Raw genomic sequence first — 72,089 nt, 5'->3', positions numbered from 1 at the left:
GAAGACAATGCTGTCAAATGGGGGTAGAGGCATCAAATAAGGCCTTGTTAAAAATAAAATCAATTTTAAAAAATTAGAAAAGAAAAAAAAGCTTTGTGTAGGAGGTTGCATATGAATATATATGTTTGTATGTATGTATGTATATATACATACATACATACACACATACATAGATATTTATGGATAGATAGATAGATAGATAGACTGATAGATGCTAAAGTGGTTTGCCATTTCCTTCTCCAGCTTATTTTACAGATGAGGAGACTGACACAAACAGTATAAAGTGACTTGCCCAAGGTCATATGGCTAGTAAGTATCTGAGGCCAGATTTGAATTCAGGAAAATGAGTCTTCCTGATTCAAAGCCACTCCAGTATCTTTGCCAAGGAAACCCTGTGGACAGAATGCCCCATGAATCTTGCATTTTCTTCACATTCAACATCCCCAGTTTCTTCCACCCATCCTCATGGACATCCTGGTTTCTTTTCCTTTATACCTTACCAATATCCTTCTTCAAAAGAGGTCCTACAGAGCTGAACATAACATTGATGAGGGCACCCTCCTCCTTCACGTACTAATTTCTCTCTGCCTCAGTTTCCTCATCTATAAAATGAGGGGACAGGACTTGATGGCTAGTAATATTCCCTTCAGCTCTCAATTTGTCATCCTATGAATACCATGGCACCATCACCTCTTTATTCCTGGAAATTAGGCTTCTCTTAATGCAGTTTGTGATCCCATTACCTTTTTGGCTGCCATACGTGCTACCGATTCCTAGTGACCTTACTATAACCTCTAAAATCTACAATTTTTTTTTTCAGGTAAGTTTCTGTTCACTGCAATGCTTGGTTTTAGAAATTGCTTTTCTCTCCAACCTCCATAATGCATTTTTCAACAAAACTCAGCTTATGTTTATGAAGAAAAACAAAGCTTGTAAGCCAATATGGAGAAGGACATGAATTCAATTTATTATGATACAAATTGAGTGAAATTAATACAAAAGAGATGGGAAAATTACTAACATTTTAGTCTTCTTGTTTGTTTTTAAACCTGACCCTGGGTAAGTACTGGAGAGAGTCAGTGAGCAGTTGGATTCTAAGCTGAGCCTTAAAGGGAAGGAGATACCTGAACAGACAGAAATGGGGTGTGTGTGTGTGTGTGTGTGTGTGTGTGTGTGATGGAGGGATCTGTTCCAAGAATGGAGGAAATGTCATCAATGTGAGGGACGGGGATGGGCAGAGTACATTGATAGTGACATGACATGAAGATGGCCAGAGACTGGATGGTGTCATGACAGGTCTGGGGAGCTACAGAAAACTCTGATCTGTCAGGAAAACAGAGAAAAAGACCCTGAAGGCAGGGACATCAGTTTTAAGGCCAACAGAATGGTATAGGCAAGAAGATATGTGTACTCAAATCATGATGGTGATGTATAAGTGGCAAAGACAGGACATAAATGAGAGATCCTGCAGGGATAGAAACTAGTAACCAATTTGATGTGTGGAGTGTGGAGTGAAGGAGAGGCAACTTCAAGGTTATACGTCTTCCAGAAATTGAAAACGTAGGGAAAGGTTTTACTGGGGATGGCAAAGAAAGATGACAAGCTGTTTTGGCCAAGATTGGCTGTTATGCAGCACCTCTGATCACAAAAGGATTATGTTCTCTTTCTTGTCAGAATTAGGATACAGGGCATTTTTTTCCTAAAAGGAAGCTCTATGTTTTCCTAAGATTCCTCAATATAAGATTGTAGCAAGGGCCATGGAGGGGTAGGAGGAGTCAGAGTTTTCACAGCTGGCTTTAATTTGGCTCCATACTTCTCTGTCCTTTAGGAGGACATGCATTTGGAGCAGAATTGAAGAAGTAGGAATTCACGCTTGTAATTTATTCATAGCCTCATTAGAATATTTGTGAGGTGGCAAGGTTTTAGTGATTTATTTTAGTCTCTTTCCATCATAACTTTATACTTAGGGAAGAATTTATTACCAACAGCATGAGGAATGAAAGAGGTATGACTTCCAAGACAATGGTTATAGAGAATGTTATCAAGAGTGTGTCAAAGTACCTATATGGAGGGGGTTGGGTAGGGGGTCAGGATGCTTTGTGATCTTAAAGCTATCTCATTGCCAAGTTAACTCAGGCTGGTCCAGTGGTTCAGGTTTAGGATTGGGAATGAAATGACACTCCTGTAGACCATCTAACACAAAGGAGATTTATGTGATAATAACACGGAAAGGATATTCAGTAAGGTTCAAATCAACCCACATCCCCACCACTGTATTTGACCCATTGGTGGCTCTAGTCAGAAGCATGGGGCAAACAGAAAGAGTTCTCAACTCCAGCGGTGGCTGGGCTTTTGTACTTAGCAGGAAGCTACAGTCTCCTAGACCAACTGATTCTCCAGAATGGTTGGTTTATTTGCCTTTTGGGGAAAAATCTAGCCTAGTCTAAATGGCATGAATCTTAGGGGCAACTAGGTGATGCAGTGGATAGAGCACTGGCCCTGAAGTCACAAGGATTTGAGTTCAAATCCAGTCTCACACCAAGCACTTGACACTTACTAGCTGTGTGTCCCTGAGCAAGTCACTTAACCCCAATTGCCCCCCCCAAAAAAGAGTAGTATAAATGGCATGGATTTTGAAGGTGCTGCACTGACCAGATTAAAATTTCAATGTTGTGATGAATGGGAAAAACCTGAGAGACAGAGTTTCTGGGGAAATAATAATTAATTCATTACATAGGCTAGCTAATGATCAATAAATTGATGACCAGTGTTTTTTTTCTCCACAGCCAAAGACCCCCATTGGAGACACTGAATGCCTTAAATACCTTTGTGAAAGGGAATTTCCCTGACAAGTGAAAATCAATCCACTTAATAGGTAGACCTTTGGTGAGGAGGCAGGTTAGAAGTCTTTAGCTCTTCCTGCTGAGAACATGGCTTGACCGTGAGATTCAGCCACCTCAAATAACCCAGACAGGGGAATCCATCTCCATCCAGACCACTCTGGTTGGTTTTCTCCTTAGTGAGCTGGCTTACCCTTACTCTAATGGAAGGGTACAAGGACAAGGACTCATTGCCTTCAGGATAAGAACTGGTCTAGACTGGATGCTGTTTACACTGTAAACAGAAGTAAGGTATTCTAGTTCAGTGGGGTCCAGCCTAAGACCTTGTTCCCTGAGAGTTAGGGCTAATATCAATCAGCCATGGTCTTTTTTTTTTTTGCTTTTTGGTGAGGTGATGGGGGTTAAGTGACTTGTCCAGGTTCACACAGCTAGTAAGTGTCAAGTGTCTGAGGCTGGATTTGAACTCAGGTCCTTCTGACTCCATGGCAGGAGCTATATCTACTGCACCAGTTAGCCATAGTCTTTAGAGGTTGACCTTTCACAGAGTTGGCCATCAATGAAAAAAGAGAGTAGAAAAAACCTGAATCCTAATTTTACAATTGGTTATTAATATAGTAGAAAATAATTTCTTTCCATGTGACCTAAAGAGATTTGTTTCTTAAGGCTTCCCGTAACTACTGTGGTATACCCCAATTCAATAATCAAGTTAGGAAATTTATTTCCATATGTACAAAAGCAACTATAGACTTAAGACACTGAGTAAAAAACATAAATGCATAGGAATACAAAACTTACTCAGAAGGAGAAGGTTTTTAGTATTGAAAGTATACAATAAGGCATCGGTGATTTAATGGATCTGTAGGCACTGCATCTGGAGCCAGGAAGACAATGACTGGCTGTGTGACTTTGGATAGGTCTCTTAACCTTTTTTCGGTCTCAGATTCCTTCTCTGTATGATAGCAGGAACCCACAGGGTGACTGGGAAGATACAATGAGATATTCGTAAAGTGTTTCCCAAACCTCAAAACACTACAAAAATGATAATGCTGATGTGTGACAAAGTGCCTTGCTATTCAGTGTCATTTTGCTACAATATATTTCCCTGAGCACAAAATCCTAGAAGTAGAATGACATTGAAAGGAGTCTGGAGGGCCAGCTTGCTTAAATTTTCCTGCTTCACTCAAAAGTCAACCAATGTATCTTTTACCTAGTGTCTAATGAAGGGGTTAGAGACTGCTGGAAGGGGCATGGGTTGCTATACAAAGAAGTGTCAGTTTTTCAGTAAAACTATCAGAATTTTAGGAAAAACTGTATTTGAATCTTTTCAGTGACGGTAAAACTTTCTGTCTCTGTCTCTGTCTCTGTCTCTCTCTCTTTCCTCTCCTCTTCTTCTCCTTCTCCCTCTCTTTTTTTTCTGAATAGCAGAGTTTTAAATCTATGAGGTAGTGCGGCACAGTGGGCAGAGTACTAGATTTCTAAAGAGGCTTGGACTTTTCCCCTTATTACCTGTGTGACCTTGGCCAAGTCACTTACCCTTTCTATATTTCAAATTCCTTATCTGCAAAAAGACAGGGTCAGATTAGATGACTGTTAAGGTCTCTTCTAGCCCTAAACTTGTGACTCTATGAAAAGTAATTCAGAGGATGCCTTAGCTAGGCTATGCAGCATTCTGCCCCTCAGAAGGACCCCCGGTCACTAGCCCCTTAATTTTGCACTCCTTTTTTTCTTTTCTTTTCTAGAAGTTTCTTGTTGAGTGGGCACATTCCAGCTGCCAGGCCATTTTCTGGTTTGCTTTGTGTGCTGGCCACAGAGCCCAGCCCACACTGGGGAAGAGCAGGCACAGGGCTATAATTCATCTGGGGAAGCATGGCATTTAGCATGGGCATAGTTCCCCAAAAAGGAGAGAGGAGGGGGATGGTTTTCCTCTGTGTAGAAGCCAACCCCATTTGCATGCAGAAAGGATGAATTTTAAAATGTTTCGCTACATAGAGAAGAAATGATGGCAGTGTGTCTCTGAGTCACAGGCAAAGGAAAAGATGGAGCCTTCTTCTGGATTCTCAAAAGCAAGAAGGGAACAGCAGTGGGGCCTCAGAGATCAGCCCGGATTTACAATTTCACTAGGATGACTTTTTTGAGAAGGCAATGAATCGTTTAACCCAGCCAGTAAGTCAGAAATTGGGAGGCAATTTTTAAAAAGGCCCCGTAGCCTGTAAGGTGCTGCAAAAATCAAGTATGAAATGTAGCAGCAAAAATGTGTACTTATAAAACTTAGAACAGATTTAACATGTAAACTGATGCATTCACTGATGCCTTTGTTCCACAGATCAAAAGCCCCGGTATTCACCTCCCTTTAGCATGCTAAAAGGGAAGAAGGTCATTTGAAATGCAGACTCTGGGGTGGTATAATAATAATCTCTCATTTCATATGGTGTTTAAGGATTGCAAAGCACTTTACTGGTGTCCTCTCATCTGCTCCTTGCAACCACCCAGTGAGGCAGGGCTTAGCTCCGGTGCCTTCCCTCTACTCATTCTTGGTCTGTACATCACTTCCTCTTGCATGCTGACTTTCCTATTAGCTTGGGAGCTCCTTGAAGACAGGGCCTGTCTTCCTCCTTTCTTTGTATCCCAAATTCTTAGCTCAATGCCTGGCACGTAGTAAGCACTTAATAAATGTTTATGGACTGAGTGTATTCTCAGCACCTAGCATCAAACCTGGCATATACAATAGGCACTTAATGCTTATGAGGGATTGATTTTCCTGGCCAGGTGAGAGTCCTTGGATGTCTAGCCTTGCACACTGTCATACATGGTCATCGTATTGGTTTATTTTGCTTAATGTTTATTATTATTGTTTTTGTTGTTAGAATAGAAGCCTCAGTGGGCATAGAGTGGGGAGGGGAGGAAGGGTAATCATCTCTGGAAATGACTATGATGTAAAGTGACTACAAGGTATCACAAAAACTTAAGTTTAAATATATGTATACACACGTATATACATTCATGTATATATAGTTATATATAAATACATACCTATGTACATGCATACACATGTACATACATACATACATATACATGTATGGAGAGAGAGCTGATGATAATAGCATAATGAGGACTAAGGACTCATGATGGATGAACCATTGGCATGCATATAGTCAAGACAATGCAAGGGAAAATTCAGTGTATGATTGCATGGAAACTCTTTGATGGTCTTAATGAAAAACATGGATGACAGTTAGTAGGAATAGATGGGCTGTAGTCTGCATTGTTGGAAAGAATTCCAACATTAATGAGATCACAGGTCCACTGGTGCATTAGATTATACCATAAATAGCACAATCTTTCCTCTGCCTATAAGAGAGAGGCAATAGTATCATCTCTGCATTTTAAATTGAGAAGCAAACTCATTCCTAGGCCTATCATGGGGCATCCATTGGAACATTAATAACTCCAGGTCCCAGAAATGCTGAAAATGAAACATTCCATCAATCCTCTGATTTTAGATAATGTCTAAAGTGTAACCCTGTTCATTTTTAGAGTCCTCAAAAATGAGATATGCCATTAGGTCACTTGGCAGATTTATTGTCATTTTATTTTATTTCGAGGATCAGAATCCAAATCTTCCTCACATATTACAGATTGTTATTTATTGCTCGTCCTTCATTCTCAAAGAGGACCAATGACATCATGAGGGCTACGTCTTGACTTGTGCATGAATTGGACTGAAGTGAGGCAGAGCTGTGCAATGCCATCGTCCTCACAAAATATGATTAAATGAAAAAGTTAAGAGAGACAAAAAAATGACTTACCGAGGTCAAACTTGTGGACATTCTTTAAGATATAAAGAAATATCTGTCCCTCACTAAACCCTTTTTGGTGAGGAATAATAAGCTTATAAATTCTTCTTTCTCTTTCCTAGTGTGTATCTCACCTGTCCTTCACTGACTTCCTAACAAGAATACACAAACTATACATTCATTAATCTCTAAGGAAAAATTCTCAAGAGCAAACTTCCTTATCCATGAGTTTCCTCCTTGTATGGAACATACTCAGTCCTATCAGATCTATAAGATCTTAAGAATAAGCACGCAACACCCAAAGAGTGATTTTTTAAGGTAAAATATCCAATAAGGTATTGTTGAAAACCAAACAGATTGGAAGCACACACATGTCTCTTAAATATTAGACAGGAAAACATAGCAATGTTGCCTTGACATCAAATGTTAGAGGTACAAGTAATGTTTTACAATGGGAGTGTCAAACTCAAATAAAAAAAATCTCTGCCACTGCCGATTGACTTAGAAAACTACAAATTAAAGTTATCTATGTTGCATTTTATTTTTATTCATTTTGTTAAACATTTCCTGATTACATTTCAATCTGGTTTGGGCATTAGAATTGGTACATCTTTTGTACAATATACAGTCATACCTTGGAGATATTTGGATTTAGTTCCAGACCAGCAAATGAAGTAAATATTGCAATAAAGTGAGTCACATACGTTGTTGGTTTCCCAGTGCATATAAAAGTCATATTTATACTGTGTGGTAGTCTATTGAGTGTACAATAGTATTATGCCCAAAAAGGTACGTGCCTTAATTTAAAAAAAACTCTATTGCTAAGAAATGCAAACCATCATCTTAGCCTTCAGCGAGGCATAATCTTTGCAGCTTGAGTGTCTTACCTCGATGTTGATAGCTGCGGACTGATCAGGGTGGTGGTTGCTGAAGGCTGGCATGGTTGGTGGAAGTTTGCAGTTTCTTCAAATAAGACAACAATGATATTTGTCTCATTGATTGATTGACTCTTCCTGTCGTGAAAGATTTCTCAGTAGCATATGATTTTTTCGATAGCACAGTAGAACTTGTTTCAAAATTGGAGTCAATGCTTTCAAACTCTATTGCTGCTTTATGAACTAAGTTTATGCAATAGTCTTCAATATTTTTGTATCTAGGGGAATAGGGAGGCCTGAGAAGGAGAGAGAAGGGGGAATGGCCAAGTCAGTGGAGCAGTCAGAACACACACACATGTATCAGTTAAGTTTGCCATCTTATATGGGCATGGTTTATGGTGCCCCCAAACAATTACAATGGTAACACCAAATATCAGTGATCACAGATCACCATAACAGATAGAATAATAAAGAAAAAAATGTGCAATATTGTGAGAATGACCAAAATGTGATATAAAGACACAATGATGCAGGTTTGCTACAAGTCTTCTATTTGTAAAAAAAAATAATAATAATAATAAAAACACCCTTCATATCTACCCCACCATCACCCACCCCACTTTCTTGCAAAGGGCAATAAAAGAGGATGTTCTTGCACACTAATCTAGGACTCAGGATCTCTGGCTTCCATTCCTAGTCCTGGCCCTAATTAGAGGCATGATCTTGGAGAACTCATCTCAACTCTCAGGATCTGCTTCAGAGCAACCCTGTCAGGTCTGTGCTACAGCTATTCTGGCATGTGCACAAATTCAGTTGGAATGGTGGATGAAGGGGCCACAGAACATCCTGGGGCTGATGGTAGGGCACACATTGCTTTTGTCACTTGTGTTTCTGGAAGTCCCACTAGGCATAGCATTATAGCCACTGTGAGAAGGCATGACTGGAAAAACTGATCACCCTGTGCAGTTTGGGGCCAGTGGAGGCCCATGACAACAGAAGTCAGCATTACTATTCCATTTTCCAGCTAAGGAAACTGAGGCTCTTTAAGATTCAGTGATTGTCCAAATTCACATGGCTAGTAATATGAAAGGTTGATTAGACATAGGAGATTCACTGGGTAGTATGCAGGAGTTTGGAGAAAATGTAAATGCTTACAGATCCAGATTCCAAGTTAGCTTTAGGCACAAATTAATTTTCATGTAGAAAAATTTGAAAGAAAACTTTAATTTTCATCTTTAATTTTCCATACTTAGGATTTTTTTTTAGTAGTGTTAACAATAACAATAATAATAGCAAATACTTATATATCTTAAGATTTGTAAACCTGTTTGCTTGTGTTAACTCAACCCTGTCAGGTAGGTGTTAATATCTTCATTTTAGTTTATTTTTGTAGTTTAAAATTTATTTTTAAAAATAAGATTAACATGATTAAATTACTTATCCAGGGTCACACAGCCAGTAAATGTCTGAACCTGAGTTTGAATCCAGGTTTTCCTGTATCCTAAACCCAGAAACCTTGTGATCAGATGACCTGAACAGATCTGTTTCTCCTTTAGATGTTATCTTCAAAACCTCCACCATCATCATTTCTATGTCATTTTGTGAAATTAGCTGGAAAATTATTTCCCCATTTGGCCTGAATGGAGACCAGATTTTCTTCTTAACTTCCAAGTTTGGAATGATATTTATTATAGCTTCTAAAACTAAAAGACAACATTTTAAGGCATGTCCATAGCAGCATGAGTTTTAACACTGTAAGGAATAGTAGCCCAAATCCCTCTTTTAAAAGATTATTAAAGTGAAATGTCTTTTGCTAAATAACAGAGGGAGTAATTAAGCTAGGATTTGAATCTGGGGCCTCTGGCCCTAAATCCAGACTTTTATCACTATACCTTACATAGTAATGCTCTCATTTTTCTGAGCATTAAGAGCTGACAGACATCATTTCAAAAGGAATGTGTTTGTTAGTTTGACTGCCAGTTTAATATATGGCTTGGGAGGAAATAAAAGCCTGCTTCAACTTTCTTCAACAGGAGAACCATACAAACAATTCTGCTAAAGAACTGATTTATTATTAGGGCATAGTTCCCCAGTGTGAAAAATGCCTTTAACCTCAAATTCAGAATTTATGCTTGTGATTTCATTTGCAAACCCAATAGAAAAATAAAAATCTAAGTTCAGGCTTATGAAAAGATATTGTTTGAGGTAACTCATACATTAATATGGCAAAGATGTATGATTTCATATGTGTTGGGTCACCTTCCTCCAGTCTTCAGAAGTAGGAGGAAAGAAGGAAGGAAGGAAGGGAAGGAAGGGAGAGACAGAATGAAGGAAGAATGGAAGGAAAGAGGGAGGAAGGAAAGAAGGAGGGAAGGAAAGAAGGAGGGAGGAGGGAAAGAAGGAAGGAAGGAAGGAGGGAGTGAAGGAGAAAGGAAAGGAATGAAAGAAAAGAGCCCCTGATGACCATGTAAATGAGCTTTTCTGGACTTATTTGGGGTGGTCCTGTGAGGACAGACATACAGTCTATCATTGGGTCCATACCTGAAGCTTTTCCCACGTGGTTGAACTGCCAGAGCTTGAGTTCTGTTGTAATAATCTTGGAAGGAGAAGAAGTGCACTGATTGTTTACAGACTTTAATGAATACTTGTGTTTACTGCATTTTTTTATTGGATGGGAATAAGGTGACCTAATGCCCAATATTTAAACTCAAACAACTAGTGCTTATATGAGAGTTGGGGAACCTTTTTCCATATTTTGGGTACCTAGACACAAGATGTATTTAAGCTATATTCTGGTTTTTCCCAGAGGAAACTAGAGGTGGAGGCCAAATAAGTCAAAGAGAAATGCTTTGGGCGTGGAGGAAGGAAAGCATCTGGCAAGACAGGACACCAATCCTGGTGAAGACACCGGGCCACAATTTTTAAAAGTAAAAAGAAAAAGAACTTAAAAGTATATACCAAAGCTATTTTTTTAAGCTTAGTATCTCAGAATTCAGCAGTTGTAACCTCGATGACAGTATTGGCTTGTTGAGAATGAAATGATGAGGAATGACTGAAAGAGATGCCTTGGATTCCATATCAAAATTTGCAACATTGCAAGTCTTCTGTGGGAGAGTAAATTGAGTGGAAAATTGTATTTCTTTCCTCCAAGCCTTTGTATGTGCCATTTCTCATGCCTAGAATTCACTATTTCTTTATAACTTCTTCTTAGAATTCTTAGTTGCCTTCAAGGCTTAGCCCAGCTGTCTCCCCATACAATAAGCCCTTCTTGATTCTTGCCAGTTTTTAGTACCTCACCCCCTAGAAATCAATGTGTATATACTTCACATTTATCTGGATATATATCATGTCTCCCCATTAGAATACAAGCTCTTTGAGGGCCCAGAGTGATTTGCATTTGTATCATGAATACCTGGCACAGTGTTTTGCACATAGAAGGCACTTAATACTTGTTGGGTGGAATTAGGAATTCAGGATCACTGCCACCATGTCCAGAGGAAACTGTGAAATCTTCCGTTATGTTATTCTATTTAATACTTTTCTAAGGCTGAGGCTGAAACCAACTCACCTCATTTTAGCCTTGATGCCTTAATTAAGTAAGAGCATTGCTCTATCAGTCATTCATGGGTCTTGGAACTGGAATGGCATTGCACAGGTCTGAAGCTGAAGAAATCTGGTCATGGCGCGGTCAGGTAGTCAGCAAACACTTATTAAGTACCAACTATGTGTCAGGTATTGTACCAAGTGCTGCAATTCCTGGATCAGGAAATGGCATCATCTGCATTGAAATCTAAGGGAAGGCTGTGTTTATAGCTCTACAAGGATCCCAACAAAGAAACTATACCATGCCTCAAGGGAGCCTCCTGGGCATTGTGCTAAGAGAAGGGGGAAAACAATCACTTCCAGCAACCAGGAGTTGTGAGTTACTCAGGTCACCACATATGCTCTCTCAAGCTTGAATTCTGGACTCTGTACATACTTGTGGGAGCATGAAACACAGATGTTTGGGGAAGAGTTTGCTTTAGTAAGTATCTCTTTCTAAAGGTTATGTAATTCTGGCTGACTAAATTGATTCTCAGCAGATAAAATTGGGGGAATACATGCTGGTGGGGGCTCAAGGTGATATGAAGTGAAAAACTCTCCTTACCCTGCAAGAATGCCCCTAAAACCCTGCAGGGGAGAGATAGCTATCCCCACTCTGAGTGAGTGAGCCATCTCACTAAACTTCTATAATTGTAAATTGCTAAAGCTGGTAGATATACACATAAATATAGCAAATGACTGACTTAGAAAATGAGTTTATAAATGCATTTATCTTTTCTCCAACCATGGGACCATTGATTTAGAGCAGGAAGGAACGTTAGAGGTTATTGAGTCTAACCTTTTCATTTTTATGAAGGAATGAAGTGAATTAAAGCTCAGAGAGGTTGTGACTTGCCTAGGGTAATGTGACCAGTAATTGTCCAAGGTGATCATCAAAACCAGGTCTTCCTTATTCAAAGTTAAATGTTCTTTCTCTTACTGTTTTGTTCAGTTTTCCTTCCTAGCTAAATCCTATCTATCTTTCAAGACTCTAGGCACAGGAAGAACAAGTCTAATCTCTATTCTCTAGGACAGCCCTTCAAACGCTTTGAAAGCGCCAGGAATATCACCCCTATATCTTCTCTTCTCCAAGGTAGTATTTAGTTCCTCCATTCACTTTCATATTGCATGATCTTCATTTCTCTCACCTTTTTAGAACAGCAATTCTTTAGATATGATCCAGCTCATCTATGTCCTTTCTAAAATGTGAACCCTAGATTCAAAATCTACATGTGGCCTGATAAGGTCAGAGGGTAATGAAATTGTCCTTTGATCTGGACTCAGTTTCTCTTGATGTTTCCTAAGGTTGCACCTGTGCTTTGGCTGCCAATCACACTGCTGGCTCTGACCCTCTTCCCTAGAGTTCAATTCTTCAATTTGCCATATCTATATGCTGGAAGGTTCTTCTTTTTTTTCCTCTAGTTTCCTAATCTAGAATCAGCTTTCTCTTGGTAAATCACCTTCTCTGTAGCATGACAGTGGATAGAGGATTGGACCTGGGTTTGTATTCCACTAACTTTGTAGTCATAGCCAAATCACCCAGCCTCTTTGACCTTCAGTTGCTTCATCTGTAAAATGACAATAGATAGACCTAGAACCTACCTCAATGTAGTGTCATGGAATACAAATAAGAATAATATCTAAAATGATTTGCAAAACTCAAAAAGCACTCTATTAATGTCAGCTATTTTTATTATGAAACACTTTCCTCATAACAATGCTGGGAGATGGTCAAGCATTATTTACTAGTCCCTTTTTACAGGTGAGGAAACTAAGTCTTAGAGGACCAAAGAGATTTGGAACTGCCTCGGGCATTCTGATTCCAAGTCCAGGGCTCCAGAGGTGGGGATTTAGGCCCTTGCAGTTTTGTCTTGTGGTGACGCTGGGCTTTCTCCCTAGCCTATCGATGTTGTTGCCTCTGAGTATATCACTAACAAATGCACTGGATCACACACATTGCTGACATGAACAATTTTTCTTAAAGGCATTCATCATTGTGGCCAGAAGACATGGAATTCTGAACAGCAGCAAGCCATGTAGGGCAAATCCACTCAGAGCCCAAGACTGTGCTGTCGAAGGGAAACAGTATCAGAAAACGACACCAAAAAAGGCAACACCACCAAACTTGGACCAGATAAGAAGTGCTCTGGGAACTTTGCTTTGGCAAGCCGCCATATTTATACCCGAATCTCTAAATTGAAAGCTTGAACTGAAAGGGCTTGAACTCCAAAGAGACTTTTCTGGCTGGATACACACACGCTGGGTTGGCTTAGCTGTGCAAACTCTGGGATCAATTCAGTACCTGTTACTACAAAACAAAGGGGATGCAGAGGGAAAACCACTCACTTTCTTTAGTCTCTGTGCCTTCAGAGAATCATTCAAAAATAAAATCTGTTGCCAAGGGATAAGTGAGCACAAAGAAATCATGGCTCTGCAGAGAGAACACTCACTTGGGAGGCAGACGTACCTGGGTTGGAATTTTACCTCTGCCACTTACACAAATTGTGTGACCTTACTTAGCCTTTCTGGGCCTCAGTTTCCTCCTCTGTAAAATAAGATAATTGAACTAGATCACCTCTAAGGTCCTTTCCATCTCGAAATCTATGATTTTTCCCATCCTAAATGACTTCAGAAACATTTCGATAGAGACGCGAGAGGCAGCAAAGCCCAAGAGTTAAGAACATGGGTTAGGCATCTTAGAGCCTAAGTTTAAACCTTGACCCTGTGACTTCCTATTTTTGTTTTGTTTACCTTGGACATGTAACTTCCTTCAGGTGACTCATCTGTGAAAATAGGATGGAGAATAGCACTAAATGATGAAGGTTTCCTGTAGGTCTTTATTGCTACTTTCCAATGGACCACTTAACAAGAACTAGAAATGCTTATATTCAGATTGACATTTTCCAGGTGAGACAGGTAGATGGCACAAGGGATGGAATATTATTGGCCCTGTCATTATGAAGACCTGATTTCAAATTCTGTTTTAGACACTTACTTACTGTGTGACTCTGGACAAGTCACTTAATTTTCCTCAGCCTTGAGTCATCTATAAAATGGGAATAATAATGAAATACCTGCCTTGCAGGATCATTGTGAAGATGAAATGAGTTAATTGGAATGATATACAGTACTTTACAAACCTTAAAAGTTATGTAGTATTAGTAGGTCATAAAGAATGATGTGTGAGGTACCTCTATTCACATGTTTTGATTACATGTATCTTTAATTAGCATTAATTTAGTGTCATGATTAATGCTGTAATTAACATTAAACTTTATGTAAGTATGTGTGTATATACACACGTACATAAAAGTTAATGCTAGTGTATACATACATATACTAGTACTTTCTCCTGAAGCATACATGCTACATGTTACAACATATTACAGTAGAAAGAACACTGGATTTAGATGAAAACAACCTGGTTCCAAATCCTAGTTCTGCTATTTGTAACCTATGGAACCTTGAGCAAGTCACTTCACTCTTCTGAGTCTCAGTTTCCTCATCTGTAAAGTTAAGGGGTTGAACTAAATGACCTCAAAGCCATCCAGTTCTTGCTCCCTTCTCCTTCTAGATCTATGATGCTAAAAGATGTGCCTAGCAGGGCACACAAGTCACATTTCTCTCTTCAAAGCAGATTCATCTTTGCAAAGCTCACCTGAAGCTCTCCACCCTTGAAATCAGAGCTCAAGTTGTTTTTTTTTTCTAATTTTCAAATTAAATTTTATTCCTTTAACATAATTACTGCAGGAAACCAGAAGGGATATCTCCAGAGCACTCCCTGTCAAGGTTCTTTGAAAAAACACGGGTGTCTTACTTAGGAAGAGAAGTTGGGGGTGAGAGGCTGTGATCTGGATCAAAAAAGGAAAGCCCAGGGGCAGCTAAGTGGCACAGCAGATAGAGCACTGGCTCTGGATTCAGGAGGACCTGAGTTCAAATTCAGCTTCAGACATTCTTACATTCACTAGCTATGTGAGTCACAACCCCAATTGTCTCACAAAAAAAAAAAGGAAAACTCACATCAGTGAGGCCACAGATATATCATAGGACCAAAGCCTGCCTAACAGGGAAATGTGCATGGCTTCATTGTTTCAAAGCCTTACTCTTGACTCTCTGTAATTTCTCTACTATTGCATAGAAATTTCTTCAGGCTAGAAGTTCTCTCTAACTCCAGGATTTTTATGCTGGAATTGAACCCTGCCCCTGTCACAACTTTCTCTGATTGACCAATTTCTCCCAGAATTGATATTTTAAAGAAAATGCCCATGCCCAATCCTCTCCAACAAGGAAGATTTTAATGACAGAAAAGAAGATGGCCTTTAAGATATTTAAACAATTCCAAATATCTCTAAAAAAAATTACTAAAAAAATCAAAAAAGAATTAATATCTGATGAGGTAGAGGACCCTATGAATTCCCAAGATAACAAATGACAATAGCAGGACACTTCTAAGTGGTTAACTAGGAAAAAAAAGAAATTGTAAAAACATAATTTATTACAGTCACAGTGGAAAAATAGAATATAACAAAAAAAATAACAAAAACTTAAATTTATATTAGCAAGTCTTATCAAAGAAACAAAAGAGAAAATAGGTGAGAATGAAAATGCTAGAGGTCAAGGATATTCTGAAAGAAGAAAAGTAAAAAAAAATAATGTTAAAAGGAACCATCATCTCTTTATAAGCAAAACTTTTATTTTCTCAAAAACAGGCTCCATAGAGACAAAATAAGGATAGGTCTCCCAGAAGAGCATGACAATTAAAAGAACTTTAATGCCTTAATCAAGGAATAATACAAGAAAACTTCTCAGACCTTCTGCATAGATAAAATAAAGCCCCAATCAAAAGAATACACAGATCCCCTAAAAACAAAACAAAATTTAAAAAACACATGAAATCAATCAGCCACTCAACAAGGATTTATTAGACACTTACTATGTGATAAGCACTGGGGTAAGAGCTGAGGGCACAAAAGTGGTCCCTGCATTCAAGAAGTTCACATTCTTGTGGAGAAAAATACAAACAAATAATTATGTCCATAAAAGATATATACAGTGTAGATGAAAAGTAATGTAAAAGGAAAAACACAAGCCATGGAGTTGTGGTGGTAGTGAGGGTAAACTGGAAAAACCTCCTGTGAGAAGTAGAATTTGAGCTGGATCTTAAAAGTAAGCCAAGAAAACAAGGACATGGAGGTGGTGAGGGACAAGATTCCATAATTGGGGGACAGACAATGAAAAGGCATAGAGTTCTATGCATAAACAAAAACAGGAGGGCATTGGTACTGGACCATAGACTGTAGAAGGGAGTAAAATATACGGAAAATGGAAAAGTAGGAAAGGGTCAAGTTGTGAATGTCTTCAAAAGCTAAAGAGAAGATTTTCTCTATGACCCTAGAATTAATAGCTAATCACTGAAATCTATTGAGTTGAGGTTGGAGTTGAAGATGACATAGTAAGACTTGCCCTTTAGAAAAGTCACTTTGGCAACTCAGTAGAGGTGGATGGAAGTGGGGTAAGAGTAAGTCAAGGCAACCCACCAGTAGACTATTGTGATAGTTAAGTTATGAGGTCATGAGGGACAATGACAGGGTGGTAGCTGTGAGTATAGAGGGAAGGAAATGAGCCTTATTTGTGGTTCTTGGAAACTATGAAGATGGTGATTCCCTAGACAATAAAAAAGGGAAGATTATAAGAACATGAACCAATCTTTCATGATAACTCTTTTGGCCTGGGCATAGTGGCCCATGCCTACAGTCCCAGCTGCTGTGGGGAGTGGGAAGGGAGAGCAAGAGAATAATGTGAAGGCTGGTAAGTTGCTTGATTTTGAGATTTCTGAGCTAGTAGGGGATAAACCCAATTGGATATTTCCATTAAATCAAACAGATACAGTGAACCCCAGAGGAAGGAGGGCCACCAGGATGCCTAAAGAAGGGTGAACTATCCCAAATCAAAAAAGGCTGAGCAAGTTAAAGATTCTGTGCCTGTAAGTATTGGAATCAAGCCTGTGAGTGGTCATTCTACTTCCAGCCTTGGAGCACTAGAAACAGCTGAGATAGAGAGATTATAAGGTAACTTTGAAATTAAGAGTTTCAGTTGAATGAGGTGGGGTGCCAGATTGAAAAGGGTTTAGAATTTAGGAAGGGAGGAAGTGAAGGTACCAATTATATATACATGTTTCAATTAGTTCATCCATGTGCAGGAGGAGAGATACAGGATAGTACCTAACGGGACGTCTGGACCAAGTGAAGGTTTTTTTGTGTTTTGTTTTTGGTTTTGTTTGTTTGGTTTTTTTAAGGTTGGAAAGATATGGATGCATTTGTAGGCAGTAGGGAAACAACCAGTAGAGAAGGTGAGATTAAAGATAAGTGAGCAATTAGGGATGAAAAAAGGGATGAATTCCTGGAGAAGACAGGATAAGATGGAATCAAAGCTGTGTGTAGAAGGATTTGCTTTGGTAAAGATAAAGGAAACTTTTCATTTGATACTGATGAAAGGAGGAAATGTTAGATGACAACATGTGAGTGGTATGAGATGAGGAGAGGAAAAGAGTGAGCTCTCAGCAAATAAACTTAATTTCTTTGGTGAAGAATGAGGCAAGGTCAGAGTTGTCATGGTACCCTTAAGAGGAGATGAAAATATTTAAAATTGCCACTGTGATAAAGGGGATAATGAAATTAATAGAAAGTTATACAAATATTGCCTTGCTGCAGTGAAAGCCTAGTTGTCATTATATAATGTAAATTTGTAGTTGACCCAGTACATAGTTTTATGATTTTCTCCAGCTTCATTCAGGAGCATGTGAAAGAGAGCATAGGCACAAGATAGTAAGAGTAATCCATGTCTGGGTGTTAGCAAAGCATGTTCAACAATAGGACAAGGGGGCAAGAAACTTACATGTAAAGGATAGACAAGAGTTGAACTGATTTACCAAGGGATTGAGAGAGGAAAAAGAGGAGAGTGCATCTGGTTCAGGGGTGAAATAAGGAGGGATTACAACGAGAATAAAGAAAAAAGGCGAGGGACCATAAAACAGAGAGAAAGGTAGAATGACAAAATATTATGATCATATAAAGAAATTTTAGTGTACATGAACAGAGATGTAGAACATTAGAACATTTATATGTGATGGCAAGATCAAGGATATATGATTATCTCTCTATGTAGCTGAGATGGTGTGAGAAGTAGGTGATGGGAATTTTTAGTAGACTGGGGAACTAGGAAGTCGAGGTACTCGAGGCAGGATCCATATAGATGTTGAAGGCCCCTGATATCAGCTCAGGAGCTGGGATAGAGAGAAAGATTGTGAACCAGTGACTGAACTCATTAAGGAAGAAAGGAGAATGTACTGGGGATCAGTAGAATTTTGCTTGGGTTTATAAATTTGATTAAATGTATCTCAAAAGGAGAAGTTGATTAATGATAGTGGTAGAGGGAGAGAATAAAAGTGGGAATGCAGAACAAGGACCATTCTAACTCCACCATTACTACTGAATTGAGGAAATGTAGTGAAAGTACAACCACTGGAAAGGGCGGCTGGGGATGCAATGTCCCAGCGAAAGCCAGAGATGGAAGGAGTGAGAAAGAAAAAAGGTTTAAAGTGAAAGAAAGTTTGTTAATTAAGGAAAAAGGATTTCAGGGAGCACAGTGGAAGGATGCATAGATCTACAGTGAGATACCAAGGTATGGGGTGGGCATTATGGTTGAAGAGGATGGGAGTAAGGGGGAGGGCAATCAGGGATGGGGAATGGGATTTGTACAATAGCCAGAGATTCATTATCACTGGATTGGAGAGAGTAAGAGGATATTGGAGCATGCATATCATTGAGGAATGACCCCAGGAAGAGTTTGTAGAGGCTGGTGAAAGGTCCATTGAAGGCAGTAGGCAATTAGACAGGCCTTCCTGTCCTGGCACGTGGTGAGGTTGTATCCTGTGAGACACAGGAAGCCAGACTCAGAGCAGGCAAGAGAGTGCAAAGGTATATCCTAGGGAGGTCTAGTCATGAGGCAGCTGGACATTCAGGGTGAGTCCGGTCCAGGAATGACCTCTGAAGCCCTGGAGAAAGAATTTGGGATTAATGCAAGATTTCCTAGAAAGTCCCTAAAGCATAAAGACCTATCTGTTCTTTTGTTTGTTTTGTTTTGTTTTGTTTCATTTTTGTTTGTTTGTTTCTGAATCAGGATGTATGTTCAAATCCTCATTGCTGTTTACTGCCTGTATGGACTCAAGCAAGTGGCTTTCTTTGTTGTAGTCAAATCAAGTGAGCAAGTCAATAAGCATTTAAGCACTTACTATGTGCCAAGCATTGTGTGAAGTGCTGGAAATATAAATACAAGCAAAAACAAAGACACTCCCTGCTCTCATGAAACTTATATTTTAATGGGAAAGATCAGACATAAAAGAAAATAAAAAAGTATGAGATGTGAGAAATTCTTATATGGGAATATAATGGAAAAGGAAATGAGGAGAATTGGGAGTGGAGCTCACGTGAAAATGAAAGGACTAAACATAGACAGCCTAGATATTTTCTTAAAGTGGAGAGTACATAAGGAACTGACCAATCAAAAGAAGGAGCCACGTGGGTAGAAGAATCTTCCAGGGTGAGAAGCAATTACAGATAGTGGTGGAGCAAGCAGCCTGGCTAGCCAGCAAAGTGTTACCCGAGTGGATAAAATTACTGTTGTTGTTGTTTTGTAATTGAATAAAGGTATTGAGATATAAGTTTAACCCTTGTGACTTCACTGAAAGCATCCTTTATAGAACTCCACTTGCAAACAGGAGTTCAAGGATAACATGGATCTCACCCAATTCCCACATGAGGTTGATTTCTTCTGCTAAGTGTGTATATTTTGAAACTTTTGGTTCTACATGCCTTGGAGACGATATTTGGTATAAAGATACCTATTAAAATTTTAAATCTTTGTGGACCAGCATTATGTTAAGACAATGCTGGGAAACAATTCTGCCTGTAATAATGGTTTGCTTCCAGTAGTTTATTTGTTGAATAATTAAGAATATGTTTAGGACTATATTCGTGTCATGGGAATCTATCATCTGTTATACTATAAAAGTTACAGAGCTTCCTTGTATAATTTTGGCCATTGGTTGATATCTCACTGGGTACTTGGTAAGTATTGTGCTTTTGTGGGTTGCAGTGGAATATTTCATCACATTTATCGTTCCTTTACATAATATTCATTTGTCATAACTCTTGGGTAGTTTCTAGTAGCAATGACTTGATCCTGAATTGACACCTTAAATCATTCTATTCTACCAACACATCCATGTGACTTAGCCCTCAGTTCAATATTTCTTCGTCAATACATCATTGGTAGAGTTCATGTGGGTGTTGCCCTTATTGTTGGGATTTTTAAAGTGGAAATAGAAGTGTATGTGAAACCAGAAGACGAGGTGACTGAGAATGATATTTGAACCATTTGACCCCTGTTTAAAGTACAGAAAGGATAGATTCCTGGACAAACATGGAGTAACAATAACAACAGATGATAAGGATCCTGGAATCTACTAGTTGTGTGGCCTTGGGAAAACCACGCATTTCTCTAGGTTTCTCTTTCTTCATTGTAAAATCAGGCATTTGGATTAGATGATCCCTAAAGACCCTGATGGGGAAGCTAGGTAGCGTAGTGGATAGAGTGCTGGGCCTGAAATAAGGAAGATTCCTCTTCCTGAGTTCAAATCTGGCCTCAGACATTTACTAGCTGTGTGACCCTGGGCAAATCACTTAACCCTAAAATGAGCTGGAGAAAGAAATGGCAAATCACACTACTACCTGCCAACAAAACAACAAATGGGGTCACAAAGAGTCAGACATGACTAAAAATGATTGAAGAACAAGGAGAACCCTTATAGCTCCAAATTCTATAACCCAATGAACCCTTCTGGTCTCATCTTCAAACAGTGGTCACTGAAGGTCATGACCAGAATAAGCCAATATAAGCCATCAGATTCAGAGGGCTATAATCACAGTATATAAGAAAAATACTTCCATCCTTCAGAACTGAGAAGTTACAAAGGCTCCCAGGAGGTCCAAGGAGGAAACAGAGAATTTTGTGAAGAACAGCTGGAGATACATATTTACACAAATGAAGAACAAAAATAAACCAAGAGTCATCTATCACTTTGAAATGTGTGCATTTTCACATGGAGCCAAATAGTTTTAACTTTCTGTAATATTACTTTAAAAAATCAACTATGGACAAACTTTCTTTCAGGCCAAGGAATAGGGAGTAGAGGATAGTGCCCTGGACCTGTAGCAAACGCTTCATTCATTCCCATCATCACTCTCTCACAATAGAAATTGCCCTGTCCCTGGGGTCCATGAAAGACACTGCTATGAGTCATTCTCATTATTTATAGATTAAAGACCTATTTCATGCAACAAAAAGACAAGTATAACCCATTTGCCACAAGGCTTAGTTTCAATAAACAAAAACAGATTAAAAAAATAAACTACTTAAATACCTTTTAAAATGATTGTGTTGGAGTGAGAAACTAGGGAACTCTGGATGATTTATTTAAAAAAAAATAGTGAGCGGTGGAGAGAAGAGGCTGCTGGCATTAGTAAATTGGATGGCATTGCTTATTTTCTATTAGCTAAGAAAAAGCTGTAAATAATTGTAATTTCATATATTTAATGTGATTATTTTCTTTAAAAAAAAGCCTTGTAAATCAAAAGGTATTCATTACTTCTTAAATGATGTTCTATATTTAATATTAACTTGTCAGAAGAAAAAGTTCTCCTAGGGTAAAAATATGGTGTGAAGAATGACTTGAGAAGCATTTCTCACACACGCCCTACCACCCCCATAAAAAAAAATTGTTGCTTTCTCATGCCTTCTACTTATGAAATTGGATGCATTTGTGAGCTCCTAACTGTTATAGGCACTCCCTTCAATGGGGCAGATTGTCCTCTTTAATGTCATCTCCTTCCGTGTGATTTTCTTTTATCCATATCCTCTTGAAAATCTTCCTTAGAAGAGCTTCCCAACATGCCATAGGCCTTCCTGTGAGCCCTGTAGGGGTCCTTAATCTGAAGTCCGTGAACTTGTTTTTTAAAAATATTTTGATAACTTTATTTCAATATAATTGGTCTCCTTCATAGTCTAAGCATTTTATTTTATACACAAGAGGGACAGAGCAGCTCTGATGGCTTCTTCCCATGTGGAGAGAATAGTAAGCCTATTGCCAAGAGAGTAATGAGTGTGTGTATTGGAAGAGTCTTGGAGGACATTGAAGCATGCACATTCTGTCTCTGGTTCTGATTGTTACCTCTGGTGAAAGGAGGCTCTTTGATTGGGCATTTGAAATGACTAGCTACCAGGTCCTCTGCCACTTGGCTCTTTGGCTGCAGTCCAGGGGTTTGACTTCAATGATGGCACCCAGTAAGAGATAATTCTGTGAGGGAAAAAGCCTTGGGACTTCTCCCATTTACGACTCGCATGTGGTCCCATAAAAGTAGGCCTCCTTCCCTTTGTTTCACTGGGGATTTTTCTCTCTGTTTAGGTGAAGGAAGCTCCCACCAGAGAAGTTTCAAAAGGCCAGAAGAGCAAGCCTCCAGAGTTGGAGAATTCAAATTCAAGCTATTCCAGGTTTCATAACCATCTCAGCGTTGAAGACCCGAGAAATGATGAATAAACTTCAGGAGACACCTTTGGGATCCTGCCTAGTGATCACTGAGGCAAGGATTCATCTTTTAGTGATGCCACACTTGGATGTGAATTTGTTGGAATCCATGTCATGTAGAAATTGAGCTGACTTTGAGCTCATTCTCCCCAGAGATTCAGATAATATAGGGGAGAAGAAGACCCTCAGGCATTGGAGGAAAATGTTTGTATTTCATTTTATTTTATCTTCAAAGCAAATATCTTAAAAAAAAAAGGTATGTTAAGTGGCTAAGTAGAATTGAGTGTTAGTGACTAGCATGGGGATGGGGAACCTGCAGCCTTGAGGCCACATATGGCCTTCTAGGTCCTTGGGGGCAGCCTTTTGGCTGAGTCCAAGCTTTACAGAACAAATCTAACCCAACATTGGGAACCCAGCTGGTGGAGATTTGAGCCATATGCATTTGTCAAAGATCCTTCCAATCCCTCAGGCTGCCCTGAGAACACTGAGGGGAAGATGTAGCAACCTAACAGGGGAGTAGGGAGCCAAAGGAGTAAGCCTTACATGCATTTTAGAGATATCACTCTTAGTAAAGGTTATCAGGCTCCACCAGACAACCAAAGGGGTCCATGACACAAAAAGAGGCTGAGAATCCCCGCCTAGGTCCTTAAACATTTCATGGCTTGTGGTACAGAACAGTCCATCAGTTATTCCTTCTTTTTTGCTAAATTCCTAGCCTCCCTTTCTGGTTATACATTTATTGGTGACATCAGACAGTAGTAATATGCTACATCCTACTTGTTCACAGACTGCATTTCTCCATTGTCTTAGGATCACCTATCATTTATTTCCTCAGATTTTATGGCATTCTTTGATTGGAACTATATTAAAGTCTCTCTCTTTTTTCCCCTTCAAGAAGTTTCTAATGAAAATATTAAGAAATAAATCTTTCTCCAATCTAAAATCCTTTCCAGACAGATGTAAATAAAAAGAGCCTCATCCCTACTTAAACTTCTAAGGAAGCAATGTCCTCTGCTAAATCCTTTTTCCCTATCTCTTTGGCCTGATGCCTTACTTTTAGGATAGTGTATAAAAGGTCAAGAAGAAAGCTAGGATTAAAGATGAGTGGCAACCAAACTTAGAACTAACTGAAAAAATCCTCCTATCCAATTAAGCTTTTGCTCTCCTCATGTCCCAAAGAGATTAGGGTATTGATCAGAGGGAAGAGGTCTCTTTGATTCCTTCAATTTACCTTTGACCAACGGGGGGGGGAAGGAGAGTCTTGGGGGGGGAAGGAGAGTCTTTGGGGGTGGGAAGGAATAGTTTTCATAGAGAGATGGAGGGGTTTAGAGTAAGTGTCAAAAGATGAAGTGACTATTATTGTGTTCGATGCAGTAAAATGTTGACTATTACCTTACACTGAGCTGTGTAACCATGTTTGATCTGGTTGTGAATGTTTCCTTGTTTGAGAATCCTATAAATGTGACTTCAAGATATTATGCATTAGAGAGTTGTTTTAAGGACATGAGGGGACTCTCTCTATTTAGATATTTTTTTTCCCCTCTGACATGATATATTTGAATTGGAATAATTATAAAGTAAGACAAATTACTTCTTGTAAGTTTGTACACATAAGGCAGAATATAGTATTTGTTTTCTTCAACATAGGGTTCACAGTTATACAGGGTCACCAGATATGTAGAGTCAGGTAGCAGTTTGGGGTCATTGGAAATACTGCACAACTCCTTCAATATAATACCATCAGTTCTTTTGCTGCTTTGGAATTCTTAACACAAACTCAATTACCTGCAAAGATATTGACTGATTAACAGTCTAACTCATCCATTTAATAGACAAATTTAATGGAGTAGCCATCCAACATATCCTACTTGGGTATTCATTGTCTATCAGTCTGTTGGGTTTTTTTTTTTTTTGTTTTGTTTTGCTTTGCTTTTTGCTTTTGTTTTTTTTTGTTTTTTGTTTGTTTTTTTTCCCTTCATGTTACGGCAATCTCTTCTGCACAGTCTCATCTTTCATTGAAGTTTCTGGAAGGTTCCAGGGCTTGAGGAAATGAGTACAAAGGCATCCAGTCAAGAGCATTTGTTACTATTGTTCAGTGATTCACTCATGTCTGACACTTCATGACCCCATGGACCATACAGTCCATGAGGTATTCTTGGCAAAAATACTGGAGTGTTTGACCATTTCCTTTTCCAGTGGATTAAGGTAAACAGAGGTTAAGGCTTACCCAGGATTACACAGCTAGAAAGTGTGTGACCAGATTTGAACTCATGTTTTCCTGACTCCAGACCAGTGTGTGTGTGTGTGTGTGTGTGTGTGTGTGTGTGTGTGTTTGTGCTATAAATATATGCATAATATATATACACACATACATATGCATATATGCACATAAAATATAATTCTATAGGAAAACTTTTTTTTTCTCTTTGGACATCATTTATGACAGGGGCAAACATTTTAGAGGAGCAAACAGCCCATTGTTTAATGCCTCATTTGTTATTAGTATTCAGAGCATTGACAAACAATGATTATATATCAATGAGTGATTCATGGAGTTCAATTTGGAAAGGACCAGGTAGCCTAGCTGAACTCCTTTGTTTTACAAATGGGGAAGCTGAGGGTCAGTGAGACTAAATGATTTGCTCAGGGTTACACAGGATAAGTAAATGGTATATCTGAAGTTTGAACTCATGTCCTGGGAATTCACCCCAAGTCCAAAGCTCTCTGTAATGAACTATTTTCAAGGAAACCTGTGTCATCTTAACAAACATATTCAGTACTCCTTGTTGGGGTAGACTCTTCAAGGTGATATTTTTCTTTATACAGTGAAATTTTTTTTATCATCAGCAACAATAAATACAGTGAGATCTTATTTTTTCTATACCTATCAATCCATTTTGTGACTCAGAAGTTGTTGACAACTATAATCAATTTGTTTAAAAATTTTCTCAATCCCCTTCCATAAGCAGGAATCATATTCAGGAATTCTTACTATGATTAAGGATATACTTAATATGTTCATAGAACATTGGCACCAAATTTTTTAGAAATGGGGAAGTAGGAAATTAGGTCAATAGTTAGTGATGATCTAGGAATCATATTTTTTGAGGCAAGAGTAATAATATTGTTTTTTTTTTAATTTGATAGCTCTTCTATTTGCATGCATCTTGAAAAATCAATTCTTGAATGTTTTGAAAACTGCAGTATGTCCAGGAGGCATTTCCTCTGTGCATCCTTAGTCTGATCTAGCTTCTCTTCACAAATCTGTTATCTTGAATGCAAATTCTAATTTTCACATAAAACACCAGGTATTAAGAAGTTTACAGTTAAACCTGTTTCAGCAGTACTGGAAAAGTTGGTTGTAGAAATATTTATAAATCTGTTCCATTTTTTATTGCTCTTATTTCAGCTTCACTACTCCCAGAAGGAACCTAAAAAAAAATTACCAATGATTATTAAATCATGAGCAAGAAACTAAAGACCATATGGAAACACATATTGTTCTCACTGTTATGCACTGAAAGCAAGGAATACCAAAGAAGAAAAAAACTGATTTTGAAAGTGAACAAATGACTAAGAAAATGGCTTCTGGGATTGTGGTTTGAACTTCTGGACCACTGCTTAAAATACAGGAATAACAAATTCCTTGTGGTGATTGGCATTTAAGGAACAAAGACTGGTTACGTATTTATGTGCCCGCTGACTTACAAATCCAAATGAAATGGCTTTAAAGTAAAAAAAAAAATTAAGAAGAGAGAACACTGCCTGTGTATATTCATCAAGCTTGATATAATATCAATGAAGGAGGAAGAATGGTCATTGAAATAGCCAGATATTCATAGGAGCTACAGTCTAAGAAAGGAACCAGCAGTAAAAGACTGGCTCAAATATTTATACCCAACTACCCAAAGTTAAGGCAATAACAGGAAGAAGTAAAAGTTTTAGTAAAAAGAAGAAAAAAAATCACCTTGTAGTTATCACTGAAACTTAGTGGGATGAAGCCAAGGATAGAAGTATGGCTTTCAAGTGATATATATTATTAAAAAAAAAAGGAAAGGTGAATGGGATAGGGGTGACATTGAATAGTAAGAAGATATAATCATAAAAAGAGATCCAAGAAGTCCTCCCTTATCCCCCCCCCCAACAAAAAGGAAAAGAAATCTAGGAAACAGAAGAAGGAATAACTGTGGAGAACGTTTGGGTAAAGTTCAGCAGAGGGAGAATTAGAAAGGATTTTGTACCATCAGTGTATACTACAAAAGCACTTGGACAGATAAAAAGGAAATAGATGAAGAGTTTGAAAAGCAGATTATACATTTGGAGCAGATGAATGATATAGTAGTGATGGAGGACAACAATTGTTTAGATATCTGCTAGAGCTCTCAGTCAAAAGCACCTAATAATTTCTTGACTGACCTGATAATTTAGTCTTTTAAAAGACAGAGGCAATTCTAATCTGGATCTGATGCTCTATAACAGGGAAGAATGAGTTGCTGGAATAAAAATGATTCAAACCTTGAAGTGGCATTGGGATGGGGAGAAGAGACCATGACATCCCATAATTTGTGATAGAAGAGAGTAGATGAAGATAGTGTCTAAGATGCATTCTAGATTAGGAGAAAACAGATTTCAAAGCATTCAGAAGAAGGGTAGAAATGATCTCATGGACTAAAATGATACACAGAAAGTCAGTCCAAGAGGAATGGGGGATAATCAAGGATGAAATTTTAAAGACTCAAGGGGAAATAATTGAAATGAGGAAGAAATATGGAATTTTTCTGAAAGTGCTGATGTCGATGAATAGGAAACTTACCATCAACTTGGACTTTAAAAACAAATGTAAAGAAGGTTGAAGCAAGTACAGGTAACAGAAGATGAATATATAAGCATGAATATAGAAGCCTTCTATGAATTTAATGGGGCAGCTAGTTGGCATAGTAGATAGAGCAGTGGACTTGGAACCAGAAAGACTCATTGTCTTCAGTTCAGGTACTGGAACCATTACATTTTTTGAGCCATTTTCAGTGATATTTGAAAGATCATGGAAAACTAGAAAGGAATCACAGGATTGAAGAAGGGCAAATGTCCTGATATTCAAAAAAAGAGGAAAGAAATTAATAGTGCTACTATAAGCCAATGAACTTAACATTGATTCCTGAGAAAATTCTAGAACACGTTGTTAAAAAGGTGATTGGTGAACATGTAGAAAGGGAAAAGATGATTGTAAAGCTTGTCTTTGTCAAAGACAGAACATGCCAGATTAAATCTCATGGCCTTTTTTAATAGGATTACTTAAGTAGCTGGTGAGATGAATGTAAAGCTTTTAATCAGAAAATCATATAGTTCTTCTATAGAAGGTGGAGAAATATACACTAGAAGATGTTATAATTAGATGAATTCAGAACTGTTTGGATGACAGAAATCAAAGAATAGCTATTGATGGTTCCATGTCAGCATGACTGGAAGCCTAGAAAGGAATTCCCACAGCAATCTGCACTTGGCTCTTGTAGGTTTAACATCAAATCAGAAGATTACTCAGAGTTGGTAGGGATAACTAATACTTGTAACACTTCCTTGATTTGGCTCTACCAAAGAAATGACAAATGTTCCTGCTAAATCTTTAAGAGATAAATAAAATGTGCACAAGCTAATTTGTGTTGGCAGTTGAAAGGTCATGAGGTATTTCTCCATATGAAGTGAGGGAGAGTTTATAGGGTGTATCTTTTATCTGTGAGAATATATAAGGAATCATGGCAGGGCCCGAAAGCAAGAAGGTAAGGATCAGTTAGAGGAACCGGGGATATTGAGCTTGGAGAAGAAAAGATTTGGAGGGAGTAGGATATGATTGCTATTTCCTGATATTTAAAGAGTTGTGGAAAGGAAATTAGATTTGTGCAGTTTGACTACAGAGGCAAAAATTAGGACCAAAAGGTTGAAGCTGAAAATGATTCAGTTTGGGTTAATGTCAGAAAAACAATTAATGTTGTCTAAAAATGGAATGTGCTATGTCTGGGGTTGGGGGAGGAGGGTCTCCCCTCATTAGAGGTCTTTAAGCAGAGACTAGATGACCACTTACCGGCAAGATTATATTAGGGATTTCTTTTAAGTATGATTTGGCCAAGATGGCTGCTGAGATCCTTTAGAATTCTCCAAGAAGTGTCGGACGTGATTGAAAATGACTGAGCAAAAACAAATGAAAAATTAGAAGAAATTATGTTTTCAAAGTTACACATAAAAATATATTTTAATCAAATATGACACAGAAGAAATTAAAGAAAATAAAAGGGATAATTTGATTAATTGAAACTAAAAAACTTTTACTCAAACATAATTAAAGCACCTGAGCTCAATAAGAAAGAAAGTGGTCAAATGAGAAAAAGTCTTTGTATCAATTTTTTTCTAATAAGTATTTGATATTTAAGATATATAAACAATTAACTGATGACTGATTGATAGACAATGTATCTATGTATAAAACTAATAACCACTCCCCAAAAGGTAAGTGGTCAATATAAACAAAGTTCTCAAAGGGATTGCAAAGTATTAATAACCATAATAATGTTCCTAATAGTAAGAGAAATGAGCATCAAAACAAGCCTAAAATTTCACCTTACACCCAGGAAATTGGCAAAAATGACCAAAAAATTTAGTCAATGTTGGACAGGTTGTAGGAAGATAGACAGACTAGTGAATTTTGTTGGCAGAGAAGTAAATCAGTACAATATTTTTGGAAAGCAATTTGAAATTACGCAAAAAAAAAGATAATTAACATGTCTATACATTTTTGTTATTGTTGCTTTTTGATGAAGCAATTAGATTTAAGTGACTTGCTCAGGGTCACACAGCTAGTAACTGTTAAGTGTCTGAGGCTGGATTTGAACTCAGGTCTTCCTGACTCCAAGGTTGGAGCTCTATCCACTGTGCCACCTAGCTACCCTTATGTCTATACCTTTTGACCTAGAGATTTTATTACTAGGCATACAATCTAAAAAATCATGGATAAAAAGAAAATCCCCATTTACAAAAAACTATTTATATAGTAGCACTTTTTCATGACAGCAAAGAATTAGGAGAAAGGTATTCTAAATTGAATAATGACTAGATAAATTGTGGTTCAGAGTATAGTGGAATAGTACTGTGCTGTAAGAAAATGACAAATGTGATAAATACAGAGAAGCATGGACAGGTCTAAATGTACTGATGCAGAGCAAAGTGCACAGAGCCAAAAAAACAATATTCCATTTGTATTGGGTGTGTATATATATATATATATATATATATATATATATATATATATATATATATACATATATATATATGTATATATATATGTATATATATATATACATATATATATATATATATCTTATGTGTATATATGTATGTAGTTTTTCCATGTTCTCTTCTATTAGCGTGTGAAGACCTTGAGATCAGATTTTTTATTTTGCATTGTTTTTGTATATAGGAATGTGCTGGAGTCAATTTGAACTGTCTTAAGAAAGCCATTACTAAAATTTCAGTGTATTTACACTGTGGAAATCAACAAATATTATAAATCAGGGCTGTGTTGTTTTGTTGATAGTTCTAGACTTTAGAAAGTGATAGAGAAAATGTTAATAATGCAAATTAAGTTTAAAAGTATGTTAAATATACCTTTTTTCCCAGAGCTAGTTGCTAAACATTACCAGCAAACCATAGGGCTTACCACAGTACAATGCACATAATAAGTACTTAGTAAATGTTTGTAGAATGACTGACTTAACAATAAAGATTTAGAGTAAAACTTCTGAAGAAGAGTTTACTTGATGTTTATAAAATTTCTACATTCTCTTTTTTTCCTCCTCACAAAATATTACCAATAACAAGAATAAATATAAACCATAAAAAAATTGCATCTGTAATTGATATGATTGCCTTCAAAGTTAATCAACTTTATAGCCTTATATCCTAAGCCAAATGTGTGGGCATTTGAACATAATGGTCTCAGTTAGGATTTGTGGTGCATTCTGGGAGATAACCCAAGAAATGTTGCAGTAGAATCGTATTTCACCTCAAAATAAATAAAATCTACACTTGTATTTATGGAAGTCACTACTAGAATCCTCTCACATCCGTATGCAAATATCTCCTCTGTTTAAAATTGAGTGAAATGATAAAGCTACAAAAATATTAATGTCAGCTTGTAGCAACCACAAATGCCAAAGCAATGAATTGTCTCTAAATAGGGGGCTTGTTTAGTGAGATAAAAATGCTTATTGGCTAATAAGATGCATCAACCTAAAAGAAAATTGGTCCATAAATTTACATGATTTAACCAGCTGAACATAAATACTCTTTTGGGGGCCCTTTTCATGTGATTTTTTTCCTTTTTCATCAGTACTGTTAGAGAGGATTCTGAATTTTGATAGTCTTAAGAAACATATGAAATGGGAGGGGAAGGGAATATACTGGACAGTGATTGAGGAGGAAGGAAAGGAAACTTATCATCTCGCAAAATAGAACTGAAGATGAATGGTATACAAACACAGAGGAAGGGATGGGGTGGAAAAAGGCATTCAGTGAGCCTCATTTGCATCTGAACTGGACAAAGGAAGGTTGAATATAGTCACACCCACATGCAGATGCACACACATACACACAAAGACATTTATATATACCCTGAAGGAGTGTGGGGTAAAAATACCTTAAACTCAATAGGGAAGTAGGTGAAAATGGTTGAAGGGAGAATATGGTTTAAGAGGAAGAAAAAGATAAATGAAAAAGTAGACATAAGAAAAAAAAATTCCTGCTGTTTTTTGGAAGGAGCATAAAAAGGTAATCAAAATGAGAAAAAGTAAATGTAAAAAACAAAAGCAAAAAGTAAAACCTGTGATCAGGTGCAGCTGATGAGGTCTAGAGGTTAGGGATCCTAGAATCCCAAAATCATGACACATGGGTCCTGCCAGAAAGAATTTGACCCAAGCCTTCTTTCAGCCAAAAATAAGGTTTATTGAAGATTCACCATATTAGCTAGACTCTTAAGGAGCATCTGTGGGCTATTGACTAGATTGTAAAAATCTATGCATCTTAATGGAGAGAAGATGGACCTTATATACAGAAAGACTGTGGGAGGGATCTAGAAGTGGCCGAGTACTCTATGAGGTAATAGAATTCCAGGGAAATGGAGCCTTGATAGGACCAAGGGTAGGAAGTAGCCTGGGGCCATAGGGAAGCAAGACAATGGAGGGCCAGGCTAAGTCAAGGATAACAGAATTGGGGGATTGGGTGTGGCCAAAACAATGGAATCATGGACTCAAGGGAACACCAGAGATCTTGATCAAGTGGGAGAATTCAAGGACAATCCAAAGGTTTTCTAGGGCCCATAGACAAATGGAGCCCAAACTGGGACAAAGGTCTCACTTTAGGCCCATGCCCTATCAGAGGAAGGGGAAGATAAGAGGGACAATGGAGCAAAAAATGGTAGCTAGATGGTACAGTGGATAAAATGAAGGGTCTGGAGTCAGGAAGACTCATATTCCTCAGTGCAAATCTGGCTTTAGCACTTACAAGCTGTCTGACCCTATGCAAGCTATTTGATCCTGTTAGCTTTAGTTTCCTCATCTGTAAAATGAGCCAGAGAAGGAAATGACAAACCACTCCATTACTTTGCCAAGAAAACCCCAAACAGGATCACAAAGAGTCAGACATGAATGAATCACAAAAACTGTTTGATAAGTTGAGAGTTAAATAAAATATTAAGCTTTATTGTGTGCCAGATGTTGTGCTAAGCACTGGGATACAAATACAAGTAAAAAGATAGTCCCTGCTTTCAAAGAGCTTACATTCTAATGGAAGCCAAGAACATATTAAGGGAGTGAAAGGGATGTGCTACATGGCCTGTTGCCTGAGTACTAGGAAGATAAGGCAAAACCTCAACTATTAGCACTGAAAGTCCCCAAGGTAGAGTCCAAAGCTCCCCTCAGAGAGACATGAGACTCTCTTTCTTTTATGTGAGGACTGGGACAAAATTGATTCAGGATAGGTAGGTATGGGTAGGTAATGATCTGCATTTATGAATCTGCAAACTGGAGAGATCATAGATCCATTTGAGAATTTAGGTATTGAGTCACCTTATTCTTCCTTTAAAATTTTACCCGTCCTTTGGTCCAGTCCTATAAAAACACAAGAAATGTGGTATTACATGAATTCAAATGCTCTGAATTCCTTTTAAAATGATGATTTTTTTAAAAACTAAGTTCAGAACTTTGCATTGTCCCTCACAATGTCAATGGTATCAAATAATACTTGTCCCATTATTTGAATTTGTTGAGATTCCTTTGGATCCTGACTCAATCTTACAGCATCAGTTGCTGCTCTTAATTTCATATTATCCATAGTTTTGATAAGTATACTATGTATGACTTCATTCTAGTTTTGACAAAAATGTTGACTGAGTTAGAGGAAAGGGCAAAACCGTGTGGTATGCTACTAAAAAGAATGCCTCAATACAGACATCAACTGTTCATTGATTATCTTTTGGTCTAGACATGCAAACAATGGTGAATCTTTTTATTTTCTTTTTTTTCTTAGGAAATTGAGGTTAAGTGACTTGCCCAGGGTCACACAGCTAGTAAGCATCAAGTGTTTGGTCTGAGGCTGGACTTGAACTCAGGTCCTCCTGACTTCAGGGCCTGTGCTCTACCCACTGAACCGCCTAGCAGTCCCTGGTGAATCATTTTAAATAAGTGACATATAATTCATAATTCTTCATCTTATCTGAGCCCAAGTGCCACCTCCTCCAAGAGGCCTTCTCTGGTTTCCCCCATTATTAGTGCTGCTCTTATGGTAATTTTTTTTTCTTTATTATATATTTTTTAAAAAACTTATTTGTGTTAATGTTGTTTCTCCCCAGTAGAATATAAGCTCCTTGATGGCAGGGACTGCTTCATTTTTATATTTATATCTAAATACTAGTTTGGAACAGTGCTAGTTTTCATTGACTTGAAATATATTAAATCAAATTTAATTACGAGGCTATCATGCAAGACTTTGAGAAATGGTTCACTGCTATCAATGAGTATTTTCTTCATTTCTCAGTTTTGTGTTCAGAGCTTTTCCTTCACCTCTTAGTTTAGCAAACCATGAAAGGAAATAAAGAAAATAGATGAAAATGTGAAATATATTATAGGAAAATCAAGTGATGTGAAAAACAGATCAAGGAGAAATATTTTAAAACCTATTGGACTATATCGTATTTCAAGAAAAGATAAGGGTAAACTGCCCTCATATCTTAGATCCAGAGGGTGAAATAGAAATTGAAAGAATCTACTTATCACCTCCTAGAAGAGATCCCAAAATTAAAAAAAAATACTCCCTGGAATATTATAATCAAATTCCAGGGCTCCCAGATCATAGAGATAATACTTCAAGCAGGCAGAAAGAAACAATTCAAACATAATGGAGCTGCAGTCAAGGTCACACCAGATTTAGAAGCTTCCACATTAATGGATCAGAGAGCTTAAGATATGATATCCCAGAAGGCAAAAGAGCTAGAATTATAAGCAAGAATATCCTACCCAGCAAAAACTTAGTATAATCCTTCAGGATGAAAAAAAAAATAGATATTTAATGAAATAGAGGACTTTTAAACAATCATCATGAAAAGACCAATGCTGAATAGAAAATGTTATTTTCAAGTACAAGTTTCAAGAGAAATATAAACAATAAATATGAAAGACAAATTGTAAAGGATTCAATAAAGTAAAACTGCTTACATTCCTATAAAGGAATATGGTACTTAACTCCTAAAAACTTTATTGTTATTAAGGCAGTTAGAAGGAGTATGCATAGACAGAGGGCACAGGTATGAGTTGACTATGATGGCATGATTTTAAAAAAAATAAAATTGAGGGATGAGAGAGAGGGATACAGTGAGAGAAGTAGGAAGGGGAAAGAAGAATGGGGAAAATAATCTCACATAAAAAAAGGCTTTAAAAGGGGAGAGATGTAGAAGAGAGTACAGACTAGGGCAATGGATATTCAGAATGCATGACATCTTGGGGCAGGGGGAGAGGGAAGATGGGGTGAAATTTTGGAACTCAAAAACTTGTGGAAGTGAATGTTGAAAACTAAAAATAAAGAAATTTATATAAAAAAAAGGGCTTTAAAAGTAGAGCTTTTACAGTGGAGAGGAAAATTGGCCATGGAAAATGCTTGAACCTTATTCTCATCAGAAGTGGCTCAAAGAGGGAATGACACACACACTGATTTGGGTATAGAAATGTATCTAACTCTATGGGGAGTAGAAGGAAGAGGATAAGAGATATGGGGAGGCATGATAGAAGGAATAATGGATTAATGGAGGTAGTGATCAGAAGTAAACAGATTTTTGAGGAGGGACAAGGTAAAAAGAGAAAGAGAAGGATATGCAGAACAAAATAGGATAGAGGGAAATATGCAATAATCGTAATTTGAATGGTAATGGAATGAACCCACCCAGAAAATGGAAGTGGATAGCAGATTGGATTACAAACAGGATCCAACAATATGTTGTCTAAAAGAAGTACACTTGAGACAGAAAGATACACACAGAGTAAAAATAAGGGGCTAAAACAGAGTTTATTATGTTTCAGCTAAGGTTTAAAAAAAGGCAGGAGTAGCAATCATGGTTTCAAAGAAAACAAAAGTAAAAATAGACCTCATTGAAAAGGATAAACAGGAGAGCAGCTAGGTGGTGCAGTGGATAGAGCACCAGCCCTGGATTCAGGAAGGAGCTGAGTTCAAATTAGGTCTCAGACATATAACACTAGCTGTGTGACCCTGGTCAAGAAAAGAAAAAAAAAGATAAACAAGGAAACTCCATTTTGCTAAAAGGTAGCACAGAAAATAAAGTTTTATTAATATTAAACATATATATGCTAAATGGCATCATATCCAAATTCTTAAAGGAAAAAATATATGGAGTTACAGGAGGAAATAGACAACAAAACTATACTAATAGGAGACCGCAACTTTATCCTCCCAGAACTAGATAAATCTAATTATAAAATAAATAAGAAAGAAGTTAAGGGTATGAATTTTGGATATAGAATTTTAGAAAAGTTAGATATGATAAACCTCTGGAGAAAATTAAAAGGGAATAGAAAAGATTATGGAGAAAGCAAGGGAGTTCCAGGAAAAAAAAAATGTGCTTTTGCTTCATTGACAACACTAAAGCCTTTTACTGTTTGGATCACAACAAAATACAGCAAGTTCTTAAAGACATGGGAACACCAGGTTATCTAACTTGTCTCCTGAGGAACCTGTATGCAGGCTGAGAAGCAACACTTAGAACCAAAGATGGAGCAATTGATTGCTTTAAGATTGCAAAAGGAGTATGACAGGGCTATATATTTTCACCTTATTTATTTAATTTAGATGCAGAGTATATCATATAAAATTCCAAGCAGGATGAATCAAAAGCTGGGATTAAAGGTACTGGGAGAAATACCAACCATTGCAGTTATGCAGATGGTACCACTCTGATGGCAGAAAATGAAGAAGAATTAAGAAACCTCTTGATGAAAGTGAAAGAGGAGAGTATAAAAGCTGGTTTAAAGTTTAACATAAACAACAACAACTGAGATCTTGGCAACTGGTCCCATCATTCCCTGGAAAATAGAGGGAGAAGAAATGGAAGCAATATCTGATTTTATATTCTTGGACTCAAAGATTACTGAAGATGACAACTGCAGCATGGAATTAAAAGATACTTGCTCCTTGGAAGGAAAGCTATGGCAAATCTGGACAGAATACTAAAAAGCAGAGACACCACCTTGCTGACAAAGGTTTGTATAGTCAAAGCTATGATTTTTCCAGTAGTAATATTTGGCTGTGAAGGTTGAACTATAAAAAAATCTGAATGCCGCAGAACTGACAATGTTGAATTGTAGTGCTGGAGAAGACTTTTGAGAGTCCCTTGGCCAGCAACGAGATCAAATCAGTCAATACTTAAAAAAAAAATCTGGGCTACTAATTGAAAGGTCAAATACTGAAGGTGAAGTTTGAATACTTTGCCACATAATGAGATTAGGCTCAGAAAAAAAACCTGATGTTGGGAAAGATTGAAGGCAAAAGAAAAAGGTGATGGCAAAGGAAAGGATGGATAGATAGTATCATGGAAACAACAAACATGAACTTGGACAGACTTTGAGAGATATTGGAGGATAGGAGGGCCTGGCATGCTATGGTCCATGGGGCAATGAAGAGTCAGACACAACTGAAGAACTGAACAACAACTCGAAAAGATTATGTCTTTTTCTCACTTGTACATGGTACCTTCACAAAATTTTACCGTGCTTTAAGGCATAAAAAAACCTCACAAACAAACACAGAAAAATAAAACTATTAAATACATCTTTTTTCAGACCGTAATGCAATCAAAATTGCATTAAATAAAAGGTCATGGAAGCATACATTAAAAATTAATTGGAAACTAAATAATCTAATCTTAAAGAATGAGTTATTTAAAAACAAATCATACAAACAACAAATAATTTCACTAAAATAAATGATGAGACAATATATGAAAATTTGCGGAATGTGGCCAAAGCAATACTTAGGGGATTTTTTTAAATCTCTAAACACTTACATCAATAAAATACAGAAAGAGCAGATCAAAGAATTGGGCATATAATAATAATAATAATAATAATAATAATAATAATAATAATAATACAACTAGAAAAAGACCAAATTTAAAATCTTCAGTTAAACACCAAATGGAAATCCTTAAAACTCAAAAGAGAGGTTAATAAATTGAAAGTTTAAAAAATTGAACTAATACACAAAACTAAGAGTTGTTTTAATGAAAAATGAAATAATATCAATAAATCATTGATTAGTTTAATTAAAATAAACAAATTAGCAGTATCAAAAATGAAAGGGGTGAATTCACCACCAATGAAGAGGAAATTATTAGGAGTTACTCCCAAACTAATTGCAAATAAATCTGACAATCTATGTGAAATGGATAGTATTTACAAAAATGTAAATTGCCCAGATTAACAGAAAAAGAAATAGAATGCTTAAATAGCTCTATCTTAGAAAAAGAAATTAAACAAGCCATAAATCAGCTCCCTAAGGAAAAAAAAAATCTGCAGGAGCAGATGGATTCACAAGTGAATTCTACCAATCATTCAAAGCCCAGTTAATTCCAATAGTATATAAACTATTTGGGGGAAAAAATAAGCAGAGAAGGAATCCTACCACATTATTTTCCTACACAAATATGGTGCTGATACCTAAACCAGGAAGAGTAAAAACAGGGAAAGAAAACTATAGACCAATTCCCCTAGTGAATAATGATGCAAAATTTAAAAAAATAGCATGGAAATTACAGCTAAATATCACATACTTCATACACTATGATGAGGTGAGATTTAGGCCAGGAATGCAAGAGTAGTTAAATATAAGAAAAAGCATCAGCATAATTGGCCATATCAATAACAAACTGAACAAAAATCACAAGGTTATTTCAATAGATGCAGAAAAAGCTTTTGACAAAACACAACACTCATTGCTATTAAAAACTCTAAAAAGCTCAGAAATAATTGGAGAGTTCCTTAAAATGATAATTAGTATCTATCTTAAAAACATCAGCAAGCATCATCTGTAATGAAGATAAGGTAGAAGCCTTCCCAATAAGATCAGGAGTGAAGCAAGGATATCCATCATCACCACTATCATTCATAATTATTCCAGAAATGCTAGCTACAACAAGAACACAGGACAAAGAAAATGTAGGAATTATGATAGGCACCGAGGAAACAAAAATATCACTCTTTGTGGATGACACAATAACATAGAGAATCCTAGAAAATCAATGAAAAAAGTCATATAAATAATTAACAACTTTAGCAAAGTTGTAGGAAAAAAAATAAACCCACATAAATCATCAGCATTTCTATATATTACCAACAAAATCCAGAGGGAAGAGATAGAAAGAGAAATTCCATTTAAAATAAGTAAGGACAATATAAAATACTTGAGAGTCTACCTGTCAAGACAAACCCAGGAAAAATATAAAAACATTTGCAAAACACATTTCACACAAATAAAGACAGATCTAAACAATGGTAAAAATATTAGCTATTCATAGGTAGGCTGAGTCAATATAATAAAAATGGCAAATCTACCTAAATCAACTTACTTATTCAGCCATATCAAAGAAATTACCAAAAAATTATAGAACTAAAAAAAGATGAGAAAATTCTTCTAGAAGAACAAAAGGTCAAGAATACAGGGGAATTAATGGGGGAAATATGAAGTATGAAAATACAAAAGAAAGCAGGGAACTGGGGGGGTTACAGTAAGTTTCTCTGATGAAGGCCTCACTGTTCAAATAGAGAGAGAATTGAGTTGAATGTATAAGAATACAAATCATTCCCCAACTGATAGTCAAAGACTATGAAAAGGCTGTTTTCAGAAGAAGAAATTAGAGCTATCTGTAATCAAATGTAAAAAAATGTTCTAACTCACTTTATTAAAGAAATAAAAATTATAACAACAACCTGAGGTACTACCTCATATCTATCAGATTAACTAACATGACAGCAAATGAAAATGATATATGTTGGCAAGGATGCAGATAAGTTGGGGCACTAATGTAGTATTGGGGGATTTGTGACCAGTAAAAATATTTTAGAGAACAACTTGGAACTATGCCCAAATGGATATAACACTATGCATACCCTTTGATGCAGCAATACCACTACTCAGTCTATTCCAAAGAGATCATAGAAAAAAGAAAATATCCATATGTACAAAAATATAGCTGTTCTTTTTATGGTGGCAAAGAATTAGAAATTAAGGGGAATGGCTGAAAAAGTTGTGGTTAATAATTGTGATAGAGGGGCAGCTAGGTGGCACAGTGAATAGAGCTCTGGCCTTGGAGTCAGGAGTATCTGAGTTCAAATCCAGCCTCAGGCACTTAACACTTACTAGCTGTGTGACCCTGGGCAAGTCACTTAACCCCAACTGCCTCACCAAAAAGCAATAATAATAATAATAATAATAATAATAATAATAATTATTATTATTATTATAATTATAGAATACCTTTATGCCATAAGAAATGGAAAACACCATAGTTTCATGGGGAAAAAAAAAACATGGAAGCTTCATAAGAATTGATGCAAAATGAAGTGAGCAATACCAGGAGAACATTGTACTCAGTAACAGCTATATTAAGGATGATCAATTGCGAATGACTTAGTATTGCAACGATCCAAGACAATTCCAAAGGAATCATGATGAAAAATACTATCCACCTCCAGAGAGAACTTATGGAGTCTGAGTACAGATTGAGTAGACTTTTTTCCCACTCTATTTTTCTTGCTTTTTTTTTTTGCAGCATGGCTAATATAGAAATATGTTTTGCCTCATTTCCTATGTAAAATTGATATCATATTTCTTGCCTTCTCAATGGGTGGAGAGGCAGAGGGAGAAACAGAATTCCAACTCAGAATTTTTAAAATTAATGTTAAAAATACATCAATAATATTTTTTCTATTTTTTTCTAAAATTTCTATGGTTCAGAGTCATCAATCGTGAATGAGTTCTGTATTTTGCATCATTATACATTCACTTCTATTTTCACAAACAATTAAGCCATGCTATGTCCATAGCTACACAGATGTGAAAATTTGAGGGTAGCAACAGTTACAAAAATGTAAAATGTCTTCATTGGAAGAAAGCTCCTGTTGTGGTATCAATGACCTCAAATTCTATTAGAAATACCAGAAGAAGAGCAGCTGGAATTTCTAGCCCAGTGCTGCTGACCTCTGACTTACCAGGCTTTAAAGAGATTCAGCTACTCAGTTGAACTACATGCCAAGCTTCCTGATTTTTGGAAACTCCTTCTCTAATGTATTTCTTCATTGTTTGCAATATGGAAATTAGGGGTCAGAGAGCAGGAAACTCCTATAGCCACTGTCTTCTGGTAGGAGAGGTAAACATCCACTAAGAATCCACTTTATCAGGATCTTCTTGGCTACCTTCAGAGTTATTTAAGACAGGCCTCCCATGACTCACTTCAAAGTATCATCATTGCTCAAAAACTTCAAGATCTTCTTCAGCTTTGAAGAAAGGAAAAAAGAAGGAACGAGGGAAGGAAGAAAAAAAGAAAGGAAGAAAAGAAGAAAAGGAAGGAAGAAAGGAAGGAAGGAAGGAAGGAAGGAAGGAAGGAAGGAAGGAAGGATGGAAGGAAGGAAGGAAGGAAGGGAGGAAGGAAGGAAGGAAGGGAGGAAGGAAGGAAGGAAGGAAGGAAGGAGAGTCTTGACTTTTTCAAAGGATAGTGAGATTTCCATCTAATATCTGTAAATGTCTGTATTTCATCTTTTCATTCCACAAGTAGACTTGGTCAGAGGATAGTGTATCCAGTTTTTAGAGAAACAGGAGGGGTGGGGTATTAATGAGTTATTGAACATAAAGAACTTATGGGTTTCTTGGTTTTTGTTTGCTTATTTTTGTTTGTTTTTATGGAGGGTAGAGAATGAAGCAAGAAAAAAAACCAAAATAATTTTGTTGAGAAACAAGCCTTCCTTGGGAAACTAGTCCTTTTCCTTTGATGTCCCAGATCATTGGTTAGTACAAATCAAGTCAGTTTATGTTAGTTATTTTCTCAGAAGACTGAAGACTGAAAAGAGGACACATTGCTTGGGTAAGCAGAATGATGATAACAGACACTGGAGAGTAGATAAATCTATTCAAAACATTCCCCTGCTGTTTTATCTACCAAGCTCAATTACTTTTGGACTGGAATGGACAGAAAAAAAAATGATGAATACGAAAAATTCTGAAATTATATAAAAAATGTAATTATATGTAATATATGTATATTTATTGTAATTATATAATTGTATAATTATATAATTATATATATGTAATATACATATGTATGTATATATATGACAGTGTGAAAGCATCTAGCTGATAAGTTTAACTTAGCAAACACTTGTGCTAGGTAGCAACAGTAGATGTGGTTTTCATGGATACGATGTGATTGCTGAGTCATTTTCAGAGATCTTGAAAAGATTGCAGAGCCAGGCTGAAATCGATGCCATAAACCTAAAGAAAAGCAAAGAATATTCCAGTTTTGAAAGTAGTGAAAGGATGCTGCATACTATAGGCTAGTGATCTAGATCTTAAACTGTGGGTCACAACCCCATATGAGTTATTTAAGAACCACTGAAGGGGTTGTGAGTGGAAAAAGTTTAAGAAGTCCTGACTAGACTTCAATTTCTGGAAAAATGCTAGGACATATTGTTATTAAAGAGATGGTTTATAAACATTTAATTAGGGAATTAGTGATCACTAAGGATCAGAATGGTATCATCAAGAACAGGTTATTTCAATTCAATTCAGCAAACATTTATTAAGCGCCTACTATGTGCAAGAGGCAGCTAGATAGCACAGAGGCTAGAGTACTGGAAAAGTCTGTTAATATTTGTCTGCCTCAGTTTCCTCAACCATTTTACTGCTATTAAAAATAATAGCAGCTACCTCTCAGGATTACTATGAGGACAAAATAAGACAGTATTTATAGAGTGCTTTGCAAATCTTAAATCTCTTAATTTTTTTATTCCTCAGCATTCAAAGTACAAAGATCAAAACACAACAATTCTAGCCCTCAACAATCTTTTATTTTTACTTTGCAATATTTTTTCCAATTATGTGTAAAGATAGTTTGCAACATTCATTTTTGTAAGATTTTGAGTTCCAATTTTTTCTCCCTTCGTCCCTTCCCTCCCCACCCCAAAGACAGAAAATAATCTCATATAGGTTATACTTATACAATCATGTTAAACATATTTCCACATTAGTCATGTTGTAAAAGAAGGAATCAGAACAAAAGGGAAAACCCATGAGAAAGAATAAAAAAAGGGAAAATAATATCCTTCCGTCTACATTCAGATTCCATAGGTCTTTCTCTGGATATGGTTAGCATTTTCCACCCTGAGTCTTTGGAATTGTCTTGGATCATTGTATTGCTGAGAAGGTCTAAGTCTATCATAGTTTATCATCACATAATGTTGCTGTTACACTGTATAATATTCTCTTGGTTCTGCTCACTTCACTTTCCATAAGATCACGTAAGGCTCTCCAGCTTTTTCTGAAATCTCTTTCTCATTATTTCCTATAAAACAATAGTATTCCATTACATACATATACAACTTGTTCAGCCATTCCCCAATTGATGGGCATCCCTTCAATTTCCAATTCTTTGTCACCACAAAAAAAAACTGCTATAAATATTTTTGTACATGTGGGTCCTTTCCCCTTTTTATGATCTCTTTTGGAAAGAGAATTATCTAATAGTGGTATTGTTGGATAAAAGGAAATGTCAGATAATTTGAAGGGGAAGAGGAGAGAAGACATATCAGGAACACTTTCACAGATGACAGAGATCATCTGAACTGGGCCTTGAAGGAATATATATATTCTAAAGGTGGTGGGAGGAGGATTGGATGTATTGCATGCCTGGGAGATGGCCAGAGTAGATGAATGCACAGGATTGGGAGATGACATGGTGAGTTCAGGGCAAAGCTAGTACTCCACTTTGGCTGCCAAGTAAATGAAAGAGAGTAATAGGAAACAAATGTAGAAAGGGAGGTTGGAGACAGATAAGAGAAGACCATAAATTCAAAGCAGAAGAGTTTGTATTTGATCACAGTAAAGGCAATAAGGACTTAGTGAGGGGTTTGAATAAGAGACTGACATGGCTATTCATGTGCTTAGGAAGATTATTTTGTGATTAGTGTGGCCAAGACATTGGAGAGGGGAATGACTGAAGGTAGGAGAAATAATTAGAAGGCTATTATGATAATCTAGGAGAGAGGTAGTAATAATCCTAACTAAAGACAGATGGCCATGAGAATGGATAGTGGCAAAAATGTATGTATGTACATGTATGTGTACATATCTATGTGTGTATATATATATATATATATATATATATATATACATGTATAAAATCAACAGAACTTCATAATTATTGACCAGATAGAAGAGATGAGGGGGAGGGAAGAGTCGAGGATAAAAGAGATCAGGGACTTGCATAGCTGGAAGAGGTGGTTGTGCTCTCAGAAGAAACAGAGAGGAATTTGGACAAGAAGTAAATTTTGATGTGTGTATGGGAAGAGGTGGGAGTGGAGTAGAAGATGAATTCTGTTTTGGGTATGTTGAGTTTGAGATGTTGATAGGAAATCCAGGTAGAGATATTCAGGAGACAATTGGCAAAGACAGGTAGGAGTTAGAAGAGTGATTGGGGTTATATTTAGATGCAGAAGTCATTAGTATAGAGATGATAATTGGGTGTTTGGAGCAGATGCTATCATCAAGGAAAAGGAGTAAAGAAAGTAAAGAAGAGATCACAAGGCAGAGATCTGAAGAACACTCAAGATTAGGGGGTGAGACATAATTCCAACAGAGTGAACTGAGGATTGCTCAGACAGGAGAAAGAGAATCAGGAGAAAGCAGAATCATGGGAACTGAGGCAAGAGAGAGTATTTAGGAGAAAAGGATAGGTAAGAACATGAAAATAACAAGATAGGTCAAATAGGAGGACTGAGAACAAGTCATCTGATTTAGCATTTAAGAAATCTTTGTTAACCTGAGAGTAAGATGTTTCAATAGAGGGATAGAATTAGGAGGAAGAAGTGGTACAGGAGAACCTGACCCTAAGTGCTGGGCAATTGAAAAGAAACAATAGAGGATGATGTTTTGAGGTGATTCCGGGTCTGAATGAATGTTTTTGAAGAATAAGCTAGACCTCATGATGTTTGTAGGCACCAGAGAAGGAGCCAGCAGATGGGAAGAGACTGAGGGAGAGTGAGATGAAAGTGTCCCAAGCACAATTTATAAAAAGACGTGAAGAGATGGAATCACGATCACAAGTAGCAGAATTGGCCGTGGCAAGAGAAGAGCAATCTCTTCCTCAGTGCTCAGAGTACATGACAAGAGATGAAAAAAGCAAAGTAAAATGAAGAGGCAGCACAGGGCCCTGTGCTACTGTACATTTCAATTAGGTTTGAATGAAGGCGTAGGTGGCATCTGTATTCAATTTGCAGATGAAACAATGCAGAGAAGCATTGGATGACCAAATCTGAGTCCTCAAATAATTTGACAGGCTAAATTAATGGGCAGAATTAAATAAGTTGAAATTTAATGAAGATAAATATAATCAAGTCCTATACTAGGCTTCCAAAAATCAACTTCACAAATTCAGCACTGTGGGAGCATGGTGAGGTAACAGACGATGTGAAAAGGGGCTGGGGATTTTAATGAACTGCAGCCTTGATATGTGTCAACAGAAGACAAGAGCAGAAAAAATAAACTAACTGAATTCAATTCAACAAGCATTTATTAAGGGCCTATATGTCTCAAAGAGGCAACGTGGCATAGTGACTAATGAACCTACCTTGAAACCAGAAAGATTTGGTTTCAAATCCCGCTTCTAACAAATATTGGCTAAATAAATGACACCAGACAAGTCACTTAATTTCTCAGTGGCCTGGAAAACTCTCTATTACTATAAATTTCTGAGAATAAATCTATTCTAGAGGGAACTTCCCTATAGTAATGAAAGCACAAATCCAGTCCCTATTTCTACCCTTATGTAGCCATTTTAAAATCCAAAAGACAGAATTGGGTGAGAAACACAGAAGATGATATTCCCGTAGTTCTCTTCTCTGGTGTAAGCAATATAGTATCCTCCCCGACACACTGAACAAAGAAGCCCTGGGGAAGCTCCAAAACCCTTGACAGGGAAATTGAGTCACTCTGTCAGAGTGAAACCAGTAGAAATGCTTGTGGGGAGTTTGAATGGCAACCATTCTCCATTTCCTTGGGAATTTTCCCCTCCCTACCCCAACCACCCCAGTATGATTCAGTAGCAATCTTTAGTTCCTGGCTTTTCATTCCTTTTCATTCCCCTAGCAGGTCCTGCTAGACTCAGATAAGAATACTATAAAATACTGTATGCTATAAAATACTATAAAACATCCACCAGACTTTACTGGATTATGAGAATTCACCCCTCTGGTTCTGCAGTGGGATGCCCAGCAGACCCGTTTCTAAACATCACCCTTACTGCCATTCATTTTGGAAGCAGCTCCCTTTAGTAAAGTTGAGTAGTTTCATTGTCTTTGTGAGCTCCATGCTTCCTTGTACTAGGTAGGCACTTGGTATCCCAAACTTCCCTGACTCTATATTAAGACACCTAGCGAAACCATTTCTAGAACATTCCATTCAGTTCTGTGTTCTGTATTTGGGAAAGGGCAATAAGTAACAGGCTGAAAAAGATGACTAATAAATGCAGAGATCACAAGACCACATAGCATGAAGACTGGTTGAATAAGCCAGGGCTGTTCTGTCTAGAGAAGACTGATAGGGACATGGTAATTGTCTTCAAGAGGTTTTTTTTGTTTGTTTTTTTGGGGGGGGGCAGTTGGGGTTAAGTGACTTACCCAGGGTCACACAGCCAGTAAGTGTCAATTGTTGGGTATGAGGCTGGATTTGAACTCAGGTCCTCCTGACTTCAGGGCCAGTGCTCTATCCACTGCACAACCTAGTGGCCCCTTCAAGTGTTTTTGAAAGAGGGATTTGTTCTGTTTGACCTTGAAAGCAAAAACCAGGGGCTTCTGAGAGGCAGCTTTATAGTCAATATAAAGAAAGATATCCTAATAATTGGAATGGAAATAGAAGGGCCTACCTTGAGAGGACTGGGACCCCCCTCACTCTAAGACTTCAAGAAAAAGTGCTTTACTTCTTGACGGGATGTTGTTGAGAATCCTTCTGTCCAGCTTGTGGGCTTTCACATGGTGGGCCCTGCATTCCTTTCCAACTCCTGGATTCTGTGATTTTGCCATTTAGACAAAACAAAAGGCTGAATGTATTTCATTTAGAGTTTGAATGTTTCAGTAGTTTTATTTTTTTCCTTAAAGTTTGACATATTAGATGTTTTGGGACTGGGCTAATTAATTTTGAGAACCATCAGAGAAAGTCTTAGAACCACTAAAATGGTCAGAAAATTATGAAGATTAAGTGAAAACTTTTAATCAGTTTTTATTTTGGTAGCAATATAAAGCCATGCATTGTTCTAAAAGATTTAACGCAGGGTCATATTGTGGGTTTTTCTGCGCATTTTGTGATGACAGAGTTTCTTAAAAGAAAAGTATTTTTAGGTGATCTTAGAAAAACATGGATAAACTTGTATGAAATAATGAAGAGCAAAATGAGCAGAACCAAGAGAACGCTGTATACAGTAACATAATATTATTTTAAGAATGAATTTGAGCAGATAAGTTATTTTGACTATTATAAGCACCCAAATTAACTCCAAAGGTTCTACGAAGGAAGACACTATCTGCATCCAGAGAAAGAACTGACAGAAGTATATTTGAGATTATATTATATATATATATATATATATATATATATATATATATATATATATATATATCTGTCTGTCTGTGTATCTATCTATATCTATCTATCTATTTTTGTCTAATAGTAACCATCTCAAAGGGGGGGGAAGGCAAAAAAGAAAAAAACTAAATTTATATGCTAATTTTATTATGTATTTAAAAGAAACAGCAAGTTGTATATAATATATTTGTATTTTCATGTACAATCTTTTTATTATATTGTTATGGAAATTCTTGTTTTATTCCATAAATTAAAAAATAAAATGAATGAAAATATTTTTAAAGTTCAGTGTTTGATATAGGGGCACTGTTCTATACCACCCTTACAATATCAAGATCAATTTTTCTCAGGTTGTCAAAAAAATAAAAACACCTTTAAATATGTCTTCTGTTATCATTACAATTACAGAATCATAGATTTAGAGACTAAAGGGTTCAGAAATAATATAGTCCAGCCCTTCTCATTTAAGAAAGAAATAGGTTGAATAATCTGTCCACAGCTGCACAGGAAGTAAGCAGGAGAACCAGGATTGTAATCTATATCAAATGCCTCTTTCTACTATGCCAAATTCTTTGACATGAAGTTTTATCCTCTTCTGTAGTAAATTAGCCAGATGATCTCTGTGCTTTATTGCTGTGTCTGATTATATGGTCTCACCTTAGTGTCTTCCATGAAATAAACCAAATTCTATCCCTTCAGTAATAGTAATTGCTACACCTCAAGAAATGTCAGTGGCTGTGGATTTATGTATAAGTAGGAAGAAAAACTTGAGAGGAGAGTTTACAACTAAACGAGGGATAGGAGAGATCACAGAAGATAAAATGGACAAATAAAGTTGTAAAGTTTTTTTTAATTTTCTTTTTACATGTTTTTTTACAATTACATGTAAAAATTATTTTTTTTTAATTTTGAGATCCAAATTCTCTTCCTCCCTCTTTCTCTATCTCTTTCTTCTTTCCCTTCCCTGAGACATAAGCAATTTGACATAGCTTATATATGTGCAATCATGGAAAACATACTTCCATTTTAGTCATGTTTTGTTTTGTTGTTGTAAAACACAATCAAGTTAGCTAAAATTAAAAGGGAAACTGGGAACAGTAGGAGGGAAAAGAAACAAATCTTTGCAGAAGAATATAAAGATATAGGTCTCATTTTTAAAGTATGTAAGGAACTGATTGAAATTTATGGGTGAGAACCATTCCTCAGTGGATACATGGTCAAAGGATGTAGATAGACAGTTTTCAAAGGAAGAAAGTCCAATCACCAACAGCCACATGAAAAAAAAATCCCAAATTGTTCACAATTAGATAAATGCAAATTACAGCAAATCTGAAATTCTTCATAACGCATTAGATTGACAAATGTGACAAAAAAGGAGAATGTCAACTACTGGAGGGGCTTCAGGAAAATATGCACATTATTGCACCATTGGTTAAGGTGTGAAATGGCCCAAGCATTCAGGAGAGCCATTTGGAAGTATGCCCCCAAAGTCATTAGACCACACATTCCCTTTGACTCAGCAAGGCCACTGCTAAGTTGTTGTTGTTGTTGTTGACCTTTATTCACAAAGAAGACCAAATGACATCTCTGTGCCAGAGTCAAGTCACAGTAAGTCTGACTGTGGCTGATCAGACCAATATGAGCTTGAAATGCTTTACCACAGGTCAGCCTCAAATAGTCCATGTGAACCTTTGGGGTAGGTTCTCTAAGTCTGTGTATCTCGCATTTCTCTTGAGCTATTTCAATTCTGCTTTGCATATAGAGCACAGAGCCTTTTCTGATGTGGGCATGCCATGCTGAGAGGTCCCAAAGATATACATACCCAAAGATATAAATAAACAGCAATGTGATTAAGCAATATCTGGTGGACAGATAAGGATTTGGTGTGTTTTTCCAAGAGTTCATTTGAGAGGTATTTTTTTTTACATCCCATACAATTCATCCATATATCACAAAGATTTCTGCACATAAAACAAGAGAGTTAAATCATCTCTAAGTTTCCTCCCACAGAATCTGTGATTGGGCAAATTGCTTCACCTTTCTAGGTGTTCATTTCCTTAACCACAATAAAAGAAAAATTGAGAATGAGTTAACTAGAAGTTCTTTACAATCCTTTCCACTGTGATATTCTATCTTTCTCTCTCTAGTCTTTCTAGAAGGGATAAAGTGCTCTGACGGAATGCTGAATGTAGCAGGTAGTCAGTAGCTGTTTGTTTTTGTCTCTGACAGTATTTCCTTCTAAGTGAACATGCATTTTAAAACAAAATTTTCATTACTTAAGTCATTTAGGATGTCAGGGATGCAGTCCTGAAGTCCTGGAGTTATTTTTTATTTACATTCAAATTGCTTTCTTCTGAATACAGCAGAACTGTCTGAGAACTGTGATTGATTTCAACATTTGCTGAAGGTGTTCAGTCATAAGGAAGACACTTAAATCCTGTCATGTCAAATTGTGGGAATGAGTGGAAGCTGGAATCAGAGGCATTTTTTCTCCTAATACTGGTTTTCAAGGGACCAAAAACATGTGTCATTTAAAATCTACCATAAACCATACAACTGTGAAGTCTGGATTGACAAACCATGAAATAGGCAGAAGGGGGGAGGAAGAGGATGAAGGAAGAGGAAGAGGAAGAAAAGAAGGAGGAAGGAGGAGGAGGAGAAGCAGAAGCAGAATAAGCAGAAGCAGAACAAGCAGAAGCAGCAGCAGCAAAAGAAGAAGAGGAAGAGGAAGAAGAAGAGAAGAAGAAGAAGAAGAAGAAGAAGAAGAAGAAGAAGAAGAAGAAGAAGAAGAAGAAGGAGGAGGAGAAGAAGAAGAAGAAGAGGAGGAGGAGGAGACATAGGAAAAATAATTAGATGATACAGTGGGAAGAAAGTAGAACTAAGAGAACAATATTCACAGTGATTACAATAATGTAAATGAAAGCTACAACAAAAGACATCAGAATTCAGATTGAATGTAATGACTCATCTTGGTTCCAGAGGACCAGTGATGAGACACTCTTCTCTTTGTTTGATGTGTGTGTGTGTGTGTGTGTGTGTGTGTGTGTGTGTGTGTGTGTTAGATTCTGTGTATGGTATTAGATATAATTTTGACAATTTATTTTCTTTAGCTACTTTTCTTTGCTACAAGGGAAGGTTTTGAGATGGGGCATGTATTAGAAATTAAAAGGGGCATAAAATGAAAGAATGTGTTTTTTTTTAAGAAAGGAAGAAAAAAAGACAAAATTACTCTGTCTATTGAAATTCATCTGAACATTTAATCTGATTCACACCATCTCCCTCCATGCCATGTTAATGATTTTTTTTCATTATTTCTGGGTTTTTTAAAGGCAGAGAAAATACAAACCATTAGAAACCTCATAAAGCAGATGGGATTCTAAAACTCAATCATTAACTTGATGTAGGAAATACAACATATCATTTAACTATAGGCCTATTTTGTGTTATGTCCCTGCCATATCATGAGCACACCAGCCAATGAGAAGTCAGAATTGGATTGGTTCCTCTTTTGGGTCAGCTTTTAATGGGCGTCTACATCTTCAGCCCAAGTATTTCATGCTATTTCAGTGCCACTGTTTTGAGAATGTGAAGCTATTCATGATGAATCCAGTAGCTTTATGGTGACAGGACATATTAGGGGAACCCTAGCCCTCCATGAAGAGAAGAGAATTGGCCACAGGGATCACAAAATGGTCTAAACTTGAATTCTTTTAGTTATTTATTCCTTTCTATTACTCATCTGCAGTTGAGACTGATATTTCAAGGCACAGAGGACCTCATACTCAACATATCTAATACTGGGGTTCATTAGTAGTATACAAATTAGTATTGTAGACAAAGGTCAACATGGATACATGCACTATGTGATGATTCAAATAATTCTGAGAGACATAGTTTCTGGGCAATTTAATCATTTTATATTAATAGTGCTAGCAGTTTAATAAAAGGATAGTCATTTGGCTATTTCTCTTAGACCAAAAACCCATAATGATGGTGGGCTCACAATCTATATGCCCTTTGAAGAGTGGGTGTTCCTGAGGGATGACAATTAACTCAGATTGATTAACACAATGGGAGGTAGGCTATATTAAAATGCAGGTTTAGGGGTATGTGACTAAGGTCCCTCAAATCTTAGTTAAAGAGACATCCATTTCCATATCACCTGTCTTAATAATAGGGAGAATCAATATTTTCCCAGATCTGTCTGAGCAAACACAATGAGCAAGACTGTACCCATTATCTGAAACTTAGAATTTCATTTACTGTATAATCTTGGCCTGGGTAGATCTTTAAGAGAGATTTCCCACACTGCTTGGCTTCTGGATGAGGAAATAGAAAAGGGGAAAAAGCTTGATCCTAATACAATAACCAGTTGTTAAATGCAAGAGAGAAATATTCACTTCTCATAGCCACCAGGGTCTCCATCTTGGTTTTGGTTTCAAGAGATAAAGTAATCAAAAGTCATAGGCAATCAATCCTTGGGTCATGGGAGAGAGTAATACAATCAAATTAAAATCTAATCAACAACTTATGAAAACAATGTTTCCTTGAAAATTAATTATGAAAACTAATTTTTCCATATGTAATATTCCAAGAATCACAGAATTTTGAGATTAGAAAAGCATCTAGTTCAACCATACCCCTAAAGCAGCCTCCACCAGAATATACTCAATGACCGATTATCTAGCTTCAAAGAAGGAAGAGGAACTTACATCCTCTCTAAGCATCCCATTTTCCTATTGAACAACTCTATTTATTAGGAAATGTTTCACAGTGCAAAGCTTAAATTTTCCTCTTTACAACATCCACCCATTGTTTCTGGCTCTACCCTCTGGGACCAAACAGAAGTAGTCCAATCTCTTCTACTTGACTGACCCTCTCATACTTCAAGTCAGTTTGTGACCCATGAGAAAGTCCTGATTTCAAATTTGGCTTCTGACTCTTATGAGCTTTGTGACCTCAAGAAAGTCACTTAACCCTAACTGCCTTTTAAAAAAGTCAAACACGAAATAGGGGACAATTAGAGTTTATTGAGTAAAGGAGTGATGTGGTTAGACCTGCATTTTAGAAAAGAAATGATAGCTATATGGAAGACGGGTTGAAGAAGGAAAAGAATAGAGACAAAGAGACCAATTAGGATGCTATTGCTCCAGCTCATGGTGGATGAAGACCTGAACTAAGATAATGGCTAGGTGAGTAAAGAATCAGGAGATGTTGTGGAGGTAGAGATGACAAGATTTGGCAACTGATCGGACATGCAAAATGAGAAAAAATGAGACATTGTGGATAATGCCATGTTTGCAAACCTAAATGACTGGGAGGGTGTAATACCCTAGGGAGAAATAGGCAAGTTCAGCATGGGCCTAGGTTTTTAGGCAAATATGATGAGTTCACCCGTGGACACATTGAGCTTGAGAGGTCATCAGGATATCTATCTTGAATGATACATCTGTGACTGGAGCTCAAGAGAGAAGTTAGAGCAAGATGTATGTTCATCTACACAGAGATGCAATTTCCATGGGAACTGATAAGATTACTGGGTGTATATATAGAAAGAGAAATAAAAGATTCTGAGAATTCAAGGGACCTCAGTAATTATCTAGTTTCTAGTTTTACTTAAATTCCTATAATATGCCTGACAAGTGGTTATCTCACCTCTGCTTAAAGACCAGTAAGGAAGGGAAACCTATCAGCTCTTGAGGAAATCCATTCTTCTTTCGAAACTCTCTCATTGTCAAGAAGTGTGTTTTGTTATTGTTGTTTCTCTGACATCAAGCCAAAGTGAATGCTTTGCAAATTCTACACACTGCTCCTGGTTTTGCAAAAACTCCTGGAGGTGAGACAAAAGATAACATGAACTAAGTGGATAAAACCACTGTTACCACCTAGACCACCAGCATACCTCAGATGACTACCCATCAGACACCCATTAAGACAATCTGGTTCATGACAACTGGGAATGGCAGCACCATCCAGAATACTTACCTTGTCTGAAGCAGAGCTCTGAAGCCATTATAGCTGAGGCAACCCTTGTGATAAAGGGGCCTATTCTGCCAACTAACTGCCACCAATGGGTGGGAAAGCTTAAGAACCCTGAGAATAGCAGTACCCCCCAGATCACTAGCCCTGCTTCTAGCCCAACCCTTACACGCATTATTCAGGAAATCAGCCCTTGTGGAAATGCAATCTGGCAACTGCCTCTGTGGATGGTGCACTTCCTTGCTTCCTCAGCATCTATAGCTACTGATGAGACCTAGAAAAGAGGACTCTCACCACTAACATCCTTGGCATTGCCAAATGGTTTGATAGCTAAATATAGATATGGTTTTACAGCTTAGCTGGGTTACCCAAAAGGCCACAGGACCTTTCCATCTCACTTGCAGCTAAAAGATCCTATCCATGTCCCCTGCCTTTATGAGAATATGAACTCCTTGGGAGCAGGGACTTTTGTGTTTTTCTATTTATGCAAATATGCTTAGCACTCAGCATAGTAAGCACTGAATACAGGTGTTTTCTTTCATTCAATCCTTTTCTTAGAAGCTATGCCTATATTTAGGAAGCCCAAGATCATATTACTTTTTTTTTAACTGCCATATCACACTTCTGACTAATAATGAGTTTACTAGAAGCCCCAGGCCCTTTTCAGAACTGATGTCTATTGATTCCTCTCCTGTTTTGTGCCTGTGAAGCTGGGAGGTTTTATACCCATGTATAAGACTTTACATTTGTCCTTATTGAATTGCATTTTATGAAATTCAGCCCAGTACTATAACCTGTCAAGATCTTGTTGATCCAAAGAGCAGAGAATGAGGCCAAGGGATTTTGAAATGTAGAATAGGAGGATTCAAAGCCACTGGACTCTATTTTATCAGTAACAACTATAAAGTTGGAATGGGGAAGAGCAAGGAGAAAGCACAGGTTTTGGCACTTAGAGCTCTCCAATGTGCTGAAATAACAGGTTGGCTCCGAGAGTTGATCAATTCTTTTCAGTCTTTTGGAAGAAAACCTGAACCGATATTGAACCTATGATGTTGATTATTGCATATTGTGCTTGAGATTATCTGTTAGTGGATAGTTTGCGGGGAATGCCCCATTATTTTTTTTCTAATTTATTAAGAAAATAACTATAACAGTCACATGAAGAAAGAAGCTATCTGCATACAGAGAAAGAACTGATAAATAGAAGTATGTATAGAATCATTTTGCACACATACACACCCAACCCCATATATGTATGCGTGTGTGTATATATACACATATGCATACATATATATGTGTATTTGTGTGTATGTTTACACACACACACATACACACACACATACACACACACACATACATGCACACACCTATTTGTGTCTAATAGTAGCCATCACTGGGGGGGAGGTAAGAAAAAAAAGAAAATTTCACAATAATTTTGTTGTGTATTTGAAAGTAATAGGAAGTTGTGCATAGCAGATTTGCAGTTTCATGTGTAATCATATTTTTTTATTATGCTATGTTATGGAAATGCTTGTTTTATTCCAAAAATTAAAAATAAAATAAATCTAAAAGTAGTAAATAACTGATTTTTGTATAACACAAGATGCAAATAAAATTAAAACCATTTCTTGAAAAGGAATCTTCAGCAGTGTGAATTGCAGTCCTTTGACTGTACTAAGAATAAGTTGGGTTTTGCCCCTCCCTTTACCCTAGCTGTGTTCACTGTAATGAGTATGGCCTTTTCCCATCACAGTTCTATAACTGCACACAGCCAGGATGCTGCGATCTTTGTTTAAGAGCCTCCTTCCATGAGTAATCACTCTCATTTAGGAAGCTGAACCTTCCCCAGCTGCATGCTGGTACAGAAACTAATTAAATTTAATAGTGACCTCTCTTAATTTACAACCACCAAGGGAAGCCATCGCTTTGAAAACAGATGCTGAAGCTTTTCAATGAAGATATACACCATTTAAGCCTCCCTTTACTAATGACATCCTGAGTTCCTCATCCTCAAGGACCACATCAGAAGCATTTTTCTTCTTTTTGAGAAAAATAAAGCTCTCTACTGAGAATACTACCCTCCTAGCCAAAAAAAAAAGAATACTTTTTTTTTTCTGAATAGATAGCTTAAAACACAGAACATGATTCATTTTGTGATTTTTTTTTCAGTTCTGTGGAGAATAGAATATGTGGTCTGGAGTAAGACTGGTTCTTCTGTCTCTGTGAAGTACCTCCTTGGACTCCTCCACCATAACAATCACAGGTTGGGTTGCCTGGGGGTGAGTGACTACTCTAAGTTAAGGTATTCTGTGCATTCACATCCCTAAAATTGTAACTCAGGAACCTCCACTCGTATTTTTACCTTTAAGAACTAGCCAGTTGATACAATTAGCCTAAAGAAAAGGCATTTACTGAAATGACATAGCACAAAAGTAGCAATACATTTTTACCATAAACTTGGGGTTCATTCCTCAGTAACTACAGAAAACATCAACAGGAAGAGTGGGCACATGCATAAACACACTAGTAGAGAGGCACATGTTTAAAGAAAATTTGTTTCAAGGGCAATTAGCTCCTCTGGTGCTTCCAGGCCCTGATGTAATTCCTTTTTTCATTGATCTCTCATACTGGTACCTGCTGAGTGCAGCATTTCTGCTAGGCATGTCCCGCAGCTAGGCTCCCTGAGTCTTCTCCCTGCTAGGCCACTGTCTTTCCTACTGGTAAGCAATTTCACTATAAGATGCCATGGCAGATGGGCATAAGGGGAGAGAAAAAAATCTCCACTTAAAAGCTCAGGAAATTTTTCCTCTTAAGAATGACTTTCTTCTTCCACACTCGGCTCTCTTCTTGACTGTGGAAGCTTACCCTCATTAGAGCTCTCTCGTGGTCTCTTCTTCAATTGGCCCTCTTCTTCACTGCCAAACCCCTCCATCAGCAGAGTTCTCTGAGGACTTGACTCACTCCTTGCTTTTTGACAGTGACCAAGGTTATTGCTGATTATTTATCCAGCCAATGATCAACTGTCCTATAATTCTGTCAAGTTTCATTGAAGAAATCCTTCTTTTTCCTAAATGAGTGACAAACTGTAATCACTTCTTCATATTCTTGTTAAGACCTCAACACCTCCAGTGTCCATTATTTATACATTGCATTCATTAATTTGTTCAAGTGGCAAAAGAGAAGGTAATTAGTCAGCAGTTCCCTTGTCTAACTACCTATCCTATCCAAGCGTGCGCGCGCGCACACACATTCACACAGACACACACTATACTTGCATACTGTTCTTCCATCTGTCCTGAAATTAAATATTTAACTAGCATTTGCTTCTTAGGAGCTAATGACATATTGATTTGTTTGGATGTGAAAGTATAGATCAGTTATATCTCAAAGGCGAGAGAAGAGGGATGTGCTAGGTAAATCTTTAGAGAAGCTATGATCTTTCAATGATAAGAATAGTAACCTTTCATAAAGCAAGAGGTAGTGTATTATAATTCTTCCTTAAAGGGCAACAGGTCAGACTTCATTTCAATGTTTTAGCCCTCCAACGGATCCATGATCTCAGCAGTGTGGATATTCTCTGGTGTAATACAATTTGTAAAGTTGCTGTCGTCCTTGAGTCCTAACTCTTACTTCCCCACAAGTCCAAAGCTCAGGCACAAAATCATAACTGTTGTACTTCACGCATACTTTTCTCTTCACTCTCAAAGTCACTATCCCATTTCAGACTGTCAGCATCAACACATTAAGTGGTGAAATACCATCCTAACTGATCTTCCTTCCTCAAATATTTCCCTTCTCTGTTAAATTTCCCACACAGCTGCCATTCCCCCTGAAGTTCAGCTCTATTTCTCCTCTACTCAATAAACTCCCATTGCTCCCTCTTGCCTCTAGCATCCAACACGAATTCCTCTGTTTGGCATTTAGAGCCCTTCACAACCTGGCACCAATCTTCCCTTTCCTCCCTGTTAGGCATCATTCCCCTTCACACACTCAGTAGCACAGCCAGATTGAGCTATTTGCTGTTACTCAAACACAAAGGTCCAACTCCCATTCGCTGTGCCTTTTCATTGGCCACCCCTCATTTCTGGTATGCACTCATAACTTTTACCTGTTAGAATTACCGGTTTCCTTCAAAACTGGACTGAAGCAGGCAATGTGTAAAGCTTAGAGCTTTGTCAGACATCAAAGATGCCAAGGTCATCCACTGCATTCTATGCCATCACCAGTTGTCCTGACTTTTGTCTTGTCACTGGACTCGCATGACTCTGGAAGAAAGAGTAAGGAAGAAGACTTTATGCAATCTTGCATCATTTAAATCCAATTCATATGTGAGTCAAAACATCACCCATGATGTCATTGGTCCTCTTTGAAAATGAAGGACAAGCAACAACAATAATAAAAGCAGCTACTGGTGCCATATGTATGTGCTATTGTATTTATTCTTTAGATATTGTGTGCATGTATGTAAGTACAGTGATCTGCCTTCCACTGCCTAAAGACAGTGACGCTGCATTTCACCCCTTTACCCAGGTTCACTAGTAGGCTTAGGGAGTTGGGAGTCTCTCATTTCTACCACTGCCTTAAGCCCTCACTGATTTTAGGGGTCCAAGCACCTCAGTTCCATTTCACAGTAGAATTATCATTTACAGAGAAACATTTACTTCAAAGGTATAACTACGAGAAATATACAAACTTTTTTTAAAGCCTTGGAAGCATAATCTATTCCAAACACACCCTTTCCTCCCTATACCACTTCAGTCTCTGAGGAGAGGAAAGAAATTAGGTTCACAGCTTAACTAAATTCTGATATTGCATTACTCCCCCCAAGGTCCAAGGCCAGAGCGCTCCCTGGGTTTGCACTAAGGCACTGGCTTCTCTGAGCTTCCCTGCTAGGCAGCTGGTTGGTCTGGCATTCTGGGCTCTAAAATCCCCATGGCTCAAGTCCTACATTGGAAACTCCACTTTCATCACTTAGAAGTGAAAAATGCAAATGAAACAAGATCAGAACCCCAGGGCCATGTCTTGGAGTCATAGAACCAGAGGGGAAGATGTTTCTACCCTATTTAACTTACTGCATGGTGCTCCTCCTGTAGATAAATGAGACCATGACTGCTTAATGGCACCAACCAGTGAGGCACAAAACTATGAAATGTATGATCATCCTAGGTGTTCATCACTGCCATAGAGTCCAGGTTGAAAAAGAAAATCCTGGTGAAAGTTAAGGTTTACACATGTTTTTGCTTGTTAAATATATCAAAATCCAGACTCTTAAGTTGATATTTAAAAAAAATTTAATTTGTTGTTGTTGACTCTGCACTAATTTTGCTCCCCCCCATTATAGAAAAGAATTATCAAGCATTTCAAAGAGAAAACAATGAGTTTGTGGCATCCAAGGGTAGACAGTGTCATGCAGCAGCCTTAGGTGTGTGTAGAGAAGGACAAACGTGAAAGACATAAGTGTAAAAGGACTAAATAAACACAATTACAAAACACTTTTCACACAGATGAAGTCAGATCTAAGTAATTGGAAAAATGTCAGTTACTCATGGGTAAGTCAAGCTAATATGATAAAAATAACAATTCCACCTAAATTAATTTACTTATTCAGTATCAAATTACAAAAAAAATTTTATAGAGCTAGAAAAAACAATAACAAAATTCATGTGGAAGAACAAAAGGTCCAGAATATCAAAGGAATTAATGAAAAGAAAAACAGGGAAGGTGGCCTGGCCGTACCAGATCTTAAATTGTATTATAAAACAGCAATCATCAAAACTACTTGGTACTGGCTAAGAAATAGAGTGGTGGATCAGTGGAACAGGTCGGTATGTAAGACACAACAGTCAATGACTAGAGTAATCTACTATCTGATAAATCCAAAGACTCCAGTTTCTGAGATAAGATATCACTATTTAACAAAAACTGCTGAGAAAATTAGAAAACAGTGTGGCAGAAACTGGGCATAGACCAACATCTTCCACCCTATACCAAGATAAAGTCAAAATGGCTACACGATTTAGATACAAAGACTGATACTATAAGTAAACTAGGAGAGCAAGGAATAGTTTACCTATCAGATCTGTGAAGACGGGAAGAATTTATGAGCAAACAAGAGACAGAGAACATTATAAAATGCAAAATGGATAATTTTGATTATGCTAAATTGAAAAGGTTTTGCACAAAGCCAAGAAACCAAAATTAGGAGAGAAACAGAAAACTGGGAAAGAATTTTTTATAACCAATGTCTCTGATAAAGGCCTCATTTCTAAAATATATAGAGAACTGAGTCAAATTTATAAGAGTACAAGTCATTCCCCAATTGATAAATGGTCAAAGGATATGAAAAGGCAGTTTTCAGATGAAGAAATTAAAGTTTTCTATAATCATATAAAAAAGTGCTCTAAATCACTATTGATTAGAGAAATACAAATCAAAACAACTCTGAGGTACCACATCCCACCTATCAGATTGGCTAACATGACAAAACAGGAAAATGATAAATGTTGGGGAAGATGTGGGAAAATTGGAACACTAATACATTGTTGGTGGAATTGTGAACTGATCTATCCATTCTGGAAAGCAATTTGGAACTATGCCTAAAGGGCTGTCAAATTGTGCATGCCCTTTGACCCGGCAATACCACTTCTAGGTCTGTATTCCAAAGAGACCATACAAATGGGAAAAGGACCCACATGTACAAAATTATTTATAACAGCTCTTTCTGCGGTGGCAAAGACTTGGAAATTGAGGGAATGTCCATGAGTTGGGGAATGGCTGAATAAGTTGTGGTACATGAAATGCTATTGTGCTATAAAAAATGATAAGTAGGTGGATTTCAGAAAAACCTGGAAAGATTTATATGAATTGATACTGACAGAACATTATACACAGTAAGAGCCACGTTATGAAATGACTAACTTAGGTAGGCTTGGCTTTTCTCAACAATGTAAGGATATTAGACAGCTCCAAAAGACTCATGATAGAAAATGCTATCCACATCCAGAGAAAGAACTATGGAGTCTGAATGCAGATCTACACATACTATTTGCTGTCCTTTTCTTTTGTTGTTTTGTTTTATTGCTTCATTATCATGGTTCTTCCCATCAGTTCTAATTCTTCTTTACATCATGACTAATGGGAAAACATGCTTAATATGAATGTACAAGTAGAGCCTATAACAGATTGCATGCTGTCTTGGGGAAGGGGCAGGAGAGGGAGGGGGAGAAAATGTAAAACTCAAAATCTTATGGAAGTGGATGTTGAAAACTAAAATAAATAAATAAATTATTAAATAAATTAAATAAATTTCTGGAACAGCTAAACGGTGTAGTAGATCAAGTGCTAGGCCTGGAGTCGGGAAGACATCTTCCTGGGTTCAAATCTGGCCTTAGACACTTACTAACTATGTGACCCTGGGCAAATCACTTAACCCTGTTTACCTCAGTTTCCTCATCTGAAAAAAAATATGCTGGAAAAGGAAATGGCTCCAGTATCTTTGCCAAGAAAATCCCAAATGAAGGCTCAGAGTTGGACAGGACTGAAATGACTAAACAAAACAAAACCAAATGACTTCCTGGATTTATCCTTTTGTAATAATGCAGAATTCATTGCTTTATCACAATTCATGACTTTCTCTAGTGATGTTGTATCACAAAAGTTTACAAGCAGTGTGTTTGATGTTTGTCTATAAAAGAGCAAGTCTTTTGACTTGGTCTAACATTTTCCTCTCCATGTGATTTTTTTTTCCTTTTTGGAGGATGGTAATGGAGGGAGAAGCTGGAGATAATCTTGTGATTTCATTATAACAGGAAATTTTGAGCAAAGGAACTCCCTTTACCAATACAGCTTGTCTGCAATTTCCATTAGTTGAGGGGCACCTGGATCAGTGAAAGGTTAAATAACTTCCCCAGGGTGTTACAGTTAATATGTATCCAGTCCACCTGATTAAACAAAATTAAACAATTCCTTTCTTGCTTTGATTCAATATTTATTGCTTCTAACACAAACTACATACAAACTATCGTGTGTGTGTGTGTGTGTGTGTGTGTGTGTGTGCGCGCGCACGCATGTGTATGTGTTTGATGGAAACTATCCTTATGTGTCAACAATTTCCATTCTCTGAACGGTTTTGAAATGGTTCTTGGATATTTTCTGTTTTCAAGGATCATCAGAGATTTGTTCCTCTTCCTTTTGTCCTTTAACTTCATTTTGTCTAGCTCTTATTTTATTTAAAAAACTGAAACATGGATTTCATGTACTATAAGTAGAAATCACACTCACAAGAGTGTTCATTTTGCTGAAGGGAAATATTTTCTCTGTTCTTTAGAGCAAAAGGAGTTTATACTTCAACACTAATATTCAGTCCAAAGAATAATTCTTGCTCTGTAACCATGGGCTAGAAACAAGAAGTCTAGAAAACAACAGCAATGTTTCCAGCATCCAAACTTGAGAGCAGCTCCGGTTGGCCATTATTTCCATTTTGGCTCCCACTTTAGAAATTTCTTCCATGTGGAATGCCCTGTGAAGTTATTCTAGATTCAGATATTGTGACTTTAGGCTCGAGATCACAAATACAGAGACACAAAGACCTTCAGAGCCCCTCTACCCAAACCTCTTATTTTGTAGATGAGAAAACTGGGAATTAAGGAGGTAAAGTCATGTCAAAAAGCATTTATTAAGTACCTACTATGAGTAAAGCACAGTGCTAAGCACTTAGTATGAAAAGAAAAGAAAAAACAAAAAGAGAAACAGCCCCTGTTTTCAAGGAGCTCACAGTCTAGTGGGGGAACGCAACATGCAAACAACTCTGTATGAACATATAATATAGTATATAATATATATATATACATATATATGTGTATACATGTGTGTGTTTCTGTGTATGTATGTGTGTATACATATCAGTATTAAAGGAAATTAGAAAAGGCTTTTTGTTGAAGATAACATTTTGACTGGCACTTGAAAAAAGCTAAGGAAGGTAGAAGGTGAATATGAAGAAGGAGAACATGCCATGAATGAGGGATAGCCAGTGAAAATGTTTGGAGTTCGGAGATAAGGTATTTTGTTTGAAAAGCTACAAGAAAACCAGAATCATTGGATGGCAGAGTACATGGAGGATATGAATATAAAATTTAAGAAGACTAGAACAGTAGGAAAGGAGGTTATGAAGGATTTTGAATGCCAGAGAATTTTATTTTTGATCCTGTAGGTGATAGGGAGCCACTGGAAGTATTGGGCTGTTTTTTTTGGGGGGGGGATGGAAGTGACATAGTGAAATGTACACTTAAGAAAGATCATTTTACAGATGAATGGAGGATGGACTGGAGTGGGGAAAGACTTAATGGAAGAAGACTAACCAGAAGGCTATTGTAATAGTAAAGGCATAAGATGAAGAGACTATACCAAGGTTGTGGCAGTATTGGAGGAAAGAAAGGGGGTGTATATGAGAAATTTTGAAGATAGAATTAACAAGACTTGGCAACTTGGGGGGATGAGAAAGAGGACTCAAGTATTTATGTTTATGAACATAGGCACCTTGAAGGATGGTAGTGCCTTGACAGTAATTGGAAAAGGAAATAGGAAAGTTAGTAAGAGGTGAGTCTGTGAGGGTGGGAAAAAGAGGTCAGATTTGGACATGCTAATGTATGGTGTCGATGAGACATTTAATTTGAGATATGTGATAGATAATTGAAAATGCAAGGTTAGGAAAGAGCTTAGGGCTAGAGAAGTAAATCTGAATGAAGGTGACAATCTCTGAGAGCTGAAGAAATCATCAAGTGAAATAATATGGAGAGAGAAGAGAAGAGGGTCCAACACAAAGCCTTGGTTAAAGGGAATGACCTGGATGAATATTCAATAAAGGAGACTGAGAAGGAGCTATTGGACAGCTAGGAGGAGAAGCAGGAGGAAGCAAAGTCAAGAAAGGCCAGAGGGAAGAAATTATCAAGGGAAAGACAGTGATCAACAGTGTCAAAGGCTGAAGAGAGGTCAAGAAAGGTGATTATTGGTGGGGGAGGGAAAGAAGCCAGACATCATTGGTAATTTTAGAGAGGGTATTTTCAATTAAATTATGAACTCAGAAGCTAGACTGCAGGAAATTATGAAGAGAGCAAGACAAAAGCAAGTGGAAACATTGGCTTGTAGACTGTCTTCTCAAGGAATTTAGCCATGAAAGGGAGGAGAGATATGGGATGATAGCTAGCAGGAATAGGTGGCTCAGATGAAGCTGTTTTGAGGTTAGAGGAACCATGGGTATATTTGTTGGCAGTGCAGAAGCAGCAAGAAGACAAAGAGAGATTGAAGACTAGTGAGAGAGTTGGGATAATAGAGGTAGCAATCTACTAGAGATTGTGAGTTAGAATGGGATCATGTGGTCATGTAGAAGAGTTTGCCTTGGAAAGGAGAATACCCCAGGTCTAACCACTTTCCTTCTCCTGGCTCTGATCTTTGACATCACATTTCAGCTGCAATCTTACCCTGAAACTTCCCTCAGTGGTTCCTCATGCTGGAACATGCACCTATCCTTTCAGTCCTCTCACCCAGGAACATCCACCCACCATGTTAGTCTCCATCTCTCATCAGTGCTTTCCTCTAGGTGCCTCCTTTATTTGTGGAAGAGGCCAGGTAGGGCAACCTTCATTCTCTACCTGACTCTGCTTCTGACTTCTGGACTTCAATACCATGTCTCTGCATAGGCATATTCCTTCCTCTTCCCCATTCCCTGCTCTTCAGCTTCATTTTGTGTGTTGTCTTTCTCCATTAGAAAGTAAGTTCCCTGGGGGTAAGGACAGTCCCTTTTTTACTGTTTGTATCCTTAGTCTCAACACAGTGCATGCCACATACACTTAAATGCTTGTGGTCTTGTCTTGTTGCCTTCATGTGTAATAAGGATGGAGGAAAAAATGACAGAAAACATCTTAGCAACATGACATGGTGAAGAGGACAGAAGGGGAGAATTACATGGAATCAGTTTAAATTACATTGAATTTATGAGAGATAATGCAAAGTTCTGAACACAGTCTCAAAAAGTTAATATTTTGAAAGCCACTTGGATTGTTTAACTTTATGTACTCTCCATCAAATTCTCTATATTTTGTGGAACTGCCAAAGGTTAGATAAAAGTTAAAAAGAAGAAAAATGTGGCCAAATATGGAAATCTTTGAGTAAATCTGTGGTCTCATCAATTTGTGGATTCATAAATCCAGATCACAGTCCATTCATACTCATCTATCCTGTGTAAATCTTGTTCAGATCTTCCCATAAATTTGTCACGATGTCTACTCAATGTTCTTAAGGACTTGTTTTCTCTTTAAGTTGCAAGTGGAGTTTTCTGGCTACTCATCTGTCATGCCTTAACTTCACCATATGACCACCCATTCTTCTTTTCCCATTTTGTGTTTCCTTGACTGGCCCATCACCAGTTGTTTTGACTCTTGTCTTGCCTCTGGACTCCAATCACTCTGGAGGAGAGAGTGAGTCTGGTGACTTTGAACAGCTCTGCCTCACTTAAATACAATTCATTTGCAAGTCAAGACACCACCCTCCTGATGTTATTGGTCCTCTTCTAGAATGAATGATGAAACAATAAATACTAACAACAACATTTGCTTAATGACATATTATCATTTGTCTTTGAAGATACTCATTGACTACATGATGCAGCCTACTTACACTATCATGGGTTTCTCCATTGCTCTCCCTGTGGTATTGATTTGTAATTCTTGTGCAAGAAAGCATCTTCATGTATATATTAAAATTGTTGTAGATTCTTTGAATGATATAAGAACAGAAGGAAAATAGTTCAATAATTCTAATCATCAGTCAATAAAATAGGAGTGAATAAAAGAGGGAGATGTATGCCAAAGGTGTTTGTTCACTACTGTAATGAAGGAGATGTATTGCAGGGTCCAATTTGAAGAGCATTTCTCACTGGATGATGAGGTCCTCCAGATGTACTGGTTTGCAAATAATATTGTATTCAACAATTACTGTATAATATTGTTTCAATAAATCTTAAAATGTTGCCGTGCCTCTTGGAAGAAATCCACAACCACTCAAAAGAGTTGAGTTTGATTATCCACTCAGGAAAAACCAAGTAGATAAAGAATATATATTACCCACATTATGTTATGCATTTAGATGAAAAATGTATAGAGCCAGTCTTTGACTATGTAGATCTGGGAGAGACAGTACTGATGTACAATATTTAGGCTTGGATTTGCAAAGCAGTGGGGAAGTGGATCTGATGACTTTCTTTGAAAATTCTGAAGCTGCTTTAATGGCCTTATATTCCCTATGCAAAAAAAAAAAAAACTTAAAAATACTAGTGGTTTACTAGTATAACTTTATGGAATTGAGGAATGAAATGTAAAGGTACCCAAAAGTGGTCCAGTATAATTACCAAATCTACTCTCTTAGTAAGGAAGGGGGACCATTATTATTATGATCTTATTCTCATTTTCAGTGGAATTCAGAGAGAAATGATCATGAGACAAGTCACTATTCTGTTTTTTAAATACACACACACACACATACATATATATATATATATATATATATACATACACACACATTTAATGTTCTAAAAAGTACTGCACAGATGAATAAAATAATTGTGGTTTTCGTTTTGTTTTGCAATTGAATAAAAGGAAAAAAAGATTTAAAGTTATCCTCCTGAGCTCATTGAAAGCATCTTTGGCACAGCTACATCAAAAGACAGGACACCATAAATGACATCTATCTCATGATCTCCCACATGATTCAATATCTGCTGTTAGGTTTCTATATTTTGAAGCTTTTTCTTCCACATGGCTTAGAGATTATGAACATTGGTATGGTAAAAACTTTAATAGTTGTTATGTTTAAGTTTTTATGTATCACTAATACATCTGGATGACTTCATTTATTTATTTATTTATTTGTTTGTTTATCTATTCATTCACTCATCTATTTATTCATTCATTCATTCATTCATTTATTTGTTTGTTTGTTTGTTTGTTTTTGTGAGGCAATTGGGGTTGAGTGACTAGCCCAGGTTCACACAGCTAGTAAGTGTTCTGTGTCTTAGGCCAGATTTGAATTCAGGTTCTCCTGATTCCAGAGCCAGTGCTCCACTGGATGATTTTAGACAGCAGAGCAGTTTAGTTCAAGGGTCTAGTCCAAGTGCAATTTATTAGTGGATTTCTCTAGAATATTTTGAGATTTGTACTTGTATAATACGTATTTGCCAGCTGTTGCTCTACAAAAGATTGGGAGCCTTTTATGTATAGTCCTAGAAATTAGGTCATGTCTTACTAGGTGTGTAGATAGTGCTAAATTTTATAGCCTGCAGTGATAGATAAGCTCTACTGCTTCCTTGCATGATCTCCATTGATCATTAAGTCTGGGTTCCTTGAGGACAACCGTTTTAGAATTTCTTATGGCTTCATGGATTGCTCTATATAAATCCACATGACTCAGCCATTTGATGTTTAATTGTTGATACATATTTGACTAAGTTCATGAAGATGCCACCCATGGAGGCCCTTTTGACTGCATTTTGGGATCTTCATTATTTTAGAGACTTCACATGGAGATAAGCCACTTTCAGCTAGATTCAACCAATCCACTGGGGACTATTATTAACCATTCTTTAGTGTAGTGATGTCTGCTTGGTCCAAAAGAATCCCTGTAGGATTTTGGCCCATTTTCCATGTGCTCTATAAATGTCTATCAATCCTTTTTTTTCTTATTGGTGAAGACACGTCAATGTTCATATAGCTGCCTTAGCACTGGGGCAGCTCGGCAGCACAGTGAATAGACTGCTGGGCTTGGATCAGGAAGACTCATCTTTGTGAGCTCAAATCTGACCTCAGACACTTATTAGCTGCATGACCCTGAGCAAGTCACTTAACCCTCTTTGCCTCAGTTCCTCATCTGTAAAATGAGCTAGAGAAGGGAATGGCAAACCACTCTAGCATCTTTCCAAGAAAACCCCAAAAACTGGGTCACAAAAAGTCAGGCATGATTGCAAAATGACCAAACAACAATGAAGCCACCTTAGCATTACAGACTTTGTGCTTCATTAATATTGCCCAGGCTTTGTCAGGATGTTTTTGAAATCTATTACAGTCTATTTTACAATTCTCGAAGTGGACATATCATCCTATGAGACCATGTGAATCTTTGTCCTTTGCCTCATCATTACACTCTGATCTCCTGATTGGGAGATGGAGCCATGATTTACAAAACCTCCATTTAAGGAAGGAACTTAGCTCAGACATTTTATTTCTTACCTAGTCACATTACTACGGGACTTTTATGACTTCTCCACCATTCCGCTTATGAAGGCTACCCTCCTCATCCACCAGCTCCTGGATTTTCAACCATTTGTAGGTTGTTTTCCCCAATTAGATTGTAAGCTCCATAGGGCAGGGACTATTTTTTTTTCATATTTGTATCCTCAATGTTTCGTACAGTGCCTGACACATAGTAGGTACTTCATAAATGTTTATTGACTATTGATACTAAGACTAATGGCATAGAAGTATTAATTCTTGTAAATATGCTCCTTCCATTAAGCTTGGGTTTCAGGATTCCAAGTAAGACCCAATGTATTCCGCTACAAACTTCTCTGTGAAAAGGTTATCACAGATGTACTTTGCCTGAAGGAGAACAAGGTATTTTTGATGTCTATATCCATTGGTTCAATTTCACCTCCAGATTCAAGTTTGAGGCCTTCAAACCATATCTAATATGGCATAAGTTAAGAATTTCATACATGTCAAGAAAAAAAATTGTATTGTTGGATACAGTCCACAAGTTACAGCAACTATTTAATAATTTTTCCCCCATCTGGCTCTCTATAGCTTGATGTCACCCATGTATATCATTTGATTAAATAGATGTGGTTCAACTACCTCTTTAATTTGGAAGTCATCCTTCCTTCTATTCAAGAGTGATGATATTGAATTTAAGGCTAAGCAGAACCTTCATATACTTAAAGTGTCTCCCTGAAAAATGTCACACTTTATACCAATTGTTCTTCATGTTACTGTATTGGCTGCACATGTAAAACAAAGAATATTTTCCATATGGATATTAAATACTCTCATAGACTCACCATATTTTGGCCTGTTTGGTTTATTTGCCCAAAATGAATAAGACATGAGCACAGATATGAGTAAAATGATCTGTGACAATCAAGACAAATGGTGTGCATGGTACGGAAAACATTTCAGGCAGCTTGTTCAGTAATTATTGAATTTAAAGTAATTTAATCTTTATCCCTGGGACATCTTGATATATCCTTTCTGTTCCTCAGACAATCTACTGTTTTCTTTTAAATATCTATCTATCTATCTATCTATCTATCTATCTATCTATCTATCATCATCATATCATCATCATCATCATCATCATCTATCTTTCCATCTTGTGATACAAGTTGTGAATGTTTTTTTTTCAGTCATATAAAGAAATAATTAGCCTATATTTAGAAGGATCAATGATGTCCTCACATTTTGGAAATATATTTCCAATGTCTTCTGTTAATAAATGTTGAATTAGGCTTCCATAAGAGAAGAAGCTGGTTAGACACTTTGCTAGTAACTCAAGTACTACCATGCTGGGTAAGAGCTCTGGATTCTGTGTTCCCCTCCTTTACCCCTAAACTTTTTGCTTTACAGAGAAGCTAGCATTTCAGTCACCATCTTGCCAGCTGGCAACACAGTGAAAAGAGTGCTGTCCTGAAGTCAGGAAGACTTGAATTCAAATCTGGCCTCTCTGTGACTCTTGTCCAGTCACTTAACCTCTCCTTGCCTCAGTTTATTCAACTATAAAATGGGGATTATAATAGCACCCACCTCACAAGGTTGTTGTGAGCATCAAATAAGACAACTGTGGGGAAAAAAAGGTGCTTCGCAAAGTCTGTGCCGCCATAGAAATCCTATTTTCTTCCCATCCCTCTCTAAATAAAATGATTCTGTCATTCATGTTATTAACGGTGCACAAATTCCATGTGTCTCAGTTACCCCAACTTGTGTTTTGTTTGGGGTGGGCTTTGACATTAGAACTTTTCCCCATTTTTCTTCTTTGGGAGTTAATTCTTCTCTGAGTCCTTTGCTTCTCAAGTGTCTGCAACAGAGGGTTTTTATGTCAAACAGTTCATTTTTCCATTGTTGCTTATTTTGTTCCTTGCACTGCTTTGACTCCTTTGTCATGTTAACCTTTTGGCTTTTGTTTTTAATATGGTGCAGCCAGGTGGAGAAGTAGGGTGCTGAAATTGGAGTCAGGAAGACCTGAGTTCAAATCTTGTCTCAGACACTTACAATGTTTCACTCTAGGCAAGTAATTTAACTTTTCCTTATAGCACTTTCCACATCTGTAAAATAGCATAACAATTGCATTTACTTCACAGGGTTGTTGCTATCAAATGAGATAACATGTGGGAAATGCTTTGCATGCCTTAAAGCACTATATACGTGTTAACCTCTATTATCAATTGTTGATTGAGGGTATAAAATATTTTATATGCTTTCTACTATTTTACAATATTTTAGATGTGCATTTATTTCCATGATTTCATTCCACATATTTCTTTTTTGTTGTGTTTAATTTGACAACATGTTGCTCAGGTTTTTGACTGTGAATACTGGCTAGATACTGAAATATATTTTGTATAATTGAGTTGAAGATATCACTGACCCGAAAAGAGGAGCAGTATATGTATATGTGTGTGTATATGTATGTATGTATGCATGCATGCAAGTGTATGTATATGTATGGAACTCAAAATTTAAAAAAATATCAAATTGTTTCACCATGTAATTGGAAAAATGAAATATTTTTTAAAATAAAATAAAATGAGGCCATTGGACTTGATGATTTCTTAGGTCGCTTCTAGCTCTAAATCTGTGATCCATTGCCTCACCCTTAAAATAGACATGCTCTATTGAGCTTTTAGGGATAATTATTATGTTTCATTTTGTACTGTATAATTTTATATTATATTATTTTATATTCTATCATAATAACAGTAGTACTCATATCTGGCATTTGTAGCACCCTTTTAAGTTAAAAAAAATCCTTTAAATGGCTCCTACTGTCCCTAATAAGCCTGAAAAGCTGCTTGAGATATCCTTTTCTTTTTCCCATGAAGCCCTAATCCCCTCTGTTCTTAGATTCCCATTTGCAGCTGAACCCATCTGGCTAAATCTCCTGAGCTCAGAAGGAAGGGGGCTTGCTCTAATGGAAGTGAAGATTGAGCTTCCCTCATTCCTCCCCTCCCTCTCTCCCCCCAAATTTCATGGACGTCCCAGGCAGCATCTGTTTCTGTTGTCAAGGTGTCAATCACCTAGAGACCCTCAAAGATAAATGAGGAACTGACAAGAATATCAATTGGAGACTTTAACCAAGCAGTGCATTCGAAGATGGATCAATGCTGGTGCTTCCACACACACAAAAAGGGCTCCGGAGAAGCCTGCTCACACACACACACACACACACACACACACACACATACACACCCCACCCCACCCCCACACACATACACATCCCGCACCCCTCCACACACACACACACACACACGTACATGCACACGCACACACACATTTGGAAATCTACTAACACAAAGCTTAAAAGAATAAAATCAAGGAACAGGCAATTATTTGGCCCTCAAATTATTATTCTAGCCACTATCCCGGCAGCCTCCAGGATGTGTGCTTCAATAAGTCACCAGCTTCCCTGGTGCCTTGGCTTCCAAGTATTACTGGGTTGGCTGCATGCTTTAAGCACTCATGTGTTGCTTGGAATTTTCAAGATGTGCTTTAAATATTTCTTAAAACAAAGTAATGAGTCAATCTAAGAAAGACAAAATAAAGCTGAGAGATCTCAATGGGAAAGGAAAACTGGGGGTGAAAAGATCAGAAAGGCAGAGGTGGGGAAAGGAAGTTAAAGCCTAAGCTAATAAGAAGTCTCTCAAATACATATTACAACAACTATAAATTATAAGTCATTTTGACTATTATAAACACTCAAATTAACTCTAAAGGAAATGTGAAGAAAGCAACTACCTGAATCCAGAGAAAGACCTGATAAATAGAAGTCTATATAGAATAAATTTACATATACATGTATACATATACATATACATGTACATATACATATACATATACATATACACATACATATACATATACATATACATATACATATACATATACATATACATATACATATACATATACATATACATATACATATACACATACACATACACATACATATACATATACATATACATATACATATACATATACATATACATATATACATATACATATACATATACATATATATACATATACATATACATATACATATACATATACATATACATGTACATATACATATACATATACATATACATATATATATATATGTGTATATATATGTATATGCCTATTTTTGTCTAATGGCAGCCATCTCTAGGATGGGTGGAGAGGGAAGGAAAAAATGAAAAAAAGAAATTTACCTGATAGCTTTATTATGTATTTAAAAGGAATAACAAGTTTTAGATAATATATTTGCAGTTTTATGTGCAATAATCCTTTTTTGTTACACTATGCTACAGAAATGCTTGTTTTATTTCATAAATTAAAAATAAAAATCAATAAATAAATTCCAAAAAAAAGAATAACCAATAGCTAGGATTTACTTGCCCTTGGAAGTTTTATAAACAATTCATCTATATGAAATCATTTTATTCTGACAGTTTTCTGAAGCGCAGTTTACAGGAATTGTTATCCCCATGAGGAAACTTAAACTCAGATTAAGTGACTTACCCAGGGTCACACAGCTATTAAATATCTAAGGAAGGTTTCAAACCTTAGAAACACATTTCCTGGTTTCATGTACCACACACTCTCCCCCACGCCAGGTCCTCACCAGTTCA

This window comes from Phascolarctos cinereus, unplaced genomic scaffold (genome assembly GCF_003287225.1).
Source record: "Phascolarctos cinereus isolate Bilbo 61053 unplaced genomic scaffold, phaCin_HiC Scaffold_9;HRSCAF=440, whole genome shotgun sequence".
In the NCBI taxonomy this organism is placed as follows: domain Eukaryota; kingdom Metazoa; phylum Chordata; class Mammalia; order Diprotodontia; family Phascolarctidae; genus Phascolarctos; species Phascolarctos cinereus.
The sequence above is the reverse complement of the archived record's forward strand: the minus strand, read 5'-3'. Positions refer to the sequence as shown.